At 32.0% G+C, this 72,089-nt stretch overlaps 3 protein-coding genes and 1 long non-coding RNA gene across 4 annotated transcripts; 2 read left to right on the forward strand and 2 right to left on the reverse strand.

The window, feature by feature from the left end:
- Positions 1-22,455: 22,455 nt before the first annotated feature.
- LOC123681970 lies at positions 22,456-22,927 on the reverse strand. The gene is made up of 2 exons (XR_006747740.1): positions 22,785-22,927; positions 22,456-22,581 (listed from the first exon to the last, which is right to left on the reverse strand). It is a non-coding gene; the product is annotated as an uncharacterized LOC123681970 (long non-coding RNA).
- A 9,033-nt stretch (positions 22,928-31,960) lies between these two features.
- LOC123682356 (probable E3 ubiquitin-protein ligase XERICO) lies at positions 31,961-32,462 on the reverse strand. The gene is made up of 2 exons (XM_045620929.1): positions 32,324-32,462; positions 31,961-32,159 (listed from the first exon to the last, which is right to left on the reverse strand). Exons 1-2 carry the CDS (start codon positions 32,419-32,421, stop codon positions 31,961-31,963), a joined length of 297 nt encoding a protein of 98 aa, XP_045476885.1. The 5' UTR covers positions 32,422-32,462.
- Positions 32,463-65,013: 32,551 nt separating this feature from the next.
- Positions 65,014-68,070, forward strand: LOC123682358. The gene has a single exon (XM_045620931.1). It carries the CDS (start codon positions 65,014-65,016, stop codon positions 68,068-68,070), a length of 3,057 nt encoding a protein of 1,018 aa, XP_045476887.1.
- Positions 68,071-68,257: 187 nt separating this feature from the next.
- Positions 68,258-68,878, forward strand: LOC123682359. Its single transcript, XM_045620932.1, has one exon. The coding sequence runs from the start codon at positions 68,258-68,260 to the stop codon at positions 68,876-68,878; it is 621 nt and encodes a 206-aa protein (XP_045476888.1).
- The last annotated feature ends 3,211 nt before the right edge of the window (positions 68,879-72,089 follow it).

Below are 72,089 nucleotides of genomic sequence, written 5' to 3' on the forward strand. Positions count from 1 at the left end.
TCAGCAATAATTTCTGAAATAATGTACTTATCGCCAAACTGCAAGCATTTTCGTGATCTACATAGTCGAATCAATCAATAAAATGACACAATATTCCCATGAAAGAACTTTTATTTTTCAAAAAATTTTTAAGGGTCAGGTATAGAAAATTTTACGAAAATTTTTGGACAAAGACATTTTCAGGTGAGATCAAATTTCGGCTAATCAGGGATCGTCAATTTTGGCACCGCTCACCGATTTTGCGCAGACCTCACAGTTTTGAAGAAATTCGAACTCGAAATTATGGAAAAAATTGAATTTGCCTCTAAAAATCGTTATATCTCCTAAAGTATTCGTTACAGACCCCTCAAACAAAAACGTTTTTTGAACATCTAGTTCTGATCTATAACATAGTGAGGTTTCATGGGCGTAGCTCAAGTCCAGAAGGAGTTTCAGCTTCGGGAAATTCATCCATTTTTTTGTTCGAAAATTCCGGTTTTTCAGCAATAATTTCTGAAATAATATACTTGTCGCCAAACTGCAAGCATTTTCGTGATCTACATAGTCGAATCAATCAATAAAATGACACAATATTCCCATGAAAGAACTTTTATTTTTCAAAAAATTTTTAAGGGTCAGGTATAGAAAATTTTACGAAAATTTTTGGACAAAGACATTTTCAGGTGAGATCAAATTTCGGCTAATCAGGGATCGTCAATTTTGGCACCGCTCACCGATTTTGCGCAGACCTCACAGTTCTGAAGAAATTCGAACTCGAAATTATGGAAAAAATTGAATTTGCCTCTAAAAATCGTTATATCTCCTAAATATTCGTTACAGACCCCTCAAACACAAACGTTTTTTGAACATCTATTTCTGATCTATAACATAGTGAGGTTTCATGAACGTAGCTCAAGTCCACAAGAAGTTTCAGCTTCGGGAAATTCATCAATTTTTCTGTTCGAAAATTCCGGTTTTTCAGCAATAATTTCTGAAATAATGTACTTATCGCCAAACTGCTAGCATTTTCGTGATCTACATAGTCGAATCAATCAATAAAATGACACAATATTCCCATGAAAGAACTTTTATTTTTCAAAAAATTTTTAAGGGTCAGGTATAGAAAATTTTACGAAAATTTTTGGACAAAAACATTTTCAGGTGAGATCGAATTTCGGCTAATCAGGGATCGTCAATTTTGGCACCGCTCACCGATTTTGCGCAGACCTCACAGTTTTGAAGAAATTCGAACTCGAAATTATGGAAAAAATTGAATTTGCCTCTAAAAATCGTTATATCTCCTAAAGTATTCGTTACAGACCCCTCAAACACAAACGTTTTTTGAACATCTAGTTCTGATCTATAACATAGTGAGGTTTCATGGGCGTAGCTCAAGTCCACAAGAAGTTTCAGCTTCGGGAAATTCATCCATTTTTTTGTTCGAAAATTCCGGTTTTTCAGCAATAATTTCTGAAATAATGTACTTATCGCCAAACTGCTAGCATTTTCGTGATCTACATAGTCGAATCAATCAATAAAATGACACAATATTCCCATGAAAGAACTTTTATTTTTCAAAAAATTTTTAAGGGTCAGGTATAGAAAATTTTACGAAAATTTTTGGACAAAAACATTTTCAGGTGAGATCGAATTTCGGCTAATCAGGGATCGTCAATTTTGGCACCGCTCACCGATTTTGCGCAGACCTCACAGTTTTGAAGAAATTCGAACTCGAAATTATGGAAAAAATTGAATTTGCCTCTAAAAATCGTTATATCTCCTAAAGTATTCGTTACAGACCCCTCAAACAAAAACGTTTTTTGAACATCTAGTTCTGATCTATAACATAGTGAGGTTTCATGGGCGTAGCTCAAGTCCAGAAGAAGTTTCAGCTTCGGGAAATTCATCCATTTTTTTGTTCGAAAATTCCGGTTTTTCAGCAATAATTTCTGAAATAATGTACTTATCGCCAAACTGCAAGCATTTTCGTGATCTACATAGTCGAATCAATCAATAAAATGACACAATATTCCCATGAAAGAACTTTTATTTTTCAAAAAATTTTTAAGGGTCAGGTATAGAAAATTTTACGAAAATTTTTGGACAAAGACATTTTCAGGTGAGATCGAATTTCGGCTAATCAGGGATCGTCAATTTTGGCACCGCTCACCGATTTTGCGCAGACCTCACAGTTTTGAAGAAATTCGAACTCGAAATTATGGAAAAAATTGAATTTGCTTCTAAAAATCGTTATATCTCCTAAAGTATTCGTTACAGACCCCTCAAACACAAACGTTTTTTGAACATCTAGTTCTGATCTATAACATAGTAAGGTTTCATGGGCGTAGCTCAAGTCCAGAAGAAGTTTCAGCTTCGGGAAATTCATCCATTTTTTTGTTCGAAAATTCCGGTTTTTCAGCAATAATTTCTGAAATAATGTACTTATCGCCAAACTGCAAGCATTTTCGTGATCTACATAGTCGAATCAATCAATAAAATGACACAATATTCCCATGAAAGAACTTTTATTTTTCAAAAAATTTTTAAGGGTCAGGTATAGAAAATTTTACGAAAATTTTTGGACAAAGACATTTTCAGGTGAGATCGAATTTCGGCTAATCAGGGATCGTCAATTTTGGCACCGCTCACCGATTTTGCGCAGACCTCACAATTTTGAAGAAATTCGAACTCGAAATTATGGAAAAAATTGAATTTGCCTCTAAAAATCGTTATATCTCCTAAAGTATTCGTTACAGACCCCTCAAACACAAACGTTTTTTGAACATCTAGTTCTGATCTATAACATAGTGAGGTTTCATGGGCGTAGCTCAAGTCCAGAAGGAGTTTCAGCTTCGGGAATTTCATCCATTATTTTGTTCGAAAATTCCGGTTTTTCAGCAATAATTTCTGAAATAATATACTTATCGCCAAACTGCAAGCATTTTCGTGATCTACATAGTCGAATCAATCAATAAAATGACACAATATTCCCATGAAAGAACTTTTATTTTTCAAAAAATTTTTAAGGGTCAGGTATAGAAAATTTTACGAAAATTTTTGGACAAAGACATTTTCAGGTGAGATCGAATTTCGGCTAATCAGGGATCGTCAATTTTGGCACCGCTCACCAATTTTGCGCAGACCTCACAGTTTTGAAGAAATTCGAACTCGAAATTATGGAAAAAATTGAATTTGCCTCTAAAAATCGTTATATCTCCTAAAGTATTCGTTACAGACCCCTCAAACAAAAACGTTTTTTGAACATCTATATATAGTTCTGATCTATAACATAGTGAGGTTTCATGGGCGTAGCTCAAGTCCAGAAGAAGTTTCAGCTTCGGGAAATTCATCCATTTTTTTGTTCGAAAATTCCGGTTTTTCAGCAATAATTTCTGAAATAATGTACTTATCGCCAAACTGCAAGTATTTTCGTGATCTACATAGTCGAATCAATCAATAAAATGACACAATATTCTCATGAAAGAACTTTTATTTTTCAAAAAATTTTTAAGGTTCAGGTATCTATAGAAAATTTTACGAAAATTTTTGGACAAAAACATTTTCAGGTGAGATCGAATTTCGGCTAATCAGGGATCGTCAATTTTGGCACCGCTCACCGATTTTGCGCAGACCTCACAGTTTTGAAGAAATTCGAACTCGAAATTATGGAAAAAATTGAATTTGCCTCTAAAAATCGTTATATCTCCTAAAGTATTCGTTACAGACCCCTCAAACACAAACGTTTTTTGAACATCTAGTTCTGATCTATAACATAGTGAGGTTTCATGGGCGTAGCTCAAGTCCAGAAGAAGTTTCAGCTTCGGGAAATTCATCCATTTTTTTGTTCGAAAATTCGGGTTTTTCAGCAATAATTTCTGAAATAATATACTTATCGCCAAACTGCAAGCATTTTCATGATCTACATAGTCGAATCAATCAATAAAATGACACAATATTCCCATGAAAGAACTTTTATTTTTCAAAAAATTTTTAAGGGTCAGGTATAGAAAATTTTCGTAAAATTTTTGGACAAAGACATTTTCAGGTGAGATCGAATTTCGGCTAATCAGGGATCGTCAATTTTGGCACCGCTCACCGATTTTGCGCAGACCTCACAGTTTTGAAGAAATTCGAACTCGAAATTATGGAAAAAATTGAATTTGCCTCTAAAAATCGTTATATCTCCTAAAGTATTCGTTACAGACCCCTCAAACACAAACGTTTTTTGAACATCTAGTTCTGATCTATAACATAGTGAGGTTTCATGGGCGTAGCTCAAGTCCAGAAGGAGTTTCAGCTTCGGGAAATTCATCCATTTTTTTGTTCGAAAATTCCGGTTTTTCAGCAATAATTTCTGAAATAATATACTTATCGCCAAACTGCAAGCATTTTCGTGATCTACATAGTCGAATCAATCAATAAAATGACACAATATTCCCATGAAAGAACTTTTATTTTTCAAAAAATTTTTAAGGGTCAGGTATAGAAAATTTTACGAAAATTTTTGGACAAAGACATTTTCAGGTGAGATCGAATTTCGGCTAATCAGGGATCGTCAATTTTGGCACCGCTCACCAATTTTGCGCAGACCTCACAGTTTTGAAGAAATTCGAACTCGAAATTATGGAAAAAATTGAATTTGCCTCTAAAAATCGTTATATCTCCTAAAGTATTCGTTACAGACCCCTCAAACAAAAACGTTTTTTGAACATCTATATATAGTTCTGATCTATAACATAGTGAGGTTTCATGGGCGTAGCTCAAGTCCAGAAGAAGTTTCAGCTTCGGGAAATTCATCCATTTTTTTGTTCGAAAATTCCGGTTTTTCAGCAATAATTTCTGAAATAATGTACTTATCGCCAAACTGCAAGTATTTTCGTGATCTACATAGTCGAATCAATCAATAAAATGACACAATATTCTCATGAAAGAACTTTTATTTTTCAAAAAATTTTTAAGGTTCAGGTATAGAAAATTTTACGAAAATTTTTGGACAAAAACATTTTCAGGTGAGATCGAATTTCGGCTAATCAGGGATCGTCAATTTTGGCACCGCTCACCGATTTTGCGCAGACCTCACAGTTTTGAAGAAATTCGAACTCGAAATTATGGAAAAAATTGAATTTGCCTCTAAAAATCGTTATATCTCCTAAAGTATTCGTTACAGACCCCTCAAACAAAAACGTTTTTTGAACATCTAGTTCTGATCTATAACATAGTGAGGTTTCATGGGCGTAGCTCAAGTCCAGAAGAAGTTTCAGCTTCGGGAAATTAATCCATTTTTTTGTTCGAAAATTCGGGTTTTTCAGCAATAATTTCTGAAATAATATACTTATCGCCAAACTGCAAGCATTTTCATGATCTACATAGTCGAATCAATCAATAAAATGACACAATATTCCCATGAAAGAACTTTTATTTTTCAAAAAATTTTTAAGGGTCAGGTATAGAAAATTTTCGTAAAATTTTTGGACAAAGACATTTTCAGGTGAGATCGAATTTCGGCTAATCAGGGATCGTCAATTTTGGCACCGCTCACCGATTTTGCGCAGACCTCACAGTTTTGAAGAAATTCGAACTCGAAATTATGGAAAAAATTGAATTTGCCTCTAAAAATCGTTATATCTTTTAAAGTATTCGTTACAGACCCCTCAAACAAAAACGTTTTTTGAACATCTAGTTCTGATCTATAACATAGTGAGGTTTCATGGGCGTAGCTCAAGTCCAGAAGAAGTTTCAGCTTCGGGAAATTCATCCATTTTTTTGTTCGAAAATTCCGGTTTTTCAGCAATAATTTCTGAAATAATGTACTTATCGCCAAACTGCAAGCATTTTCGTGATCTACATAGTCGAATCAATCAATAAAATGACACAATATTCCCATGAAAGAACTTTTATTTTTCAAAAAATTTTTAAGGGTCAGGTATAGAAAATTTTACGAAAATTTTTGGACAAAGACATTTTCAGGTGAGATCAAATTTCGGCTAATCAGGGATCGTCAATTTTGGCACCGCTCACCGATTTTGCGCAGACCTCACAGTTTTGAAGAAATTCGAACTCGAAATTATGGAAAAAATTGAATTTGCCTCTAAAAATCGTTATATCTCCTAAAGTATTCGTTACAGACCCCTCAAACAAAAACGTTTTTTGAACATCTAGTTCTGATCTATAACATAGTGAGGTTTCATGGGCGTAGCTCAAGTCCAGAAGGAGTTTCAGCTTCGGGAAATTCATCCATTTTTTTGTTCGAAAATTCCGGTTTTTCAGCAATAATTTCTGAAATAATATACTTATCGCCAAACTGCAAGCATTTTCGTGATCTACATAGTCGAATCAATCAATAAAATGACACAATATTCCCATGAAAGAACTTTTATTTTTCAAAAAATTTTTAAGGGTCAGGTATAGAAAATTTTACGAAAATTTTTGGACAAAGACATTTTCAGGTGAGATCAAATTTCGGCTAATCAGGGATCGTCAATTTTGGCACCGCTCACCGATTTTGCGCAGACCTCACAGTTCTGAAGAATGGCACCGCTCACCGATTTTGCGCAGACCTCACAGTTTTGAAGAAATTCGAACTCGAAATTATGGAAAAAATTGAATTTGCCTCTAAAAATCGTTATATCTCCTAAAGTATTCGTTACAGACCCCTCAAACAACAACGTTTTTTGAACATCTAGTTCTGATCTATAACATAGTGAGGTTTCATGGGCGTAGCTCAAGTCCAGAAGAAGTTTCAGCTTCGGGAAATTCATCCATTTTTTTGTTCGAAAATTCCGGTTTTTCAGCAATAATTTCTGAAATAATGTACTTATCGCCAAACTGCAAGCATTTTCGTGATCTACATAGTCGAATCAATCAATAAAATGACACAATATTCCCATGAAAGAACTTTTATTTTTCAAAAAATTTTTAAGGGAATTTTACGAAAATTTTTGGACAAAGACATTTTCAGGTGAGATCGAATTTCGGCTAATCAGGGATCGTCAATTTTGGCACCGCTCACCGATTTTGCGCAGACCTCACAGTTTTGAAGAAATTCGAAAACGAAATTATGGAAAAAATTGAATTTGCCTCTAAAAATCGTTATATCTCCTAAAGTATTCGTTACAGACCCCTCAAACACAAACGTTTTTTAAACATCTAGTTCTGATCTATAACATAGTGAGGTTTCATGGGCGTAGCTCAAGTCCAGAAGAAGTTTCAGCTTCGGGAAATTCATCCATTTTTTTGTTCGAAAATTCCGGTTTTTCAGCAATAATTTCTGAAATAATGTACTTATCGCCAAACTGCAAGCATTTTCGTGATCTACATAGTCGAATCAATCAATAAAATGACACAATATTCCCATGAAAGAACTTTTATTTTTCAAAAAATTTTTAAGGGTCAGGTATAGAAAATTTTACGAAAATTTTTGGACAAAGACATTTTCAGGTGAGATCGAATTTCGGCTAATCAGGGATCGTCAATTTTGGCACCGCTCACCGATTTTGCGCAGACCTCACAGTTTTGAAGAAATTCGAACTCGAAATTATGGAAAAAATTGAATTTGCCTCTAAAAATCGTTATATCTCCTAAAGTATTCGTTACAGACCCCTCAAACAAAAACGTTTTTTGAACATCTAGTTCTGATCTATAACATAGTGAGGTTTCATGGGCGTAGCTCAAGTCCAGAAGAAGTTTCAGCTTCGGGAAATTCATCCATTTTTTTGTTCGAAAATTCCGGTTTTTCAGCAATAATTTCTGAAATAATGTACTTATCGCCAAACTGCAAGCATTTTCGTGATCTACATAGTCGAATCAATCAATAAAATGACACAATATTCCCATGAAAGAACTTTTATTTTTCAAAAAATTTTTAAGGGTCAGGTATAGAAAATTTTACGAAAATTTTTGGACAAAGACATTTTCAGGTGAGATCGAATTTCGGCTAATCAGGGATCGTCAATTTTGGCACCGCTCACCGATTTTGCGCAGACCTCACAGTTTTGAAGAAATTCGAACTCGAAATTATGGAAAAAATTGAATTTGCCTCTAAAAATCGTTATATCTCCTAAAGTATTCGTTACAGACCCCTCAAACACAAACGTTTTTTGAACATCTAGTTCTGATCTATAACATAGTGAGGTTTCATGGGCGTAGCTCAAGTCCAGAAGAAGTTTCAGCTTCGGGAAATTCATCCATTTTTTTGTTCGAAAATTCCGGTTTTTCAGCAATAATTTCTGAAATAATGTACTTATCGCCAAACTGCAAGCATTTTCGTGATCTACATAGTCGAATCAATCAATAAAATGACACAATATTCCCATGAAAGAACTTTTATTTTTCAAAAAATTTTTAAGGGTCAGGTATAGAAAATTTTACGAAAATTTTTGGACAAAGACATTTTCAGGTGAGATCGAATTTCGGCTAATCAGGGATCGTCAATTTTGGCACCGCTCACCGATTTTGCGCAGACCTCACAGTTTTGAAGAAATTCGAACTCGAAATTATGGAAAAAATTGAATTTGCCTCTAAAAATCGTTATATCTCCTAAAGTATTCGTTACAGACCCCTCAAACAAAAACGTTTTTTGAACATCTAGTTCTGATCTATAACATAGTGAGGTTTCATGGGCGTAGCTCAAGTCCAGAAGAAGTTTCAGCTTCGGGAAATTCATCCATTTTTTTGTTCGAAAATTCCGGTTTTTCAGCAATAATTTCTGAAATAATGTACTTATCGCCAAACTGCAAGCATTTTCGTGATCTACATAGTCGAATCAATCAATAAAATGACACAATATTCCCATGAAAGAACTTTTATTTTTCAAAAAATTTTCAAGGGAATTTTACGAAAATTTTTGGACAAAGACATTTTCAGGTGAGATCGAATTTCGGCTAATCAGGGATCGTCAATTTTGGCACCGCTCACCGATTTTGCGCAGACCTCACAGTTTTGAAGAAATTCGAAATCGAAATTATGGAAAAAATTGAATTTGCCTCTAAAAATCGTTATATCTCCTAAAGTATTCGTTACAGACCCCTCAAACAAAAACGTTTTTTGAACATCTAGTTCTGATCTATAACATAGTGAGGTTTCATGGGCGTAGCTCAAGTCCAGAAGAAGTTTCAGCTTCGGGAAATTCATCCATTTTTTTGTTCGAAAATTCCGGTTTTTCAGCAATAATTTCTGAAATAATGTACTTATCGCTAAACTGCAAGCATTTTCGTGATCTACATAGTCGAATCAATCAATAAAATGACACAATATTCCCATGAAAGAACTTTTATTTTTCAAAAAATTTTTAAGGGTCAGGTATAGAAAATTTTACGAAAATTTTTGGACAAAGACATTTTCAGGTGAGATCGAATTTCGGCTAATCAGGGATCGTCAATTTTGGCACCGCTCACCGATTTTGCGCAGACCTCACAGTTTTGAAGAAATTCGAACTCGAAATTATGGAAAAAATTGAATTTGCCTCTAAAAATCGTTATATCTCCTAAAGTATTCGTTACAGACCCCTCAAACAAAAACGTTTTTTGAACATCTAGTTCTGATCTATAACATAGTGAGGTTTCATGGGCGTAGCTCAAGTCCAGAAGAAGTTTCAGCTTCGGGAAATTCATCCATTTTTTTGTTCGAAAATTCCGGTTTTTCAGCAATAATTTCTGAAATAATGTACTTATCGCCAAACTGCAAGCATTTTCGTGATCTACATAGTCGAATCAATCAATAAAATGACACAATATTCCCATGAAAGAACTTTTATTTTTCAAAAAATTTTTAAGGGAATTTTACGAAAATTTTTGGACAAAGACATTTTCAGGTGAGATCGAATTTCGGCTAATCAGGGATCGTCAATTTTGGCACCGCTCACCGATTTTGCGCAGACCTCACAGTTTTGAAGAAATTCGAAATCGAAATTATGGAAAAAATTGAATTTGCCTCTAAAAATCGTTATATCTCCTAAAGTATTCGTTACAGACCCCTCAAACAAAAACGTTTTTTGAACATCTAGTTCTGATCTATAACATAGTGAGGTTTCATGGGCGTAGCTCAAGTCCAGAAGAAGTTTCAGCTTCGGGAAATTCATCCATTTTTTTGTTCGAAAATTCTGGTTTTTCAGCAATAATTTCTGAAATAAGGTACTTATCGCCAAACTGCAAGCATTTTCGTGATCTACATAGTCGAATCAATCAAAAAAATGACACAATATTCCCATGAAAGAACTTTTATTTTTCAAAAAATTTTTAAGGGTCAGGTATAGAAAATTTTACGAAAATTCTTGGACGAAGACATTTTCAGGTGAGATCGAATTTCGGCTAATCAGGGATCGTCAATTTTGGCACCGCTCACCGATTTTGCGCAGACCTCACAGTTTTGAAGAAATTCGAACTCGAAATTATGGAAAAAATTGAATTTGCCTCTAAAAATCGTTATATCTCCTAAAGTATTCGTTACAGACCCCTCAAACAAAAACGTTTTTTGAACATCTAGTTCTGATCTATAACATAGTGAGGTTTCATGGGCGTAGCTCAAGTCCAGAAGAAGTTTCAGCTTCGGGAAATTCATCCATTTTTTTGTTCGAAAATTCTGGTTTTTCAGCAATAATTTCTGAAATAAGGTACTTATCGCCAAACTGCAAGAATTTTCGTGATCTACATAGTCGAATCAATCAAAAAAATGACACAATATTCCCATGAAAGAACTTTTATTTTTCAAAAAATTTTTAAGGGTCAGGTATAGAAAATTTTACGAAAATTCTTGGACGAAGACATTTTCAGGTGAGATCGAATTTCGGCTAATCAGGGATCGTCAATTTTGGCACCGCTCACCGATTTTGCGCAGACCTCACAGTTTTGAAGAAATTCGAACTCGAAATTATGGAAAAAATTGAATTTGCCTCTAAAAATCGTTATATCTCCTAAAGTATTCGTTACAGACCCCTCAAACAAAAACGTTTTTTGAACATCTAGTTCTGATCTATAACATAGTGAGGTTTCATGGGCGTAGCTCAAGTCCAGAAGAAGTTTCAGCTTCGGGAAATTCATCCATTTTTTTGTTCGAAAATTCCGGTTTTTCAGCAATAATTTCTGAAATAATGTACTTATCGCCAAACTGCAAGCATTTTCGTGATCTACATAGTCGAATCAATCAATAAAATGACACAGTATTCCCATGAAAGAACTTTTATTTTTCAAAAAATTTTTAAGGGTCAGGTATAGAAAATTTTACGAAAATTTTTGGACAAAGACATTTTCAGGTGAGATCGAATTTCGGCTAATCAGGGATCGTCAATTTTGGCACCGCTCACCGATTTTGCGCAGACCTCACAGTTTTGAAGAAATTCGAACTCGAAATTATGGAAAAAATTGAATTTGCCTCTAAAAATCGTTATATCTCCTAAAGTATTCGTTACAGACCCCTCAAACAAAAACGTTTTTTGAACATCTAGTTCTGATCTATAACATAGTGAGGTTTCATGGGCGTAGCTCAAGTCCAGAAGAAGTTTCAGCTTCGGGAAATTCATCCATTTTTTTGTTCGAAAATTCCGGTTTTTCAGCAATAATTTCTGAAATAATGTACTTATCGCCAAACTGCAAGCATTTTCGTGATCTACATAGTCGAATCAATCAATAAAATGACACAATATTCCCATGAAAGAACTTTTATTTTTCAAAAAATTTTTAAGGGTCAGGTATAGAAAATTTTACGAAAATTTTTGGACAAAGACATTTTCAGGTGAGATCGAATTTCGGCTAATCAGGGATCGTCAATTTTGGCACCGCTCACCGATTTTGCGCAGACCTCACAGTTTTGAAGAAATTCGAAATCGAAATTATGGAAAAAATTGAATTTGCCTCTAAAAATCGTTATATCTCCTAAAGTATTCGTTACAGACCCCTCAAACACAAACGTTTTTTAAACATCTAGTTCTGATCTATAACATAGTGAGGTTTCATGGGCGTAGCTCAAGTCCAGAAGAAGTTTCAGCTTCGGGAAATTCATCCATTTTTTTGTTCGAAAATTCCGGTTTTTCAGCAATAATTTCTGAAATAATGTACTTATCGCAAAACTGCAAGCATTTTCGTGATCTACATAGTCGAATCAATCAATAAAATGACACAATATTCCCATGAAAGAACTTTTATTTTTCAAAAAATTTTTAAGGGTCAGGTATAGAAAATTTTACGAAAATTTTTGGACAAAGACATTTTCAGGTGAGATCGAATTTCGGCTAATCAGGGATCGTCAATTTTGGCACCGCTCACCGATTTTGCGCAGACCTCACAGTTTTGAAGAAATTCGAACTCGAAATTATGGAAAAAATTGAATTTGCCTCTAAAAATCGTTATATCTCCTAAAGTATTCGTTACAGACCCCTCAAACATAAACGTTTTTTGAACATCTAGTTCTGATCTATAACATAGTGAGGTTTCATGGGCGTAGCTCAAGTCCAGAAGAAGTTTCAGCTTCGGGAAATTCATCCATTTTTTTGTTCGAAAATTCTGGTTTTTCAGCAATAATTTCTGAAATAAGGTACTTATCGCCAAACTGCAAGCATTTTTGTGATCTACATAGTCGAATCAATCAAAAAAATGACACAATATTCCCATGAAAGAACTTTTATTTTTCAAAAAATTTTCAAGGGTCAGGTATAGAAAATTTTACGAAAATTCTTGGACGAAGACATTTTCAGGTGAGATCGAATTTCGGCTAATCAGGGATCGTCAATTTTGGCACCGCTCACCGATTTTGCGCAGACCTCACAGTTTTGAAGAAATTCGAACTCGAAATTATGGAAAAAATTGAATTTGCCTCTAAAAATCGTTATATCTCCTAAAGTATTCGTTACAGACCCCTCAAACAACAACGTTTTTTGAACATCTAGTTCTGATCTATAACATAGTGAGGTTTCATGGGCGTAGCTCAAGTCCAGAAGAAGTTTCAGCTTCGGGAAATTCATCCATTTTTTTGTTCGAAAATTCCGGTTTTTCAGAAATAATTTCTGAAATAATGTACTTATCGCCAAACTGCAAGCATTTTCGTGATCTACATAGTCGAATCAATCAATAAAATGACACAATATTCCCATGAAAGAACTTTTATTTTTCAAAAAATTTTTAAGGGTCAGGTATAGAAAATTTTACGAACATTTTTGGACAAAGACATTTTCAGGTGAGATCGAATTTCGGCTAATCAGGGATCGTCAATTTTGGCACCGCTCACCGATTTTGCGCAGACCTCACAGTTTTGAAGAAATTCGAACTCGAAATTATGGAAAAAATTGAATTTGCCTCTAAAAATCGTTATATCTCCTAAAGTATTCGTTACAGACCCCTCAAACAAAATGGTTTTTTCAACATCTAGTTCTGATCTATAATATAGTGAGGTTTCATGGGCGTAGCTCAAGTCCAGAAGAAGTTTCAGCTTCGGGAAATTCATCCATATTTTTGTTCGAAAATTCCGGTTTTTCAGCAATAATTTCTGAAATAATGTACTTATCGCCAAACTGCAAGCATTTTCGTGATCTACATAGTCGAATCAATCAATAAAATGACACAATATTCCCATGAAAGAACTTTTATTTTTCAAAAAATTTTTAAGGGTCAGGTATAGAAAATTTTACGAAAATTTTTGGACAAAGACATTTTCAGGTGAGATCGAATTTCGGCTAATCAGGGATCGTCAATTTTGGCACCGCTCACCGATTTTGCGCAGACCTCACAGTTTTGAAGAAATTCGAACTCGAAATTATGGAAAAAATTGAATTTGCCTCTAAAAATCGTTATATCTCCTAAAGTATTCGTTACAGACCCCACAAACAACAACGTTTTTTGAACATCTAGTTCTGATCTATAACATAGTGAGGTTTCATGGGCGTAGCTCAAGTCCAGAAGAAGTTTCAGCTTCGGGAAATTCATCCATTTTTTTGTTCGAAAATTCCGGTTTTTCAGCAATAATTTCTGAAATAATGTACTTATCGCCAAACTGCAAGCATTTTCGTGATCTACATAGTCGAATCAATCAATAAAATGACACAATATTCCCATGAAAGAACTTTTATTTTTCAAAAAATTTTTAAGGGTCAGGTATAGAAAATTTTACGAAAATTTTTGGACAAAGACATTTTCAGGTGAGATCGAATTTCGGCTAATCAGGGATCGTCAATTTTGGCACCGCTCTCCGATTTTGCGCAGACCTCACAGTTTTGAAGAAATTCGAAATCGAAATTATGGAAAAAATTGAATTTGCCTCTAAAAATCGTTATATCTCCTAAAGTATTCGTTACAGACCCCTCAAACACAAACGTTTTTTGAACATCTAGTTCTGATCTATAACATAGTGGAGTTTCATGGGCGTAGCTCAAGTCCAGAAGAAGTTTCAGCTTCGGGAAATTCATCCATTTTTTTGTTCGAAAATTCCGGTTTTTCAGCAATAATTTCTGAAATAATGTACTTATCGCTAAACTGCAAGCATTTTCGTGATCTACATAGTCGAATCAATCAATAAAATGACACAATATTCCCATGAAAGAACTTTTATTTTTCAAAAAATTTTTAAGGGTCAGGTATAGAAAATTTTACGAAAATTTTTGGACAAAGACATTTTCAGGTGAGATCGAATTTCGGCTAATCAGGGATCGTCAATTTTGGCACCGCTCACCGATTTTGCGCAGACCTCACAGTTTTGAAGAAATTCGAACTCGAAATTATGGAAAAAATTGAATTTGCCTCTAAAAATCGTTATATCTCCTAAAGTATTCGTTACAGACCCCTCAAACACAATCGTTTTTTGAACATCTAGTTCTGATCTATAACATAGTGAGGTTTCATGGGCGTAGCTCAAGTCCAGAAGAAGTTTCAGCTTCGGGAAATTCATCCATTTTTTTGTTCGAAAATTCCGGTTTTTCAGCAATAATTTCTGAAATAATGTACTTATCGCCAAACTGCAAGCATTTTCGTGATCTACATAGTCGAATCAATCAATAAAATGACACAATATTCCCATGAAAGAACTTTTATTTTTCAAAAAATTTTTAAGGGAATTTTACGAAAATTTTTGGACAAAGACATTTTCAGGTGAGATCGAATTTCGGCTAATCAGGGATCGTCAATTTTGGCACCGCTCACCGATTTTGCGCAGACCTCACAGTTTTGAAGAAATTCGAAATCGAAATTATGGAAAAAATTGAATTTGCCTCTAAAAATCGTTATATCTCCTAAAGTATTCGTTACAGACCCCTCAAACAAAAACGTTTTTTGAACATCTAGTTCTGATCTATAACATAGTGAGGTTTCATGGGCGTAGCTCAAGTCCAGAAGAAGTTTCAGCTTCGGGAAATTCATCCATTTTTTTGTTCGAAAATTCCGGTTTTTCAGCAATAATTTCTGAAATAATGTACTTATCGCCAAACTGCAAGCATTTTCGTGATCTACATAGTCGAATCAATCAATAAAATGACACAATATTTCCATGAAAGAACTTTTATTTTTCAAAAAATTTTTAAGGGTCAGGTATAGAAAATTTTACGAAAATTTTTGGACAAAGACATTTTCAGGTGAGATCGAATTTCGGCTAATCAGGGATCGTCAATTTTGGCACCGCTCTCCGATTTTGCGCAGACCTCACAGTTTTGAAGAAATTCGAAATCGAAATTATGGAAAAAATTGAATTTGCCTCTAAAAATCGTTATATCTCCTAAAGTATTCGTTACAGACCCCTCAAACACAAACGTTTTTTGAACATCTAGTTCTGATCTATAACATAATGAGGTTTCATGGGCGTAGCTCAAGTCCAGAAGAAGTTTCAGCTTCGGGAAATTCATCCATTTTTTTGTTCGAAAATTCCGGTTTTTCAGCAATAATTTCTGAAATAATGTACTTATCGCCAAACTGCAAGCATTTTCGTGATCTACATAGTCGAATCAATCAATAAAATGACACAATATTCCCATGAAAGAACTTTTATTTTTCAAAAAATTTTCAAGGGTCAGGTATAGAAAATTTTACGAAAATTTTTGGACAAAGACATTTTCAGGTGAGATCGAATTTCGGCTAATCAGGGATCGGCAATTTTGGCACCGCTCACCGATTTTGCGCAGACCTCACAGTTTTGAAGAAATTCGAAATCGAAATTATGGAAAAAATTGAATTTGCCTCTAAAAATCGTTATATCTCCTAAAGTATTCGTTACAGACCCCTCAAACAAAAACGTTTTTTGAACATCTAGTTCTGATCTATAACATAGTGAGGTTTCATGGGCGTAGCTCAAGTCCAGAAGAAGTTTCAGCTTCGGGAAATTCATCCATTTTTTTGTTCGAAAATTCCGGTTTTTCAGCAATAATTTCTGAAATAATGTACTTATCGCCAAACTGCAAGCATTTTCGTGATCTACATAGACGAATCAATCAATAAAATGACACAATATTCCCATGAAAGAACTTTTATTTTTCAAAAAATTTTTAAGGGTCAGGTATAGAAAATTTTACGAAAATTTTTGGACAAAGACATTTTCAGGTGAGATCGAATTTCGGCTAATCAGGGATCGGCAATTTTGGCACCGCTCACCGATTTTGCGCAGACCTCACAGTTTTGAAGAAATTCGAAATCGAAATTATGGAAAAAATTGAATTTGCCTCTAAAAATCGTTATATCTCCTAAAGTATTCGTTACAGACCCCTCAAACAAAAACGTTTTTTGAACATCTAGTTCTGATCTATAACATAATGAGGTTTCATGGGCGTAGCTCAAGTCCAGAAGAAGTTTCAGCTTCGGGAAATTCATCCATTTTTTTGTTCGAAAATTCCGGTTTTTCAGCAATAATTTCTGAAATAATGTACTTATCGCCAAACTGCAAGCATTTTCGTGATCTACATAGTCGAATCAATCAATAAAATGACACAATATTCCCATGAAAGAACTTTTATTTTTCAAAAAATTTTTAAGGGTCAGGTATAGAAAATTTTACGAAAATTTTTGGACAAAAACATTTTCTGGTGAGATCGAATTTCGGCTAATCAGGGATCGTCAATTTTGGCACCGCTCACCGATTTTACGCAGACCTCACAGTTTTGAAGAAATTCGAACTCGAAATTATGGAAAAAATTGAATTTGCCTCTAAAAATCGTTATATCTCCTAAAGTATTCGTTACAGACCCCTCAAACAAAAACGTTTTTTGAACATCTAGTTCTGATCTATAACATAGTGAGGTTTCATGGGCGTAGCTCAAGTCCAGAAGAAGTTTCAGCTTCGGGAAATTCATCCATTTTTTTGTTCGAAAATTCCGGTTTCTCAGCAATAATTTCTGGAATAATGTACTTATCGCCAAACTGCAAGCATTTTCGTGATCTACATAGTCGAATCAATCAATAAAATGACACAATATTCCCATGAAAGAACTTTTATTTTTCAAAAAATTTTTAAGGGTCAGGTATAGAAAATTTTACGAAAATTTTTGGACAAAGACATTTTCAGGTGAGATCGAATTTTGGCTAATCAGGGATCGTCAATTTTGGCACCGCTCACCGATTTTGCGCAGACCTCACAGTTTTGAAGAAATTCGAACTCGAAATTATGGAAAAAATTGAATTTGCCTCTAAAAATCGTTATATCTCCTAAAGTATTCGTTACAGACCCCTCAAACAAAAACGTTTTTTGAACATCTAGTTCTGATCTATAACATAGTGAGGTTTCATGGGCGTAGCTCAAGTCCAGAAGAAGTTTCAGCTTCGGGAAATTCATCAATTTTTTTGTTCGAAAATTCCGGTTTTTCAGCAATAATTTCTGAAATAATGTACTTATCGCCAAACTGCAAGCATTTTCGTGATCTACATAGTCGAATCAATCAATAAAATGACACAATATTCCCATGAAAGAACTTTTATTTTTAAAAAAATTTTTATCAGGTATAGAAAATTTTACGAAAATGTTTGGACAAAAAATTTTTCAGATGAGATCGAAATTTGGCTAATCAGAGATCGTGAATTATGGCATCGCTCACCGATTCTTCGTAGAGCTCCCGGTTTTGGGGGAATTTGAACTCGAAATTTGGGAAAAAATTGAATTTGCCTCTAAAAATCGTTATATCTCCTGAATTATTCGTCACAGATCCCTCGAATAAAAACGTTTTCAAACTTCAAGTTCCGCTCTGAAACATAGTGGAGTTTCAAATGCGTATCCCATGGCCAGAAGAAGTGGCAGCTTCGGGAAAATTATCAATTTTTTCTTTGAAAGTTTCATATTTTTGCCTATAATTTATGGAATAATGTACAGACCGCACAACTGCAAGCATTTTCGTAATCTACATAGTCGAATCAATCAATAAAATGACACAATATTTCCATGAAAGAACTTTTATTTTTCAAAAAATTTTTAAGGGTCAGGTATAAAAAATTTTACGAAAATTTTTGGACAAAAAATTTTTCAGGTGAGATCGAAATTCGGCTAATCAGAGATCGTAAATTATGGCATCACTCACCGGTTCTTTGTAGAACTCCCGGTTTTGGGGGAATTTGAACTAAAAATTTGGGAAAAAATTGAATTTGCCTCTAAAAATCGTTATATCTCCTGAATTATTCGTCACAGATACCTCGAATAAAAACGTTTTCAAATTTCAAGTTCCGCTCTACAACATAGTGGAGTTTCAAGTGCGTGGCCCATGGCCAGAAGAAGTGGCAGCTTCGGGAAAAGTATCAATTTTTTCTTTGAAAGTTTCATATTTTTGCCTATAGTTTATGAAATAATGTACTGACCGCACAACTGCAAGCATTTTCGTAATCTACATAGTCGAATCAATCAATAAAATGACACAATATTCCCATGAAAGAACTTTTATTTTTCAAAAAATTTTTAAGGGTCAGGTATAGAAAATTTTACGAAAATTTTTGGACAAAAAATTTTTCAGGTGAGATCGAAATTCGGCTAATCAGAGATCGTAAATTATGGCATCGCTCACCGATTCTTCGTAGAGCTCCCGGTTTTGGGGGAATTTGAACTCGAAATTTGGGAAAAAATTGAATTTGCCTCTAAAAATCGTTATATCTCCTGAATTATTCGTCACAGATCCCTCAAATAAAAACGTTTTAAATTTCAAGTTCCGCTCTAAAACATAGTGGAGTTTCAAGTGCGTAGCCCATGGCCAGAAGAAGTGGCAGCTTCGGGAAAATTATCAATTTTTTTCTTTGAAAGTTTCATATTTTTGCCTATAATTTATGAAATAATGTACTGACCGCACAACTGCAAGCACTTTTGTAATCTACATAGTCGAATCAATCAATAAAATGACACAATATTCCCATGAAAGAACTTTTATTTTTCAAAAAATTTTTAAGGGTCAGGTATAAAAAATTTTACGAAAATTTTTGGACAAAAAAATTTTTCAGGTGAGATCGAAATTCGGCTAATCAGAGATCGTAATTTATGGCAACGCTCACCGATTCTTCGTAGAGCTCCCGGTTTTGGGGGAATTTGAACTAGAAATTTGGGAAAAAATTGAATTTGCCTCTAAAAATCGTTATATCTCCTGAATTATTCGTCACAGATCCCTCAAATAAAAACGTTTTCAAACTTCAAGTTCCGCTCTAAAACATAGTGGAGTTTCAAGTGCGTATCCCATGGCCAGAAGAAGTGGCAGCTTCAGGAAAATTATCAATTTTTTCTTTGAAAGTTTCATATTTTTGCCTATAATTTATGAAATAATGTACTGACCGCACAACTGCAAGCATTTTCGTAATCTACATAGTCGAATCAATCAATAAAATGACACAATATTCCCATGAAAGAACTTTTATTTTTCAAAAAATTTTTAAGGGTCAGGTATAGAAAATTTTACGAAAATTTGTTTTTCTTTGGAATTGTAATATTTTTTATTATCTTCAATAAAGGCATTATTATTATTATTATTATTATTCAAATATTGACGAGTGCATTCATCATGTTTTTAGACATCTTAGTGTTTTGTTTCACGACTTTGCACGATCATACTCGGTTACACATCGCTTTGTATTGGTCAGTATCGGGTTTTAATTAATGTATCCAATCAAAAACTAGGGAAAAAAGATCGAAATGACAAATATGACATTGCGGCGCCATCACGAACTAAAACTAATATTTTCAATTTGGTCGAATGTCATTGCATTCAAAATTTGACGAGTGCATTCACCATGTTTTTAGACATCTTAAATAACTCTTATCAAGAAAAAAAAAATTAAATATGACATATACACGCAATAAGCATTTGTAGATCCGTTTGTTCATAGACAAACTAATATAGTTTAACTCACAGAATACTAAATATATAAGAAGTGCTAACGCCGTGTTAAATCAAGGCAACAATATGGCCGATATTTTGTCCGCCATCATGTAGTGTAATATGGCGGGAAAATTTGAATATGAAGGTATGACTATTCGTTGAAATTGTTGGAATATTATTAGTATTTATTTTAGGTTATGTTGTTATAATTTCGAATTAAAACAGAAAAATATCATCGAAAAGTTTTATTTATCAAAGGAAATTTACATATTTGCTTAAAATAATAATTATTTATAAAAATCAATACATAATATACATTATATTGGGAGATTTACACTATACCTGACCGAAAAAAAATACCTATTTATACCTACTTTATGAAATTATATCTGATGAACAACTGAATTGATACATTTCTGAAGCAATATTCAAATTTCTACACATACATGCAAGATAAAAATCTTCAGTTGGTTTAATCTATCTTCCTGCGTTACAGTGCTCATTTCGTAATTCACTTTAATTATCACAGGTCCTCTTTGTTACTTCATTTTCAGCTCATTTGGAGGTTGTAGGTGGATATGAAAAAAAAAAGATTATAAATAGCGATCAATTAGTAGGCAATTCATTTTAATTTGATATGATAATTCTGGATCACGTAAATGGTTATTGTTAGAATCATTAATATTTTCCATACAAGAAACATTTGGGGAAGTTCTACAATCATAGGGCTGATGATTATAAATTTGATACTTCAGTTAATGCCGAGGAACAGAATTTAACTTTAATATAGTTGATTCTGAAGGATTATCATAATCACAAGTAAGGATCTCAGATATATTAGAGCATTGAAATACAATTTGAGGAAAAACCCGGTCTTATTTTGTTCTAAATTTATTTTCTCATGGATTACCTGACCTTACCTTACCTGAAACCTAAAACAGAACTTGTAATAAATAAGTGACAATAAAAACCACTTTTAGAGAACAATTAAAAACCACTTTATCTGTTCATTCAAGAATTACAAATACAAACACAATTTATTGTTGGTTATAAAATCATATTGAAAAACTCGAACGCTGATTGGCTTATTATGAGAATAAAATTTTTACATCGTGATATGTATACCGTGTAATTTGAGTGTATGTGACGTCACATCTGTTGCCAATGCTAGCACTAGCGGTTTCACCCCCCTGGTTTAACTATGCGTTTGTTTGTCCAGCAGGCTGATTTAACAACTGTCATTTACTGTCATCTGTCAGAGATGCCCGCGTTCTATAAACACAGATTAGTCTGTGCTATAAATGTTTTCTGAGCTTATTCCAGATTATTACATCAAGACCTAAATTCATTATAATTTCACTCCCAACATAGAATTAATAATTCGATGGTAATAACCCAAAAATCAAGTTTTCTAACCTACATAGATGTCGGACCTCATCAAACGCCCCAAAGAAATGAATTTCTCCAGCAATATTTCATACTGGGATACATGGAAACAGCATTTTCATATATTTCTGGATGCTATTGTTGAAGTTTCTGAAAAGAGAAAAATTGCAATCCTACTCAACTCGATTGGTGAAGGACTCAAAATATACAATTCATTCAAACTACCAAATGAAGAAATTACCTTGAAGAAAATACTTGACAAATTCGATAATGTTGTAAGCCCAGAAAAAACATAATTTATGAAAGATACAAATTCCCCAATATCAAGCAAAAAACAGTTCAATCTTTCGACATGTATCTAACAGAACTCAAAATAGCAGTGGAAAACTGAGAGTATGGTCAGCAGGCTGAAAATATCATAAGAGATCAAATTATAATCAATATGGAAAATAAACAACCTCAAGGAAAATTACCAACGAATCAGATCTAACATTGGATAAAACTGCAACATATTGTAGAAATTCTGAGATGAGTAAGTCCCAAGTGAAGGATATGAACGACAATACAGAAAGCTCGATAAATTACGTTAAATTCAATAATAAATTCCAGGATAAGCAAGAAACCCAAAATAAGTAAGTCTGCAATATTTCATAACTTTTGAATCATTATTGAAATTAATTCTATATAGTAAACATTTACCGCAAAATTGGAACCAAAGCAGAAATTCGAAAATAAATAAGTAAAGAAATGCAAATATTGTGGAAATGACCATCCTATCAACAAATGCCCTGCATACAAAAAACGCTGTGTGTGAATGGAAAATCATTTTGTTGCAATGTTTTTTTTTTTTTTAGAAATGATTTATTGAATAAAATATACAATATATATATGTGTAGAAAGAAACCTCATGATAAACCAAAAAATAGACAAGTATCAGAAATACTGCAGGATAATTATGATACAGTTGAGACTAATTACCTCTACATTGAAATGAAAGTATTGAAGAAAAATAATCAATGGTGTGAAAACTTAACAGTTAACAAAAATGACAAAATCAATGTTAAACTGGATACAGGAGCAGAAGTAAGCTGTTTACCATACAGTAAAATACAAACAATGCAATCTAAACCTAAACTGGAACAAATAAACCTTACCTTATCATATGGTAACAAAGAATTCAAACTCAAACCTATTGGAATGGCCACCTTAAAATGCAAAACTTCAAAAGGTTCAATTGCAGATGTACCCTTTTGTATCATTAATAGCAATACAAAACCTATTCTTGGACTCAATGATTGTGTTACGCTGGATTTAGTCAAACGAATCAACAGCATCGAAACAGTTGAAAAACTCATAAGTGAATTCAAAGATGTATTCCACGGCATTGGAAAAATACCAGGCAAACACAAAATCATGCTTGATCCTGATGTAACTCCAGTAATTAACCCCCTAGATTGGTACCAATTTCACTACATGAAAGGTTGCAAAAAACCCTGAAGAAACTAGAACGTGATGGAATTATTTAAAAAGTAGACAAGCCTACTAAATGGATTAACAACCTTGTTACCATAGAAAAGCCTAACAAGGAACTGAGACTTTGTTTAGATCCCAAAGACCTTACCAAGTCCAGAAACAATTATCCAAACTCTTAGTGGAAAAAATATTTCCTCAGTTCTTGATATGAGACAGGGATTTTGGCAAATTCAACTAGATGAAGAAAGCTCTGAATATTGCACCTTTAATTCACCATTTGGACGTTATAAATTCAATCGCTTAGCCTTTGGACTAAAGTCATCCCCAGAAGTATTTCAGAAGAAGAATGAAGAGATTTTTGGAGATATACCTGGTGTACGCATATACTTTGATGACATAATCATTAGTGGTGCTACAGAAGAAGATCATGACAAATCAATGAAGACATGCACTTAAATATGAACCCAGATAAAATTCAATTCAAGGTCGAACAAGTTAAATACTGTGGACAAATAATAAATGGAATAATGTCACTATGATAAGACAGCACCAAGTCCGATGCCTCCACCGAGCACACCAGGTGGTAGCAGCAGTCAACATTCTTCCACGCCTGACAAGGCGCCTTCCACCCCAAAAAGTCCTGGTGAGCTAATTTTGAGACATTTAGAATTTATGGTGTCTAGTAATGGAAAAAAATTGATCCGTTTTATAATGACTCAATACTATTGACTTAACTCCTTTTTCTAATCTCCAGCCGATATTGACAACACAAAGGATCCGTCTTCGGTGCCCTGCTTCCTTAGCGCTTGCCTGGTCAGTCTGGAGCCAGATACCACCTTGAGGTGAGTTTGTCATAGAGAACATTAGAAATTTTAAAATTTGGTTTAGGTAATTCTAAAAATATTTTTTGTGAGGTAATATAAATAACTTAATATCTCCCATTTTTTATGGATGAATGAGATGTCACTTTGACATGTTATACATATATGTTGAACTCATGGAAGAATGTCAATGCCTTCTGCACTTGTATTATAAAAAATATTTGCATTAAAAATAAACTTAAATCCATGCGCATTTCTAAGACATACTGTGAAGCTCTGATATATACATAAAAAAAGACATTTAATCAGAAATTGGTTACCACAAATATCCGCTTTATCTTGGTGAACAAATTTTTTATTATCCCCTTATCACATTAGGCCTTCTTTGTGTCCATTTCAGAATGAGCATGCCTATTCTTGACTATTGCCATATATGGCTAGATTATTTTTGAAATATATTATTATTGTTTTATTTAGAACATTCATCTACATTTTTAATCAAATGACGCTTCATCAGTTAGCTTTAGGGGGATTGGGATGAAGAAAAAATTTTAAATAATTTAAATATATTACATTTTATTTACACAATATTATTTATACAATATTTATATTTATATTTATTTATTCAATGTCAATGATTATATCAAAGATCCTTACAAAATTATACAATTAAAAAAAAAAGGAAACCTTCCGGATGGAATCGATGAATCATGATTCATCGATTCGATTTCATGTCAAATATCCGGAAGGTTTTCTCTATTATAAGTGATGTCCTACATAAGGGGCAGGAATCATTTGAATGCGCAACCCATTCCTGCAAGCACTCCTTATGATAACAGTGTACGCATCCCGTGAGGTATATGTCTCCTGATATGTCGCTGAGACAAACGCTACATTCTCCATCTAGTACGCCCCTAGAAAAAAAAATATATACGTATTAATTTGTTGTTTGATAGGTACAATATGATTATTATTCATTTCATACACATTTCTAACACATATAGAATAAAAATTACACAGGTATAGTGAAATTATGATATTTCAAGAATTGTTAAAAAAATTTGATGTAAATCCTTACCTTTTCATAGAGTCTAACACTATTCTATTGAGTTCCCCCTGTGTTAAATTATAATGAACAGGGATGAAACAAATTGCAATATCAGACATTGTGAATTCTATGTATGAAATTAAAGACTGTTGTACTAACTTCTACTAAGTTTAGCAAGACACTAGGGATGTGTCGTTCACGAACGAACGAATCAAAAGACCCGGGTTTTCAGAACGAATGGTTCGATCGGGTCGTCTCTCTGAAAATGATTCGTTCGTTCGAACCGATACGAATGAGCCAAACTTTCACATTCAGTTCATTCAATCTGAGGATCTTTTAGGACCCAAAGATCCATAGAATGGTTCGTTATCCGAGCCTAGGAAGATGGGTTTCGGTTTGGACATAATTATGGTAGTAATAAAATACCTACATTCCGCAAATGAATCATCGGCTCGGCACTTGGCACCCGGTTTTGAAGAAAGATGATAGATAATAAAAGAAACTGGGCTCTGTAATTGCACTCTCTTAGATGCACCAATTATTATTTCTTGAAAATGTTATGGTTTTAAATATTGTTCATTATTTTCTGGGAATTTTTTCAACTATATATTCAAACCTAACTTTGTAAAGTTGATCAAAATGAATATTTTTCGGGAACAAAATATATTAATTAGGGTTAATATCAGTTTGAGGGATTTCAGATCTTCTGTATTTATTTGGTTGGAATAGATACAGGTAATGATCATTAGGTAGTTTTCATTAAAATTAATAATTCAAGACCGCGTGAATTTAGTGTTCTGTACAAAGTACATTCGTGATTTACTTCTACTTCTTCATTAGTCATTTAAATATTCCAAAATCATCAATTTGAACGAGGAATATATATCACATTTTGAAATTTTTTCGAAAGGTCCATAATCATCTCATGAACCAGATATCAATTTAATATATTCTGCCATCTCAGTAACTTATAACTTTATGATAATGGATAATCTCCTTTATGTTTATGATTATGTCTCAAAAAAATCACAATCACAAATTCACGATCCGATTAAAAACATACCGACTAACAAATACAAAGCTGATATTAACTTAACATTCTTTACCAAGAAAAAAAAACAAAGAACGAAATCGTACATGATTCCATCTGAGCTAGTGAGCCGAAAAGAACCATTGGGTCAATTGAACGGGTCTTTTGAACCGGGTCGTCTCAGCCATAGATCTGGTTTGACCCGGTTCGTCGAAATTGAACGAACCACACATCCCTACAAGACACTGAATGAAAACATAGGGTGTACAGAACCATGAAGCTAAAGATCTTCATAGAGCAGATACCTTTTTCTTCTTCTTTTCTTTGGGATCTAGGATTCTATTCTCAAACTTATAATATTGATTTTGAACGATCAAATTGATGAAAACATTATAACAGTATGCCATAAAAAGATTAATTATTCATGTATTTCAAACAGAAAAAATTATTTGGATGAATATGTTAAAATTTTAATATATTTACTTGAACGCAGATTCACAATTAGGGTGAAGATCTTCATAGAGCAGATACCTTTTTCTTCTTCTTTTTCTTGGGAAATTTTTTATTATCCCCGTATCACATTAGGCCTTATTTGTGTCCATTTCTGAATGAGTATGCCTACATAAAGTAAAATTAATTATTTAAATTAAACTTTAAAACTATCCGTTTTTGTAACTAATAGATGGTTTAATAATTCCCCGAATGACTGTTATTATTAGATGAATAACATCAGTTTGATGTCTTCTAAGTATTCAAAATGTTTTTTAAGTCAAACTATTATAAATATCTTACTTTTGAATCTTCTAATTATTCTTAGTACATTTGGACGTAATAAGCCGTGTAGTTTATTGTATTTTTAATAGGGAAATATCAAATTGTTTTCAAAAATGTGAATTCAAGTCGAATCATGTTGACATAATTTTTATTGAATTATATTAACAACCAGTTTTCCAAAAATCGTTAACTACCTACTTTTATGTTGAAAGACTTGAAATTCCTGTACTGATGTGAATTTTTCTTTCAGATATATTTTAGAGGGTTACAACGGTTGATTGTAGAATTGTATTAATGGCGAAAATATTAATCTTTCAAATATTTATTTACAAAACATGAACATAACTTCAAAAACAACTTCAAGGTTTAAGGGAATTAATTCTGTCAGCAAAAGATTTTGAATTTGTTTAATCTTTATTAGTCAATTATTTTTGACATAATATGTACATAAATGCCTAAATATGTACATATGTACATTCATGAAAGACATGTTACATGCAAAGTAAAATATAAAATATGTCCCATTCTACATTCCACACTACACTGTATTTTGTAAAATATTTGAGAATAAAACTACTCTTTTTGCGATAAAAACAGACGTTAATACATATGTGCTTTCAACACTGTCAGTTAAACAAAACAATTAGCATTTTAGACCGTCGTATTGCCGTGAAACCCCGAGGGGGACCACCTAACAGTATAGGTGAATCCTAGACGCGTTTCGTATAATGCGAATTTTTTCGGTTAATCGGGATTTTATTTTTCAATAGTTTGTTTCGGATTTTGGAAAATCGCGATTCGTATAATCGGGATTGTACTGTATATCTGATTCAATTCATCACACCGGTACAATTAAACATTTTAAAAAAGAATTAAACTGTCTTATCTTATCTGATGAAGTCACATTCATTTCAAGAATTATTCATCTAATAATAAATTAGATAGTTAAAAATTCTTAGAAATGCCAATAACCTCATTAGGTAAGCCATTATATATATATATATATGGCAAATAAACATTTTAAAAGTAGGTACTTAAGATCTCAAAAGAGGAAACGTCAAACTTTTGTTGGTTACCTGATGATGTCACGGTCATTAAAGCTAACAGTGTATTCGACTGGCTGCACCAATGCGAAATAAATCGAATTTTTTCAGTGCTAAATGACGTAATTAGTTCGAATTGATTCGCTCTGGTGCAGCCTGTCAATACGCTATAAGATGCATAGGGTTTTCTATGCATCTTAATTAAAGTATAATTTAACTTTCTAATAGCTATCTCAGATATCCATGATAATTTGAGAATAAACTAAATTTAGGTTCTGTTACTAGCAAATACTTGTTGTTTAAGGGCCAGCAATGAATAAATAATACGAAAAAAAATTATTAATAACATAAACAATTTTAAAATACTTGAAAAAAAGTCTAAATTGATTTTTGCTTATCTGATGACGTCATGGTTATTAAAAGATTATTTAATTATCTACCAATAGATAGTAAACTCTTGCAAGCACACAGAATCTCCATTGAAATATAACCTGAAAGCACAGCCAAATTTTTTTTTTATTTTCTAAATATTTTTTTAGTGATTATTGGTAAAGGGGCAATAGAATGAAACGTAGTACAATCAAAAACAGATTTTTTTCTACTGAAGTACAGTTTTTGAGGTGGTATATCTTATGTACCACCATGCAATATAAGAAACTCATAACAGTATCGAAAATATTGAAGTTGAATAAAAAATTTTTAATTTGATTGATACTCAGCAAAACAGATTTTAGATTTTGACAGACATAATGGTACACTACAAGTTTTTTGTACTACAATGGTCACATCTTCTTCTGGATGCGTATATCGGCATGTGCGAATTATATTTGTTTTTTATTTCTGGATGCACGGAAGGAAATTGAAATTGTTCGATAAATATCGATACTTTCATTTCAGATACTATCGATAGTCGATATTTTCAATACCGCTACATGTATATTATCTATATTTAAGAGTATCAAATTCGCTATTTCTTAATATTTCGCACTATGATTTTTCGACCTCACGAAACTTATTATACTTTTTCATTCGGTATTATCTCTCAAAATTATTTCATTAAAAACTCTAGTTCCATTAGTCGAAAATCCTGATTTAGCGGACTCAAAAATAAATATGTAGAGCAGTTTTGAAATTCTACACATCGAAAATAAAAAGTTATGTCTCCACCTTTCTTGAAGCACAAGAAATAAATAGACACAATAAAATTGGAATTTAATTCAACGGCCGTTTTCAAATATCTTTCTGCACCTAAACGTCTGAACCATTTATTGGTAATTGCTGGAATTCCCAAGATCCCTTGTACCTACCCCATATTTACCTATTCAATAAGTAGTATTTTCAGTTTTGAAATTATACATATTGAAGATATGCGAACTACTAAATACCTATGTCGTTTTCAACATGATCTGTTCACGATTAATCTGGATTTTCGAATAATAATATTGAAAAATATCGAATTTGACACTCTAAAATAAATATCGACTACCTTCGATATGTAGAATTTCAGAACTGAAGTATCTACTTCATTTTGAAAACTACTAAATATGTGTTTTCACCTGAATCTGGTCACGATAAATCAGAATTTTTGACTAATTCAACTAGATCATAATATGTTTCGTGTGGTCGAAATCAATATGCGAAATATTAATCGTTTTCAACTGAATTTTATCACAATAAATCAGGATTTTCGACTAATGGAACCAGAACATAATATCTTCCGTCTGCTCGAAATCATGATCTGAAATATTGAAAAATATCGAATTAGATACTCTAAAATAGATATTGATATGTAGAATCGTAACACTAAAATTCTGCTTAACGAAAATTTTCCATAAAAATGGGAGCTAAATGTGTCGTTTTCAACTGAATATCATCATCTGAATTTCATGTTAGAAAAACTTTTTTGAATTCAATAGAATTTTCTCACACCAAAATATTACCTACAGCGACATATATATCAATATATCGATATTTTTACTCTTACATATTTCGATAGCGTCAGAAAATATCGATTGTTTTCTGTCCCTTGCCCATCCCTAATCGAAATGACAAGTGTTCATCCATATTGGCGCTAAAACAAAATATAACCTAGATGCACGGTGGTACAAATCTTGAACACATACGTTCATTCGCCAGAATAATTTAGTGAAAATAATCCGAATGAAGGAAATTGAATATTCCAGAAAATAACGTTGGAAATCAGGCGGTGAATGTTTAAACACTGTGTTATATGAAAAACAATGTCGACAGCTCAGTTTACAGTCTACAAAATCAACAAGTCTGCAAGTTAGTTTTACAATTAACTAAATCAAATCCTCCACAACATGCTATGACTAAGATGTCTAAAAACATGGTGTATGCACTCGTCAATTTTTGAATGCAATGACATTCGACCAAATTGAGAATATTAGTTTGAATTTCAAATTGCGAGTGATGCCAATTAAAACATTGAAACAATTATGGCCCTCTTGGAAGTATGTCAATCATATGCTCTTAGGATGAATTTATGGAATAGCAAAAGAATAAAAGTATTCAATCTCAATCACATGAAAATTTGTCTAGTGGTATGTTTCGATGTGAGTTTGAATGACCCGAAGAAGAAGTATTGTTCGATAGCAGCAGTCTTTAGTGGGAAATGATTGTTGTCATTATAATGGGACTATTTTGTGAAAACTTTTTTAAACACGGGCTTTATGAATAATCTGGACTTTTCAAAAAGAATGTTGATTTTAGTGAAGTATCTTCTTATTATCAGAGCTGTGCCAAAGCTCAGTAATTTGTAATCAAATCGAGGAGTTGAGGTGAGCTTATTCAAATAACTTCATTTTCAAACTAAGTTGGCTAGTACTTCAATTCTAAAATCTGAGACATGACATCATAGTAAATATTCATTTCTGTGGTTTTTATTCCACAACAGAACAGAGTTGCATTCAGCCAAAGTACCCAATTTTTTGAATTTCACAGATAATTTTTTTTTTAAGATCAAGTTATTCGAAAACGGCGCTTTGTACGAGAAAATATGAAGAATACTTTTATTTTTCAAATTAGCCAAATATTCTTCAATGAACGTTCAAATTACTCTTAAGAGTTGGTTTCTTCGAATTTCTGGTATTTTTATGGGATGTAATGTTCATAATAAAGAAACAGAAGAATGTGTATGGAATCTTGTGTTCGGGGAATAATAGCTTTTTCTGCTTCAGAAGTCGACGGAAAAAGGCGTCTGCTCGAAGGATAGGACTTCATAATCGGGGTGCTTTCGCAAAGCGCCAGACCTTGGAGGCTGGTGGTAGGTCGGCTTGGAAGAATTTGCCACGGAGAACTCAAAGGATGGAGCTGGTTGCTTAGCAAGAAGAACCTGCTGAAGGCCTCTCAACATCTTAAGGAATTGTGTACACAGTGTGCCTTTATGTATCCGTCTTCGGTGCCCTGCATCCTTAGCGCTTGCCTGGTCAGTCTGGAGCCAGATACCACCTTGAGGTGAGTTTGTCATAGAGAACATTAGAAATTTTAAAATTTGGTTTAGGTAATTCTAAAAATATTTTTTGTGAGGTAATATAAATAACTTAATATCTCCCATTTTTTATGGATGAATGAGATGTCACTTTGACATGTTATACATATATGTTGAACTCATGGAAGAATGTCAATGCCTTCTGCACTTGTATTATAAAAAATATTTGCATTAAAAATAAACTTAAATCCATGCGCATTTCTAAGACATACTGTGAAGCTCTGATATATACATAAAAAAAGACATTTAATCAGAAATTGGTTACCACAAATATCCGCTTTATCTTGGTGAACAAATTTTTTATTATCCCCGTATCACATTAGGCCTTCTTTGTGTCCATTTCTGAATGAGCATGCCTATTCTTGACTATTGGATCAAGCGAAATCAATTCTAATTCAAATGCCATATATGGCTGAGATTATTTTTGAAATATATTATTATTGTTTTATTCAGAACATTCATCTACATTTTTAATCAAATGACGCTTCATTAGTTAGCTTTAGGGGGATTGGGATGAAGAAAAATTTTTAAATAATTTAAATATATTACATTTTATTTACACAATATTTATTCCATGTCAATGATTATATCAAAGATCCTTACAAAATTATACAATTAAAAAAAAGAAAACCTTCCGGATGGAATCGATGAATCATGATTCATCGATTCGATTTCATGTCAAATATCCGGAAGGTTTTCTCTATTATCAGTGATGTCCTACATAAGGGGCAGGACTCATTTGAATGCGCAACCCATTCCTGCAAGCACTCCTTATGATAACAGTGTACGCATCCCGTGAGGTATATGTCTCCTGATATGTCGCTGAGACAAACGCTACATTCTCCATCTAGTACGCCCCTAGAAAAAAAAAAATATACGTATTAATTTGTTGTTTGATAGGTACAATATGATTATTATTCATTTCATACACATTTCTAACACATATAGAATAAAAATTACACAGGTACAGTGCAATTATGATATTTCAAGAATTGTTAAAAAAATTTGATGTAAATCCTTACCTTTTCATAGATTCTATCACTGTTCTATTAAGTTCCTCCTCTGTTAAATTATAATTAACAGGGATGAAACAAATTGCGTCGAATAAATTTTCAGACATTGTGAATTTAAATTAAACACTGTTCTACTAACTTCTACTAAGTTTAGCAAGACACTGAATGAAAACATAGGGAGAACAGAACCATGAAGCTAAAGATCTTCATAGAGCAGATACCTTTTTCTTCTTCTTTTCTTTGGGATCTAGGATTCTATTCTCAAACTTATAATATTGATTTTGAACGATCAAATTGATGAAAACATTATAACAGTATGCCATTAAAAGATTAATTATTCATGTATTTCAAACAGAAAAAATTATTTGGATGAATATGTTAAAATTTTGATATATTTACTTGAACACAGATTCACAATTAGGGTGAAGATCTTCATAGAGCAGATACCTTTTTCTTCTTCTTTTTCTTGGGAAATTTTTTATTATCCCCGTATCACATTAGGCCTTATTTGTGTCCATTTCTGAATGAGTATGCCTACAGGCCTATTTTTGACAATTGAATCAAGCATCAATTAAACATTTTACCCTGATATATCAAAATGCAGGTCGACCAACACCATTTTTATCTGTTTGATGTGGCATTGCTCAAATTATAAAGGACACTTTCTATAACAGCGTTTGTGTTTGCAATTCATGTTTTGTTGATTGTGGAATTGTATTGATGGCGAAAATATTAATCTTTCAAATATTTATTAACAAATCATGAATATAACTTCAAGGTTTGAGAGAATTAATTCTGTCAGCAAAAGATTTTGAGGTTTCATGAGAAAAATATTCGCGAATTATCATTATATTTCGTTTCTTAGTTGAACTTTTCAATATTTAACCTAAATAATGTCATAAAAAATATGTTTCTTATTTTTGATCAGTTATAAAAGTACTTAAGAACTCAATTTAAGCATTATACTATTACTTACTAAATAGATAGTTAAATAATTCTTGAAATTTTTTCTTAAACTTTAAAACTATCCGTTTTTGTAACTAATAGATGGTTTAATAATTCCCTGAATGACTGTTATTATTAGATGAATAACATCAGTTTGATGTCTTCTAAGTATTCAAAATGTTTTTTAAGTCAAACTATTATAAATATCTTACTTTTGAATCTTCTAATTATTCTTAGTACATTTGGACGTAATAAGCCGTGTAGTTTATTGTATTTTTAATAGGGAAATATCAAATTGTTTTCAAAAATGTGAATTCAAGTCGAATCATGTTGACATAATTTTTATTGAATTATATTAACAACCAGTTTTCCAAAAATCGTTAACTACCTACTTTTATGTTGAAAGACTTGAAATTCCTGTACTGATGTGAATTTTTCTTTCAGATATATTTTAGAGGGTTACAACGGTTGATTGTAGAATTGTATTAATGGCGAAAATATTAATCTTTCAAATATTTATTTACAAAACATGAACATAACTTCAAAAACAACTTCAAGGTTTAAGGGAATTAATTCTGTCAGCAAAAGATTTTGAATTTGTTTAATCTTTATTAGTCAATTATTTTTGACATAATATGTACATAAATGCCTAAATATGTACATATGTACATTCATGAAAGACATGTTACATGCAAAGTAAAATATAAAATATGTCCCATTCTACATTCCACACTACACTGTATTTTGTAAAATATTTGAGAATAAAACTACTCTTTTTGCGATAAAAACAGACGTTAATACATATGTGCCTTCAACACTGTCAGTTAAACAAAACAATTAGCATTTTAGACCGTCGTATTGCCGTGAAACCCCGAGGGGGACCACCTAACAGTATAGGTGAATCCTAGACGCGTTTCGTATAATGCGAATTTTTTCGGTTAATCGGGATTTTATTTTTCAATAGTTTGTTTCGGATTTTGGAAAATCGCGATTCGTATAATCGGGATTGTACTGTATATCTGATTCAATTCATCACACCGGTACAATTAAACATTTTAAAAAAGAATTAAACTGTCTTATCTTATCTGATGAAGTCACATTCATTTCAAGAATTATTCATCTAATAATAAATTAGATAGTTAAAAATTCTTAGAAATGCCAATAACCTCATTAGGTAAGCCATTATATATATATATATATGGCAAATAAACATTTTAAAAGTAGGTACTTAAGATCTCAAAAGAGGAAACGTCAAACTTTTGTTGGTTACCTGATGATGTCACGGTCATTAAAGCTAACAGTGTATTCGACTGGCTGCACCAATGCGAAATAAATCGAATTTTTTCAGTGCTAAATGACGTAATTAGTTCGAATTGATTCGCTCTGGTGCAGCCTGTCAATACGCTATAAGATGCATAGGGTTTTCTATGCATCTTAATTAAAGTATAATTTAACTTTCTAATAGCTATCTCAGATATCCATGATAATTTGAGAATAAACTAAATTTAGGTTCTGTTACTAGCAAATACTTGTTGTTTAAGGGTCAGCAATGAATAAATAATACGAAAAAAAATTATTAATAACATAAACAATTTTAAAATACTTGAAAAAAAGTCTAAATTGATTTTTGCTTATCTGATGACGTCATGGTTTTTAAAAGATTATTTAATTATCTACCAATAGATAGTAAACTCTTTCAAGCACACAGAATCTCCATTGAAATATAACCTGAAAGCACAGCCAAATTTTTTTTTTATTTTCTAAATATTTTTTTAGCGATTATTGGTAAAGGGGCAATAGAATGAAACGTAGTACAATCAAAAACAGATTTTTTTCTACAGAAGTACAGTTTTTGAGGTGGTATATCTTATGTACCACCATGCAATATAAGAAACTCATAACAGTATCGAAAATATTGAAGTTGAATAAAAAATTTTTAATTTGATTGATACTCAGCAAAACAGATTTTAGATTTTGACAGACATAATGGTACACTACAAGTTTTTTGTACTACAATGGTCACATCTTCTTCTGGATGCGTATATCGGCATGTGCGAATTATATTTGTTTTTTATTTCTGGATGCACGGAAGGAAATTGAAATTGTTCGATAAATATCGATACTTTCATTTCAGATACTATCGATAGTCGATATTTTCAATACCGCTACATGTATATTATCTATATTTAAGAGTATCAAATTCGCTATTTCTTAATATTTCGCACTATGATTTCGACCTCACGAAACTTATTATACTTTTTCATTCGGTATTATCTCTCAAAATTATTTCATTAAAAACTCTAGTTCCATTAGTCGAAAATCCTGATTTAGCGGACTCAAAAATAAATATGTAGAGCAGTTTTGAAATTCTACACATCGAAAATAAAAAGTTAACTAACTAAATCAAATCCTCTACATGCTATGACTAAGATGTCTAAAAACATGGTGTATGCACTCGTCAATTTTTGAATGCAATGACATTCGACCAAATTGAGAATATTAGTTTGAATTTCAAATTGCGAGTGATGCCAAATATTATAAACACAGCAGTTCGGTTTGAATAATCTATGTTCTAACCTAAAATTTTCATTTACAGTTTACACTGTTATTGTTATAAGATATTTGTTATGAAATGAAGCATTTGATTTGTTCCAACTATCAGCCATCAGTATGAAAATATGGAAATATGTAAAATATTCTGGCTCTGTAATCAATGGAAAATGTTAGACTCCACTTGTAATCAAATTTGTTCTTAATGTGTACCTACATTATAGCCAACTTTACTACTTAATTCATCTTGATTTTGGCATTGAAAATAAATGAGAAGTATTCAATATAAATATCCACAATAGAATATTATCCTGTTTCTTTCAACTCGCCTAATTTGTTTTCACATTAAAACAATTATGGCCCTCTTGGAAGTATGTCAATCATATGCTCTTAGGATGAATTTATGGAATAGCAAAAGAATAAAAGTATTCAATCTCAATCACATGAAAATTTGTCTAGTGGTATGTTTCGATGTGAGTTTGAATGACCCGAAGAAGAAGTATTGTTCGATAGCAGCAGTCTTTAGTGGGAAATGATTGTTGTCATTATAATGGGACTATTTTGTGAAAACTTTTTTAAACACGGGCTTTATGAATAATCTGGACTTTTCAAAAAGAATGTTGATTTTAGTGAAGTATCTTCTTATTATCAGAGCTGTGCCAAAGCTCAGTAATTTGTAATCAAATCGAGGAGTTGAGGTGAGCTTATTCAAATAACTTCATTTTCAAACTAAGTTGGCTAGTACTTCAATTCTAAAATCTGAGACATGACATCATAGTAAATATTCTTTTCTGTGGTTTTTTTTCCACAACAGAACAGAGTTGCATTCAGCCAAAGTACCCAATTTTTTGAATTTCACAGATAATTTTTTTTTTTAAGATCAAGTTATTCGAAAACGGCGCTTTGTACGAGAAAATATGAAGAATACTTTTATTTTTCAAATTACTCTTAAGAGTTGGTTTCTTCGAATTTCTGGTATTTTTATGGGATGTAATGTTCATAATAAAGAAACAGAAGAATGTGTATGGAATCTTATGTTCGGAGAATAATAGCTTTTTCTGCTTCAGAAGTCGACGGAAAAAGGCGTCTGCTTGAAGGATAGGACTTCATAATCGGGGTGCTTTCGCAAAGCGCCAGACCTTGGAGGCTGGTGGTAGGTCGGCTTGGAAGAATTTGCCACGGAGAACTCAAAGGATGGAGCTGGTTGCTTAGCAAGAAGATCCTGCTGAAGGCCTCTCAACATCTTAAGGAATTGTGTACACAGTGTGCCTTTATGTATCCGTCTTCGGTGCCCTGCATCCTTAGCGCTTGCCTGGTCAGTCTGGAGCCAGATACCACCTTGAGGTGAGTTTGTCATAGAGAACATTAGAAATTTTAAAATTTGGTTTAGGTAATTCTAAAAATATTTTTTGTGGGGTAATATAAATAACTTAATATCTCCCATTTTTTATGGATGAATGAGATGTCACTTTGACATGTTATACATATATGTTGAACTCATGGAAGAATGTCAATGCCTTCTGCACTTGTATTATAAAAAATATTTGCATTAAAAATAAACTTGAATCCATGCGCATTTCTAAGACATACTGTGAAGCTCTGATATATACATAAAAAAAGACATTTAATCAGAAATTGGTTACCACAAATATCCGCTTTATCTTGGTGAACAAATTTTTTATTATCCCCGTATCACATTAGGCCTTCTTTGTGTCCATTTCTGAATGAGCATGCCTATTCTTGACTATTGGATCAAGCGAAATCAATTCTAATTCAAATGCCATATATGGCTGACATTATTTTTGAAATATATTATTATTGTTTTATTCAGAACATTCATCTACATTTTTAATCAAATGACGCTTCATCAGTTAGCTTTAGGGGGATTGGGATGAAGAAAAATTTTTAAATAATTTAAATATATTACATTTTATTTACACAATATTTATTATATCAAAGATCCTTACAAAATTATACAATTAAAAAAAAGAAAACCTTCCGGATGGAATCGATGAATCATGATTCATCGATTCGATTTCATGTCAAATATCCGGAAGGTTTTCTCTATTATCAGTGATGTCCTACATAAGGGGCAGGACTCATTTGAATGCGCAACCCATTCCTGCAAGCACTCCTTATGATAACAGTGTACGCATCCCGTGAGGTATATGTCTCCTGATATGTCGCTGAGACAAACGCTACATTCTCCATCTAGCACGCCCCTAGAAAAAAAAAAATATACGTATTAATTTGTTGTTTGATAGGTACAATATGATTATTATTCATTTCATACACATTTCTAACACATATAGAATAAAAATTACACAGGTACAGTGCAATTATGATATTTCAAGAATTGTTAAAAAAATTTGATGTAAATCCTTACCTTTTCATAGATTCTATCACTGTTCTATTAAGTTCCTCCTCTGTTAAATTATAATTAACAGGGATGAAACAAATTGCGTCGAATAAATTTTCAGACATTGTGAATTTAAATTAAACACTGTTCTACTAACTTCTACTAAGTTTAGCAAGACACTGAATGAAAACATAGGGAGAACAGAACCATGAAGCTAAAGATCTTCATAGAGCAGATACCTTTTTCTTCTTCTTTTCTTTGGGATCTAGGATTCTATTCTCAAACTTATAATATTGATTTTGAACGATCAAATTGATGAAAACATTATAACAGTATGCCATTAAAAGATTAATTATTCATGTATTTCAAACAGAAAAAATTATTTGGATGAATATGTTAAAATTTTGATATATTTACTTGAACACAGATTCACAATTAGGGTGAAGATCTTCATAGAGCAGATACCTTTTTCTTCTTCTTTTTCTTGGGAAATTTTTTATTATCCCCGTATCACATTAGGCCTTATTTGTGTCCATTTCTGAATGAGTATGCCTACAGGCCTATTTTTGACAATTGAATCAAGCATCAATTAAACATTTTACCCTGATATATCAAAATGCAGGTCGACCAACACCATTTTTATCTGTTTGATGTGGCATTGCTCAAATTATAAAGGACACTTTCTATAACAGCGTTTGTGTTTGCAATTCATGTTTTGTTGATTGTGGAATTGTATTGATGGCGAAAATATTAATCTTTCAAATATTTATTAACAAATCATGAATATAACTTCAAGGTTTGAGAGAATTAATTCTGTCAGCAAAAGATTTTGAGGTTTCATGAGAAAAATATTCGCGAATTATCATTATATTTCGTTTCTTAGTTGAACTTTTCAATATTTAACCTAAATAATGTCATAAAAAATATGTTTCTTATTTTTGATCAGTTATAAAAGTACTTAAGAACTCAATTTAAGCATTATACTATTACTTACTAAATAGATAGTTAAATAATTCTTGAAATTTTTTCTTAAACTTTAAAACTATCCGTTTTTGTAACTAATAGATGGTTTAATAATTCCCTGAATGACTGTTATTATTAGATGAATAACATCAGTTTGATGTCTTCTAAGTATTCAAAATGTTTTTTAAGTCAAACTATTATAAATATCTTGCTTTTGAATCTTCTAATTATTCTTAGTACATTTGGACGTAATAAGCCGTGTAGTTTATTGTATTTTTAATAGGGAAATATCAAATTGTTTTCAAAAATGTGAATTCAAGTCGAATCATGTTGACATAATTTTTATTGAATTATATTAACAACCAGTTTTCCAAAAATCGTTAACTACCTACTTTTATGTTGAAAGACTTGAAATTCCTGTACTGATGTGAATTTTTCTTTCAGATATATTTTAGAGGGTTACAACGGTTGATTGTAGAATTGTATTAATGGCGAAAATATTAATCTTTCAAATATTTATTTACAAAACATGAACATAACTTCAAAAACAACTTCAAGGTTTAAGGGAATTAATTCTGTCAGCAAAAGATTTTGAATTTGTTTAATCTTTATTAGTCAATTATTTTTGACATAATATGTACATAAATGCCTAAATATGTACATATGTACATTCATGAAAGACATGTTACATGCAAAGTAAAATATAAAATATGTCCCATTCTACATTCCACACTACACTGTATTTTGTAAAATATTTGAGAATAAAACTACTCTTTTTGCGATAAAAACAGACGTTAATACATATGTGCTTTCAACACTGTCAGTTAAACAAAACAATTAGCATTTTAGACCGTCGTATTGCCGTGAAACCCCGAGGGGGACCACCTAACAGTATAGGTGAATCCTAGACGCGTTTCGTATAATGCGAATTTTTTCGGTTAATCGGGATTTTATTTTTCAATAGTTTGTTTCGGATTTTGGAAAATCGCGATTCGTATAATCGGGATTGTACTGTATATCTGATTCAATTCATCACACCGGTACAATTAAACATTTTAAAAAAGAATTAAACTGTCTTATCTTATCTGATGAAGTCACATTCATTTCAAGAATTATTCATCTAATAATAAATTAGATAGTTAAAAATTCTTAGAAATGCCAATAACCTCATTAGGTAAGCCATTATATATATATATATATGGCAAATAAACATTTTAAAAGTAGGTACTTAAGATCTCAAAAGAGGAAACGTCAAACTTTTGTTGGTTACCTGATGATGTCACGGTCATTAAAGCTAACAGTGTATTCGACTGGCTGCACCAATGCGAAATAAATCGAATTTTTTCAGTGCTAAATGACGTAATTAGTTCGAATTGATTCGCTCTGGTGCAGCCTGTCAATACGCTATAAGATGCATAGGGTTTTCTATGCATCTTAATTAAAGTATAATTTAACTTTCTAATAGCTATCTCAGATATCCATGATAATTTGAGAATAAACTAAATTTAGGTTCTGTTACTAGCAAATACTTGTTGTTTAAGGGTCAGCAATGAATAAATAATACGAAAAAAAATTATTAATAACATAAACAATTTTAAAATACTTGAAAAAAAGTCTAAATTGATTTTTGCTTATCTGATGACGTCATGGTTTTTAAAAGATTATTTAATTATCTACCAATAGATAGTAAACTCTTTCAAGCACACAGAATCTCCATTGAAATATAACCTGAAAGCACAGCCAAATTTTTTTTTTATTTTCTAAATATTTTTTTAGCGATTATTGGTAAAGGGGCAATAGAATGAAACGTAGTACAATCAAAAACAGATTTTTTTCTACAGAAGTACAGTTTTTGAGGTGGTATATCTTATGTACCACCATGCAATATAAGAAACTCATAACAGTATCGAAAATATTGAAGTTGAATAAAAAATTTTTATTTTGCATGATACTCAGCAAAACAGATTTTAGATTTTGACAGACATAATGGTACACTACAAGTTTTTTGTACTACAATGGTCACATCTTCTTCTGGATGCGTATATCGGCATGTGCGAATTATATTTGTTTTTTATTTCTGGATGCACGGAAGGAAATTGAAATTGTTCGATAAATATCGATACTTTCATTTCAGATACTATCGATAGTCGATATTTTCAATACCGCTACATGTATATTATCTATATTTAAGAGTATCAAATTCGCTATTTCTTAATATTTCGCACTATGATTTCGACCTCACGAAACTTATTATACTTTTTCATTCGGTATTATCTCTCAAAATTATTTCATTAAAAACTCTAGTTCCATTAGTCGAAAATCCTGATTTAGCGGACTCAAAAATAAATATGTAGAGCAGTTTTGAAATTCTACACATCGAAAATAAAAAGTTAACTAACTAAATCAAATCCTCTACATGCTATGACTAAGATGTCTAAAAACATGGTGTATGCACTCGTCAATTTTTGAATGCAATGACATTCGACCAAATTGAGAATATTAGTTTGAATTTCAAATTGCGAGTGATGCCAAATATTATAAACACAGCAGTTCGGTTCGAATAATCTATGTTCTAACCTAAAATTTTCATTTACAGTTTACACTGTTATTGTTATAAGATATTTGTTATGAAATGAAGCATTTGATTTGTTCCAACTATCAGCCATCAGTATGAAAATATGGAAATATGTAAAATATTCTGGCTCTGTAATCAATGGAAAATGTTAGACTCCACTTGTAATCAAATTTGTTCTTAATGTGTACCTACATTATAGCCAACTTTACTACTTAATTCATCTTGATTTTGGCATTGAAAATAAATGAGAAGTATTCAATATAAATATCCACAATAGAATATTATCCTGTTTCTTTCAACTCGCCTAATTTGTTTTCACATTAAAACAATTATGGCCCTCTTGGAAGTATGTCAATCATATGCTCTTAGGATGAATTTATGGAATAGCAAAAGAATAAAAGTATTCAATCTCAATCACATGAAAATTTGTCTAGTGGTTTGTTTCGATGTGAGTTTGAATGACCCGAAGAAGAAGTATTGTTCGATAGCAGCAGTCTTTAGTGGGAAATGATTGTTGTCATTATAATGGGACTATTTTGTGAAAACTTTTTTAAACACGGGCTTTATGAATAATCTGGACTTTTCAAAAAGAATGTTGATTTTAGTGAAGTATCTTCTTATTATCAGAGCTGTGCCAAAGCTCAGTAATTTGTAATCAAATCGAGGAGTTGAGGTGAGCTTATTCAAATAACTTCATTTTCAAACTAAGTTGGCTAGTACTTCAATTCTAAAATCTGAGACATGACATCATAGTAAATATTCTTTTCTGTGGTTTTTTTTCCACAACAGAACAGAGTTGCATTCAGCCAAAGTACCCAATTTTTTGAATTTCACAGATAATTTTTTTTTTTAAGATCAAGTTATTCGAAAACGGCGCTTTGTACGAGAAAATATGAAGAATACTTTTATTTTTCAAATTACTCTTAAGAGTTGGTTTCTTCAAATTTCTGGTATTTTTATGGGATGTAATGTTCATAATAAAGAAACAGAAGAATGTGTATGGAATCTTATGTTCGGAGAATAATAGCTTTTTCTGCTTCAGAAGTCGACGGAAAAAGGCGTCTGCTTGAAGGATAGGACTTCATAATCGGGGTGCTTTCGCAAAGCGCCAGACCTTGGAGGCTGGTGGTAGGTCGGCTTGGAAGAATTTGCCACGGAGAACTCAAAGGATGGAGCTGGTTGCTTAGCAAGAAGAACCTGCTGAAGGCCTCTCAACATCTTAAGGAATTGTGTACACAGTGTGCCTTTATGTATCCGTCTTCGGTGCCCTGCATCCTTAGCGCTTGCCTGGTCAGTCTGGAGCCAGATACCACCTTGAGGTGAGTTTGTCATAGAGAACATTAGAAATTTTAAAATTTGGTTTAGGTAATTCTAAAAATATTTTTTGTGAGGTAATATAAATAACTTAATATCTCCCATTTTTTATGGATGAATGAGATGTCACTTTGACATGTTATACATATATGTTGAACTCATGGAAGAATGTCAATGCCTTCTGCACTTGTATTATAAAAAATATTTGCATTAAAAATAAACTTAAATCCATGCGCATTTCTAAGACATACTGTGAAGCTCTGATATATACATAAAAAAAGACATTTAATCAGAAATTGGTTACCACAAATATCCGCTTTATCTTGGTGAACAAATTTTTTATTATCCCCGTATCACATTAGGCCTTCTTTGTGTCCATTTCTGAATGAGCATGCCTATTCTTGACTATTGGATCAAGCGAAATCAATTCTAATTCAAATGCCATATATGGCTGACATTATTTTTGAAATATATTATTATTGTTTTATTCAGAACATTCATCTACATTTTTAATCAAATGACGCTTCATCAGTTAGCTTTAGGGGGATTGGGATGAAGAAAAATTTTTAAATAATTTAAATATATTACATTTTATTTACACAATATTTATTATATCAAAGATCCTTACAAAATTATACAATTAAAAAAAAGAAAACCTTCCGGATGGAATCGATGAATCATGATTCATCGATTCGATTTCATGTCAAATATCCGGAAGGTTTTCTCTATTATCAGTGATGTCCTACATAAGGGGCAGGACTCATTTGAATGCGCAACCCATTCCTGCAAGCACTCCTTATGATAACAGTGTACGCATCCCGTGAGGTATATGTCTCCTGATATGTCGCTGAGACAAACGCTACATTCTCCATCTAGCACGCCCCTAGAAAAAAAAAAATATACGTATTAATTTGTTGTTTGATAGGTACAATATGATTATTATTCATTTCATACACATTTCTAACACATATAGAATAAAAATTACACAGGTACAGTGCAATTATGATATTTCAAGAATTGTTAAAAAAATTTGATGTAAATCCTTACCTTTTCATAGATTCTATCACTGTTCTATTAAGTTCCTCCTCTGTTAAATTATAATTAACAGGGATGAAACAAATTGCGTCGAATAAATTTTCAGACATTGTGAATTTAAATTAAACACTGTTCTACTAACTTCTACTAAGTTTAGCAAGACACTGAATGAAAACATAGGGAGAACAGAACCATGAAGCTAAAGATCTTCATAGAGCAGATACCTTTTTCTTCTTCTTTTCTTTGGGATCTAGGATTCTATTCTCAAACTTATAATATTGATTTTGAACGATCAAATTGATGAAAACATTATAACAGTATGCCATTAAAAGATTAATTATTCATGTATTTCAAACAGAAAAAATTATTTGGATGAATATGTTAAAATTTTGATATATTTACTTGAACACAGATTCACAATTAGGGTGAAGATCTTCATAGAGCAGATACCTTTTTCTTCTTCTTTTTCTTGGGAAATTTTTTATTATCCCCGTATCACATTAGGCCTTATTTGTGTCCATTTCTGAATGAGTATGCCTACAGGCCTATTTTTGACAATTGAATCAAGCATCAATTAAACATTTTACCCTGATATATCAAAATGCAGGTCGACCAACACCATTTTTATCTGTTTGATGTGGCATTGCTCAAATTATAAAGGACACTTTCTATAACAGCGTTTGTGTTTGCAATTCATGTTTTGTTGATTGTGGAATTGTATTGATGGCGAAAATATTAATCTTTCAAATATTTATTAACAAATCATGAATATAACTTCAAGGTTTGAGAGAATTAATTCTGTCAGCAAAAGATTTTGAGGTTTCATGAGAAAAATATTCGCGAATTATCATTATATTTCGTTTCTTAGTTGAACTTTTCAATATTTAACCTAAATAATGTCATAAAAAATATGTTTCTTATTTTTGATCAGTTATAAAAGTACTTAAGAACTCAATTTAAGCATTATACTATTACTTACTAAATAGATAGTTAAATAATTCTTGAAATTTTTTCTTAAACTTTAAAACTATCCGTTTTTGTAACTAATAGATGGTTTAATAATTCCCTGAATGACTGTTATTATTAGATGAATAACATCAGTTTGATGTCTTCTAAGTATTCAAAATGTTTTTTAAGTCAAACTATTATAAATATCTTACTTTTGAATCTTCTAATTATTCTTAGTACATTTGGACGTAATAAGCCGTGTAGTTTATTGTATTTTTAATAGGGAAATATCAAATTGTTTTCAAAAATGTGAATTCAAGTCGAATCATGTTGACATAATTTTTATTGAATTATATTAACAACCAGTTTTCCAAAAATCGTTAACTACCTACTTTTATGTTGAAAGACTTGAAATTCCTGTACTGATGTGAATTTTTCTTTCAGATATATTTTAGAGGGTTACAACGGTTGATTGTAGAATTGTATTAATGGCGAAAATATTAATCTTTCAAATATTTATTTACAAAACATGAACATAACTTCAAAAACAACTTCAAGGTTTAAGGGAATTAATTCTGTCAGCAAAAGATTTTGAATTTGTTTAATCTTTATTAGTCAATTATTTTTGACATAATATGTACATAAATGCCTAAATATGTACATATGTACATTCATGAAAGACATGTTACATGCAAAGTAAAATATAAAATATGTCCCATTCTACATTCCACACTACACTGTATTTTGTAAAATATTTGAGAATAAAACTACTCTTTTTGCGATAAAAACAGACGTTAATACATATGTGCTTTCAACACTGTCAGTTAAACAAAACAATTAGCATTTTAGACCGTCGTATTGCCGTGAAACCCCGAGGGGGACCACCTAACAGTATAGGTGAATCCTAGACGCGTTTCGTATAATGCGAATTTTTTCGGTTAATCGGGATTTTATTTTTCAATAGTTTGTTTCGGATTTTGGAAAATCGCGATTCGTATAATCGGGATTGTACTGTATATCTGATTCAATTCATCACACCGGTACAATTAAACATTTTAAAAAAGAATTAAACTGTCTTATCTTATCTGATGAAGTCACATTCATTTCAAGAATTATTCATCTAATAATAAATTAGATAGTTAAAAATTCTTAGAAATGCCAATAACCTCATTAGGTAAGCCATTATATATATAATTACATAATACGACCCCATTCTGATCATACGACCTATTTTCGAATCTTCATTTATTACTTTATATTTCATGATAGAATATTGTTAACTCATCAATCTCAAACACGGGATAATGTGGGTGGAATGAATGCCTATTGTAACTATAATACATCCTTTGTTCTTACAATGTAATTTTGCTATTTTAGCTATTCTTTGTGTGACGCTTAGGATCACGCCACATTTTGCATTAGAGATAAGTAATGTTATAAATTCTCAGATGCATTGTTTTTTAGTCAGTCAATAGTCAATAACCAGTCAATAATAAGTCGTTTTGATTGTACCTTTCGTCTTTTTCTTGTAAATAAAGTTTTTTTAAAAACAAGGTTTTCCATCTCAAAAACATAATTGGCGACGAGGATGGGATCTCTTTAAATATTTCGGAAATAATAGCGCGACGAGAAAAACGCGACGTATTATCTGAAATATTGTGCCGGTCGTAGAAGTGACAAAACAAAAACTTTCTTTCGACTATCAGTTTCAACTGTTAAGGTGAGAAGCAACCCTGAGAAGGAAGCCAAGAAGCCCTGATCTTTGGAGTAGCGCCCAAGACGACTTCACTACAAGGAATACGAAACAAAAAAGGTTAGCAATCCTTTCTAATTGACTCCCAGTTTACCTATTCTGGCCCAAAAATAGTCAACCTTTTCCCAAAGTTTTGAGTGTAAAACTTGTAGAACAGTTTTTCCTAGGTTTCTTTAAAAAACCGACATAAGAGTTTTTTCTAGGTTACTCATTTAAAAAACCGATTACCAATTTTAATTCAAGATTACTTCAATAAAACATTTTAAAGGCCGTAAAGCGCAAACAGTAAAAATGGCATTAGAAAATATAAACTTAACATTACCGGAAAAGTTCGGGATGCTTTTGCCAAGATTTTCAGGAGTGGAGAATGAATTACATTCTTTTATAAAAAGTACAGAAGAATATTTAAGGATGTTCACAAATGAACAAAATATAGTAAAAAGTTATTGTTTATCAGTTGTTAAAAGTAAATTAGTAGGAAGAGCGTTAGCTGAGGTAGCAACTTCCGATATTCCTGATGATTGGAATTCTCTAAAGAGATTCTTACAGATTAAATTTGGCGATCAAATCAATTTAGATGTATTGATACACAAATTACAATTTTTGAATAAATCACATAATGAAGATATAATAGATTTTATTGATAAGATAATTTCCTTAAAGATAAGAATAAATTATAGAATTGACGCGGATCCCATGCCAGATCCAGAAAAACAATTATATAAAACTAATATTTTAAAGATTTGTAAAACAGTTCTTATATCAAATGCCCCAATAGAATTGAGGACTTATTTAATAACAAATAATGCTTTGAATTTTGACGGAACAGTAAATGCAGTTAAAGATTATATATCGAATTTAGCTCAATATGATTTACTCGATAAAAACAGAAGACACAAATTTCAAACACGCCCTGAAAAAAATAATTTCAGAAATAATCCCAATACGAGAACAAATAATTATAGATCAAATTATATTCCTAATAATTATCATTTTAGATCGAATAATAATTATAATTCGAATTCAAATTCAAATTTCCCCTCACAACCTATTCAGTTTAATCAAAGACCTGTGAATAGATACTATCCCTCAAACAAACAAGTTTTTGGATATACTAATACTAATACTAATGTTTTCAAACCAAATCCCAACCAAAGAATTAATACACCACCAGAAAAAATGTCAGTACAAACAAGAGTTTACCCCCAAAAACGTCCAAATTATTCGACGCAATTCCCAACGAATCCCCAAAAGAAATTTTTTAATGAACGCGTTTCTAATGAACCACATTTTACTTTTGAAGAATTAACTCAAATAGGATCAAATCCTAATAATGAATCCTTTGATAGATTTTATAATAAAAATCATAATAGAGATTTTCATTCGAAACCTTCGACTTCCAAACAAAATTTTCGAGACCCTACTTTAGAAAACGAATTGACATAAAGCATACGCTAGATAATACAAATCAAAATCCTATTAAAGTACCAGTAGACCTGAATCATCTAGAAACTAAAAAGAAAGATTTATCACAAAAACAGAAACTGCATATTGCAAGTGATTTTGGAAAATTAAATGAAAAAACTATTGACAGTAATAATCCCAAACCGGAAATAAATAGTCAATTGTCGAAATCTATAGAAATGAATAACATTGAATACGTATTTTCCAAATGCGATATAACTAATGATTCCAATGAAATTGAAAATAATGAAATCATGGAAGAAAAATCAGATAAACCCTCTGAATTATTAAATACTATTGAACAAAAAGATGATAATTTTTTGATTCATAAATCGATAGAAGATGTAAATGATCATAATTATACGGATATTTCCAGTGATCCAAAACGAAAATACTTAAGGACAAAAATAAATAAAGAATATTCGAATGATATGAATTCCCATAAAATTCCCCATGATATTTGTCGAAAAAGCAAATTTAAACGACCTCCCATACAATTTCAATCAAGTTACGTAGGTCACGAACCTTTCAATTACTCCTATTGTAATACAAACCCAACTGTTATCAAAGCACCGATTATTCGCAACCTTGATCCTATATTCAGAAGAAAGCAAGTATGCAATTCACAATTTTTCTCAACTAATAAAGAATGTGCTTACCCATTAAGTAGAATAGTTATGGAAGATGACCTAACTTACGAAAATTTTATAAAGGCGCAAGAAAATAACGATATCAAAGATTCACCAAACATTAAAGAAAAGGAAGGAAATTTATTCAATTCTCAAAAGAATTTTGCATTAGCACATTGTGTTTCACGAGATTTCCATATGAATAAAGGAATAGCTTTAAGTTTCAAAAATAAATATGGCGAAATTGAAAATTTAAAATCTCAAAATAAATCTATAGGCGAAGTTGCCGCGATCCGAAAAAATAATCGGAATATTTACTATTTAATCACAAAAGAATTTTACTATGATAAACCTAAGTATGAAGATGTATTTCAAGCGATTTTGAATCTCGAAAGATTATGTAAACAAAATAATGAAAAATGTTTAGCATTACCGCGCATTGCCAGCGGCTTGGACCGATTAAAATGGTCGACGATATTCAATATGATAAAGTATATTTTTTTCAATTCAAATATGAAAGTAATTGTATATTATTTACCCAGAGAAGATAATAATGATATAAATCAAATTGAAACATTGAATTCCCAAATGAATGATTTTAATGGTATTGAAGATTTAAATGGTATTGAAGATGATTTAGTTTCAGTGATTAATCAAGTTACTGACGAAGAACTTGATGAATGCTTAGAATTATTAAATGCGAGTGAATACGAAAATAATGATAATAATGAATTTACTAATGAAATTGAAGATGATATAATTGACTTCGAAACTCAAAATGTTATTATTCACGACAATATAACTATTCATAGCAATATTGAAAATCCAATTTTCGAAATACCTTATACAGAAAGAAGTATTAACTCATTTAATTTACAAATAATATTCAAAACTGCATCTAATTATAATGTTATAAAAATTAAACTATTCGGAGAAAAACTCAGATTTATTGTTTCCATAAATTCAATCGAAAGCGATTTATACAAATTTATTAAAGAATATATTAAACCAAAAAGTTCCTATACATTATTTTTCAAATCACCAGAATTAGAAAAACCGCTTATACGAATCTTGCAAGAGAAATTTGATTACAAGAGTTTTGATTTAAAAATTTCAAGAATTCTGTTAGAAGATGTGGAAGATATAGATGAAAGACAGCTTAGAATCCGTCAGTATCATGAAACCAAAACGATACATCGAGGATTAAGAGAAAATCTTATTAGTTTGAAACGGAAATTTTATTGGCCGAATATGAATAAAGATGTTCAAAATTATATAAATTCCTGTGAATATTGCCAGAAAAGCAAATATGAAAGAACTCCAATTCAATTACAATATAAACCTAATCCTGTTGGTTCTAAACCCTTTTCTCATCTTTATTGTGATACAATACGATTTGGTCAAACATACTGTTTAAGTATAATAGATTCATTTTCTAGATTTGGACAATGTTATCCATTACTTCAAAAGAACGGATTAGAAATTGTAGACAAATTAATAATTTATTTCAGCCATTATGGTATACCTAATAGAATAACATGTGACAACGGAATTGAATTTAAAAATAATGTTGTACAAGATCTTTGTAAAGTGCATAAAATCGAAATTCATTACATTACAAATTACAACCCAAATTCGAATGCTTTAGTGGAACGATTTCATTCAACACTTATAGAACAATTACGAACTATTGAAGGTAAAAACAATACTTTTCAAAATAAATTAGCTCAAGCTTTATTAAGCTATAATAATTCAAATCACTCAAGTTTAGAAATGACCCCCATGCAAATTATTAAGGCAGGCTTAAATTACTCATTACCTATTGAACGTACGCATAACGAACAAGTTCAAAATTATGTAGAAAATTATATTGAAAATTTGAATGACATCACGAAACAAATAGAAAAACAACGAGATAAACAATTAAATCGCTTAGAAAAAACGAATTATAAGAGACGTGCGAAAGAAGATCACCCTCTCAATAAAAACCCGACCTATATCAAAGCTCCAATTACAAGAAAACTTGATCCTGCATTCAAAAAGATAGATGCGAAAGAAATTGATTCACATCGTATACAAGATAATAAGAATGAACATATTTATCATAAAAAAATTCTGAAACAACGGAAAAAGTAAATTTTAATTTTTATTTCAGATTGAAAATGAATTATTTCATCGTGACACTCACACTACTTGAGATTATCATAGAATCATTTACCTTAGAAATTATTCCTATTGAAAACAATATTTTACCTATACAACTTGGAAGAGCATTTATTACAAATAGAAATTTGCAATTAATATATCATATTGATTTAAGTAAGATTGAAAAAGTAATTAGCGAATATCAGAAAGAAATTGAGAATATTAGAAAAGAACCACTAGGTTTTGCACAAACAGCGAATTTTAAATATTTACGACATTCCAATGAATTGAATATCAAGGCCCTTGAAGAATTATTAAATGAAAATATAAAAACAAAAAGAGGACTTATTAATCTCGGTGGAAAAATATCAAAGATTTTATTCGGAACTTTAGATTCAGATGATGAGGAATTATTTAAGAATTATTTTGATGGCATAAAGAAAAATGAGAAAATACTAATGAGGAATCAAAAGAATATTGCTACTGTAGTTAATGACTTAAAGAACAAATATTACGATAAATTTCAAAAAATAACTGAAAATTTGAAATTAATACAAATTGTACCTGCACTCCAAGAAGTCGAACAAATGCATCTTATGACATTTCAAATTAAAGATATTAAAAATACTATTGATGAAATTCAAACGGCAGTCAGTTTTGCTAGATTACATCTTTTACACGAATCTATTCTGCCTTACAATCAATTTTCTGAATTAATCAAAAATGTTACGATAATCCCTGTTCATCATTTGAAGGATTATTATCAACTTTGTTATACGAAAGTTATTTTCAAAAACAAGATGTTATTGTTCTTAATATCGATTCCAACTATTTATGAAAAGGAATACGAGTTGTATAAGTTTTACTTCCTATCACAAAATAATGAAACCCTTCCTTACACCGATTCCTATTTGCTATCTCAAGAAGAAATATTACAATGGTCGACAAGTGAATGTCATCCAGTTGAAAAGGACTTCCTATGTAATCAAGAATCCATGAAGAAACCTCCAAGATGCCTCATCAACGTTTTGAAAACCCATAAAGAAAATTGTACCAGAACAACATCAGTTCCCTATTCAGATTTGAAATTATTAGAAGATGGAAATATTTTATCTCTAGACAATAGAAAAGTCATAGAGAAATGCCCTCACCAAATCAAACATTATTTTATTCCGCCAATGGCCCTGTTGCATTCTAAATGTACTATAAGTAATTCACAAAAAGAAATTTTTCCTCTAACCATCATAAATGAAGAAAAATATATTATTCTACCCAAGCAGACCCATTTTATCAAGAATGATTCTCAAGAAGAACTTATCAAGAATGAAGATATTCCAGACATCGTTTTAGAAGAATTAGAGCAGTGGAATCTTCAACCTATTGGAATAACATTTGCATTTATTTTGACAATACTTATAATTATTATTGTTATTGCTTTTGCTTGTAGATATTTCAGAAAAAATGTATCTTTAAAAGCTACACCTCAGCGAGGTGATACCTTTTTCCAAGAAGGGGAGGAATTACATAATACGACCCCATTCTGATCATACGACCTATTTTCGAATCTTCATTTATTACTTTATATTTCATGATAGAATATTGTTAACTCATCAATCTCAAACACGGGATAATGTGGGTGGAATGAATGCCTATTGTAACTATAATACATCCTTTGTTCTTACAATGTAATTTTGCTATTTTAGCTATTCTTTGTGTGACGCTTAGGATCACGCCACATTTTGCATTAGAGATAAGTAATGTTATAAATTCTCAGATGCATTGTTTTTTAGTCAGTCAATAGTCAATAACCAGTCAATAATAAGTCGTTTTGATTGTACCTTTCGTCTTTTTCTTGTAAATAAAGTTTTTTTAAAAACAAGGTTTTCCATCTCAAAAACATAATTATATATATATATATATATGGCAAATAAACATTTTAAAAGTAGGTACTTAAGATCTCAAAAGAGGAAACGTCAAACTTTTGTTGGTTACCTGATGATGTCACGGTCATTAAAGCTAACAGTATATTCGACTGGCTGCACCAATGCGAAATAAATCGAATTTTTTCAGTGCTAAATGACGTAATTAGTTCGAATTGATTCGCTCTGGTGCAGCCTGTCAATACGCTATAAGATGCATAGGGTTTTCTATGCATCTTAATTAAAGTATAATTTAACTTTCTAATAGCTATCTCAGATATCCATGATAATTTGAGAATAAACTAAATTTAGGTTCTGTTACTAGCAAATACTTGTTGTTTAAGGGCCAGCAATGAATAAATAATACGAAAAAAAATTATTAATAACATAAACAATTTTAAAATACTTGAAAAAAAGTCTAAATTGATTTTTGCTTATCTGATGACGTCATGGTTATTAAAAGATTATTTAATTATCTACCAATAGATAGTAAACTCTTTCAAGCACACAGAATCTCCATTGAAATATAACCTGAAAGCACAGCCAAATTTTTTTTTTATTTTCTAAATATTTTTTTAGTGATTATTGGTAAAGGGGCAATAGAATGAAACGTAGTACAATCAAAAACAGATTTTTTTCTACTGAAGTACAGTTTTTGAGGTGGTATATCTTATGTACCACCATGCAATATAAGAAACTCATAACAGTATCGAAAATATTGAAGTTGAATAAAAATTTTTTAATTTGCATGATACTCAGCAAAACAGATTTTAGATTTTGACAGACATAATGGTACACTACAAGTTTTTTGTACTACAATGGTCACATCTTCTTCTGGATGCGTATATCGGCATGTGCGAATTATATTTGTTTTTTATTTCTGGATGCACGGAAGGAAATTGAAATTGTTCGATAAATATCGATACTTTCATTTCAGATACTATCGATAGTCGATATTTTCAATACCGCTACATGTATATTATCTATATTTAAGAGTATCAAATTCGCTATTTCTTAATATTTCGCACTATGATTTCGACCTCACGAAACTTATTATACTTTTTCATTCGGTATTATCTCTCAAAATTATTTCATTTAAAACTCTAGTTCCATTAGTCGAAAATCCTGATTTAGCGGACTCAAAAATAAATATGTAGAGCAGTTTTGAAATTCTACACATCGAAAATAAAAAGTTAACTAACTAAATCAAATCCTCTACATGCTATGACTAAGATGTCTAAAAACATGGTGTATGCACTCGTCAATTTTTGAATGCAATGACATTCGACCAAATTGGGAATATTAGTTTGAATTTCAAATTGCGAGTGATGCCAAATATTATAAACACAGCAGTTCGGTTCGAATAATCTATGTTCTAACCTAAAATTTTCATTTACAGTTTACACTGTTATTGTTATAAGATATTTGTTATGAAATGAAGCATTTGATTTGTTCCAACTATCAGCCATCAGTATGAAAATATGGAAATATGTAAAATATTCTGGCTCTGTAATCAATGGAAAATGTTAGACTCCACTTGTAATCAAATTTGTTCTTAATGTGTACCTACATTATAGCCAACTTTACTACTTAATTCATCTTGATTTTGGCATTGAAAATAAATGAGAAGTATTCAATATAAATATCCACAATAGAATATTATCCTGTTTCTTTCAACTCGCCTAATTTGTTTTCACATTAAAACAATTATGGCCCTCTTGGAAGTATGTCAATCATATGCTCTTAGGATGAATTTATGGAATAGCAAAAGAATAAAAGTATTCAATCTCAATCACATGAAAATTTGTCTAGTGGTATGTTTCGATGTGAGTTTGAATGACCCGAAGAAGAAGTATTGTTCGATAGCAGCAGTCTTTAGTGGGAAATGATTGTTGTCATTATAATGGAACTATTTTGTGAAAACTTTTTTAAACACGGGCTTTATGAATAATCTGGACTTTTCAAAAAGAATGTTGATTTTAGTGAAGTATCTTCTTATTATCAGAGCTGTGCCAAAGCTCAGTAATTTGTAATCAAATCGAGGAGTTGAGGTGAGCTTATTCAAATAACTTCATTTTCAAACTAAGTTGGCTAGTACTTCAATTCTAAAATCTGAGACATGACATCATAGTAAATATTCATTTCTGTGGTTTTTTTTCCACAACAGAACAGAGTTGCATTCAGCCAAAGTAACCAATTTTTTGAATTTCACAGATAATTTTTTTTTTTAAGATCAAGCTATTCGAAAACGGCGCTTTGTACGAGAAAATATGAAGAATACTTTTATTCTTCAAATTAGCCAAATATTCTTCAATGAACGTTCAAATTACTCTTAAGAGTTGGTTTCTTCGAATTTCTGGTATTTTTATGGGATGTAATGTTCATAATAAAGAAACAGAAGAATGTGTATGGAATCTTGTGTTTGGAGAATAATAGCTTTTTCTGCTTCAGAAGTCGACGGAAAAAGGCGTCTGCTCGAAGGATAGGACTTCATAATCGGGGTGCTTTCGCAAAGCGCCAGACCTTGGAGGCTGGTGGTAGGTCGGCTTGGAAGAATTTGCCACGGAGAACTCAAAGGATGGAGCTGGTTGCTTAGCAAGAAGAACCTGCTGAAGGCCTCTCAACATCTTAAGGAATTGTGTACACAGTGTGCCTTTATGTATCCGTCTTCGGTGCCCTGCATCCTTAGCGCTTGCCTGGTCAGTCTGGAGCCAGATACCACCTTGAGGTGAGTTTGTCATAGAGAACATTAGAAATTTTAAAATTTGGTTTAGGTAATTCTAAAAATATTTTTTGTGAGGTAATATAAATAACTTAATATCTCCCATTTTTTATGGATGAATGAGATGTCACTTTGACATGTTATACATATATGTTGAACTCATGGAAGAATGTCAATGCCTTCTGCACTTGTATTATAAAAAATATTTGCATTAAAAATAAACTTAAATCCATGCGCATTTCTAAGACATACTGTGAAGCTCTGATATATACATAAAAAAAGACATTTAATCAGAAATTGGTTACCACAAATATCCGCTTTATCTTGGTGAACAAATTTTTTATTATCCCCGTATCACATTAGGCCTTCTTTGTGTCCATTTCTGAATGAGCATGCCTATTCTTGACTATTGGATCAAGCGAAATCAATTCTAATTCAAATGCCATATATGGCTGAGATTATTTTTGAAATATATTATTATTGTTTTATTCAGAACATTCATCTACATTTTTAATCAAATGACGCTTCATCAGTTAGCTTTATGGGGATTGGGATGAAGAAAAATTTTTAAATAATTTAAATATATTACATTTTATTAACACAATATTTATACAATGTCAATGATTATATCAAAGATCCTTACAAAATTATACAATTAAAAAAAAGAAAACCTTCCGGATGGAATCGATGAATCATGATTCATCGATTCGATTTCATGTCAAATATCCGGAAGGTTTTCTCTATTATCAGTGATATCCTACATAAGGGGCAGGACTCATTTGAATGCGCAACCCATTCCTGCAAGCACTCCTTATGATAACAGTGTACGCATCCCGTGAGGTATATGTCTCCTGATATGTCGCTGAGACAAACGCTACATTCTCCATCTAGTACGCCCCTAGAAAAAAAAAAATATACGTATTAATTTGTTGTTTGATAGGTACAATATGATTATTATTCATTTCATACACATTTCTAACACATATAGAATAAAAATTACACAGGTACAGTGCAATTATGATATTTCAAGAATTGTTAAAAAAATTTGATGTAAATCCTTACCTTTTCATAGATTCTATCACTGTTCTATTAAGTTCCTCCTCTGTTAAATTATAATTAACAGGGATGAAACAAATTGCGTCGAATAAATTTTCAGACATTGTGAATTTAAATTAAACACTGTTCTACTAACTTCTACTAAGTTTAGCAAGACACTGAATGAAAACATAGGGAGAACAGAACCATGAAGCTAAAGATCTTCATAGAGCAGATACCTTTTTCTTCTTCTTTTCTTTGGGATCTAGGATTCTATTCTCAAACTTATAATATTGATTTTGAACGATCAAATTGATGAAAACATTATAACAGTATGCCATTAAAAGATTAATTATTCATGTATTTCAAACAGAAAAAATTATTTGGATGAATATGTTAAAATTTTGATATATTTACTTGAACACAGATTCACAATTAGGGTGAAGATCTTCATAGAGCAGATACCTTTTTCTTCTTCTTTTTCTTGGGAAATTTTTTATTATCCCCGTATCACATTAGGCCTTATTTGTGTCCATTTCTGAATGAGTATGCCTACAGGCCTATTTTTGACAATTGAATCAAGCATCAATTAAACATTTTACCCTGATATATCAAAATGCAGGTCGACCAACACCATTTTTATCTGTTTGATGTGGCATTGCTCAAATTATAAAGGACACTTTCTATAACAGCGTTTGTGTTTGCAATTCATGTTTTGTTGATTGTGGAATTGTATTAATGGCGAAAATATTAATCTTTCAAATATTTATTAACAAATCATGAATATAACTTCAAGGTTTGAGAGAATTAATTCTGTCAGCAAAAGATTTTGAGGTTTCATGAGAAAAATATTCGCGAATTATCATTATATTTCGTTTCTTAGTTGAACTTTTCAATATTTAACCTAAATAATGTCATAAAAAATATGTTTCTTATTTTTGATCAGTTATAAAAGTACTTAAGAACTCAATTTAAGCATTATACTATTACTTACTAAATAGATAGTTAAATAATTCTTGAAATTTTTTCTTAAACTTTAAAACTATCCGTTTTTGTAACTAATAGATGGTTTAATAATTCCCCGAATGACTGTTATTATTAGATGAATAACATCAGTTTGATGTCTTCTAAGTATTCAAAATGTTTTTTAAGTCAAACTATTATAAATATCTTACTTTTGAATCTTCTAATTATTCTTAGTACATTTGGACGTAATAAGCCGTGTAGTTTATTGTATTTTTAATAGGGAAATATCAAATTGTTTTCAAAAATGTGAATTCAAGTCGAATCATGTTGACATAATTTTTATTGAATTATATTAACAACCAGTTTTCCAAAAATCGTTAACTACCTACTTTTATGTTGAAAGACTTGAAATTCCTGTACTGATGTGAATTTTTCTTTCAGATATATTTTAGAGGGTTACAACGGTTGATTGTAGAATTGTATTAATGGCGAAAATATTAATCTTTCAAATATTTATTTACAAAACATGAACATAACTTCAAAAACAACTTCAAGGTTTAAGGGAATTAATTCTGTCAGCAAAAGATTTTGAATTTGTTTAATCTTTATTAGTCAATTATTTTTGACATAATATGTACATAAATGCCTAAATATGTACATATGTACATTCATGAAAGACATGTTACATGTAAAGTAAAATATAAAATATGTCCCATTCTACATTCCACACTACACTGTATTTTGTAAAATATTTGAGAATAAAACTACTCTTTTTGCGATAAAAACAGACGTTAATACATATGTGCTTTCAACACTGTCAGTTAAACAAAACAATTAGCATTTTAGACCGTCGTATTGCCGTGAAACCCCGAGGGGGACCACCTAACAGTATAGGTGAATCCTAGACGCGTTTCGTATAATGCGAATTTTTTCGGTTAATCGGGATTTTATTTTTCAATAGTTTGTTTCGGATTTTGGAAAATCGCGATTCGTATAATCGGGATTGTACTGTATATCTGATTCAATTCATCACACCGGTACAATTAAACATTTTAAAAAAGAATTAAACTGTCTTATCTTATCTGATGAAGTCACATTCATTTCAAGAATTATTCATCTAATAATAAATTAGATAGTTAAAAATTCTTAGAAATGCCAATAACCTCATTAGGTAAGCCATTATATATATATATATATATATATATATGGCAAATAAACATTTTAAAAGTAGGTACTTAAGATCTCAAAAGAGGAAACGTCAAACTTTTGTTGGTTACCTGATGATGTCACGGTCATTAAAGCTAACAGTGTATTCGACTGGCTGCACCAATGCGAAATAAATCGAATTTTTTCAGTGCTAAATGACGTAATTAGTTCGAATTGATTCGCTCTGGTGCAGCCTGTCAATACGCTATAAGATGCATAGGGTTTTCTATGCATCTTAATTAAAGTATAATTTAACTTTCTAATAGCTATCTCAGATATCCATGATAATTTGAGAATAAACTAAATTTAGGTTCTGTTACTAGCAAATACTTGTTGTTTAAGGGCCAGCAATGAATAAATAATACGAAAAAAAATTATTAATAACATAAACAATTTTAAAATACTTGAAAAAAAGTCTAAATTGATTTTTGCTTATCTGATGACGTCATGGTTATTAAAAGATTATTTAATTATCTACCAATAGATAGTAAACTCTTTCAAGCACACAGAATCTCCATTGAAATATAACCTGAAAGCACAGCCAAATTTTTTTTTTATTTTCTAAATATTTTTTTAGTGATTATTGGTAAAGGGGCAATAGAATGAAACGTAGTACAATCAAAAACAGATTTTTTTCTACTGAAGTACAGTTTTTGAGGTGGTATATCTTATGTACCACCATGCAATATAAGAAACTCATAACAGTATCGAAAATATTGAAGTTGAATAAAAAATTTTTAATTTGATTGATACTCAGCAAAACAGATTTTAGATTTTGACAGACATAATGGTACACTACAAGTTTTTTGTACTACAATGGTCACATCTTCTTCTGGATGCGTATATCGGCATGTGCGAATTATATTTGTTTTTTATTTCTGGATGCACGGAAGGAAATTGAAATTGTTCGATAAATATCGATACTTTCATTTCAGATACTATCGATAGTCGATATTTTCAATACCGCTACATGTATATTATCTATATTTAAGAGTATCAAATTCGCTATTTCTTAATATTTCGCACTATGATTTTTCGACCTCACGAAACTTATTATACTTTTTCATTCGGTATTATCTCTCAAAATTATTTCATTAAAAACTCTAGTTCCATTAGTCGAAAATCCTGATTTAGCGGACTCAAAAATAAATATGTAGAGCAGTTTTGAAATTCTACACATCGAAAATAAAAAGTTATGTCTCCACCTTTCTTGAAGCACAAGAAATAAATAGACACAATAAAATTGGAATTTAATTCAACGGCCGTTTTCAAATATCTTTCTGCACCTAAACGTCTGAACCATTTATTGGTAATTGCTGGAATTCCCAAGATCCCTTGTACCTACCCCATATTTACCTATTCAATAAGTAGTATTTTCAGTTTTGAAATTATACATATTGAAGATATGCGAACTACTAAATACCTATGTCGTTTTCAACATGATCTGTTCACGATTAATCTGGATTTTCGAATAATAATATTGAAAAATATCGAATTTGACACTCTAAAATAAATATCGACTACCTTCGATATGTAGAATTTCAGAACTGAAGTATCTACTTCATTTTGAAAACTACTAAATATGTGTTTTCACCTGAATCTGGTCACGATAAATCAGAATTTTTGACTAATTCAACTAGATCATAATATGTTTCGTGTGGTCGAAATCAATATGCGAAATATTAATCGTTTTCAACTGAATTTTATCACAATAAATCAGGATTTTCGACTAATGGAACCAGAACATAATATCTTCCGTCTGCTCGAAATCATGATCTGAAATATTGAAAAATATCGAATTAGATACTCTAAAATAGATATTGATATGTAGAATCGTAACACTAAAATTCTGCTTAACGAAAATTTTCCATAAAAATGGGAGCTAAATGTGTCGTTTTCAACTGAATATCATCATCTGAATTTCATGTTAGAAAAACTTTTTTGAATTCAATAGAATTTTCTCACACCAAAATATTACCTACAGCGACATATATATCAATATATCGATATTTTTACTCTTACATATTTCGATAGCGTCAGAAAATATCGATTGTTTTCTGTCCCTTGCCCATCCCTAATCGAAATGACAAGTGTTCATCCATATTGGCGCTAAAACAAAATATAACCTAGATGCACGGTGGTACAAATCTTGAACACATACGTTCATTCGCCAGAATAATTTAGTGAAAATAATCCGAATGAAGGAAATTGAATATTCCAGAAAATAACGTTGGAAATCAGGCGGTGAATGTTTAAACACTGTATTATATGAAAAACAATGTCGACAGCTCAGTTTACAGTCTACAAAATCAACAAGTCTGCAAGTTAGTTTTACAATTAACTAAATCAAATCCTCCACAACATGCTATGACTAAGATGTCTAAAAACATGGTGTATGCACTCGTCAATTTTTGAATGCAATGACATTCGACCAAATTGAGAATATTAGTTTGAATTTCAAATTGCGAGTGATGCCAATTAAAACATTGAAACAATTATGGCCCTCTTGGAAGTATGTCAATCATATGCTCTTAGGATGAATTTATGGAATAGCAAAAGAATAAAAGTATTCAATCTCAATCACATGAAAATTTGTCTAGTGGTATGTTTCGATGTGAGTTTGAATGACCCGAAGAAGAAGTATTGTTCGATAGCAGCAGTCTTTAGTGGGAAATGATTGTTGTCATTATAATGGGACTATTTTGTGAAAACTTTTTTAAACACGGGCTTTATGAATAATCTGGACTTTTCAAAAAGAATGTTGATTTTAGTGAAGTATCTTCTTATTATCAGAGCTGTGCCAAAGCTCAGTAATTTGTAATCAAATCGAGGAGTTGAGGTGAGCTTATTCAAATAACTTCATTTTCAAACTAAGTTGGCTAGTACTTCAATTCTAAAATCTGAGACATGACATCATAGTAAATATTCATTTCTGTGGTTTTTATTCCACAACAGAACAGAGTTGCATTCAGCCAAAGTACCCAATTTTTTGAATTTCACAGATAATTTTTTTTTTAAGATCAAGTTATTCGAAAACGGCGCTTTGTACGAGAAAATATGAAGAATACTTTTATTTTTCAAATTAGCCAAATATTCTTCAATGAACGTTCAAATTACTCTTAAGAGTTGGTTTCTTCGAATTTCTGGTATTTTTATGGGATGTAATGTTCATAATAAAGAAACAGAAGAATGTGTATGGAATCTTGTGTTCGGGGAATAATAGCTTTTTCTGCTTCAGAAGTCGACGGAAAAAGGCGTCTGCTCGAAGGATAGGACTTCATAATCGGGGTGCTTTCGCAAAGCGCCAGACCTTGGAGGCTGGTGGTAGGTCGGCTTGGAAGAATTTGCCACGGAGAACTCAAAGGATGGAGCTGGTTGCTTAGCAAGAAGAACCTGCTGAAGGCCTCTCAACATCTTAAGGAATTGTGTACACAGTGTGCCTTTATGTATCCGTCTTCGGTGCCCTGCATCCTTAGCGCTTGCCTGGTCAGTCTGGAGCCAGATACCACCTTGAGGTGAGTTTGTCATAGAGAACATTAGAAATTTTAAAATTTGGTTTAGGTAATTCTAAAAATATTTTTTGTGAGGTAATATAAATAACTTAATATCTCCCATTTTTTATGGATGAATGAGATGTCACTTTGACATGTTATACATATATGTTGAACTCATGGAAGAATGTCAATGCCTTCTGCACTTGTATTATAAAAAATATTTGCATTAAAAATAAACTTAAATCCATGCGCATTTCTAAGACATACTGTGAAGCTCTGATATATACATAAAAAAAGACATTTAATCAGAAATTGGTTACCACAAATATCCGCTTTATCTTGGTGAACAAATTTTTTATTATCCCCGTATCACATTAGGCCTTCTTTGTGTCCATTTCTGAATGAGCATGCCTATTCTTGACTATTGGATCAAGCGAAATCAATTCTAATTAAAATGCCATATATGGCTGAGATTATTTTTGAAATATATTATTATTGTTTTATTCAGAACATTCATCTACATTTTTAATCAAATGACGCTTCATTAGTTAGCTTTAGGGGGATTGGGATGAAGAAAAATTTTTAAATAATTTAAATATATTACATTTTATTTGTTCAGGTTCCAAGTACCTAAAAACTTTCATTTTTCTTTCTTTAATTTCCGACTTAAATTTATTTTAGTTAATTTTGGTTTGTGGAATGAGAATGTTTTGTTGGAAGAAATTCAAGTTTTATTTCAATTTTTCGCGCGCATGTGTTGGTCAAATTTAATACCATACCTGCAGCGAACACATGTCGAGGAAGCAAGAGAGAAGTTTTGAGTTTTTGGGTTTTCGATGTGCTGCAGAGAGAAAATATAAAATTTCTACAATTACCAGTGATTTCGACATTGTTAATGATCAGGATTGTGCCTTAAAAATAGCAGGATAATTGAGGTTTACAAACAATCAGTGAAGGTAGGTCGATTTGACCAGTACTCGATTTATTTTCATTACTTTTTTATACAGTCCATTAAATTCATAAATACGCCTCAGTCGGCGACATTGGTCCAATCAGAGCCGAATTTTCTTTTAATAGACGTTCTCATTTCAAAATTCCATCGTTTCAAATTGAAAATATTCATTTAATTTTGTTTTGCATTTGATAAGCAGCGGAAAGAGCATCAGAACTCTGACCCATATTTCTCTTATCATAACTGCACATCTGTTTCATGTTATCTTGAATATTTTCATGCTCGTCGTCAGTACGAGAATTTTACGTTTGTTTTCATCCGGAAAATAAAGTGTTTTTCATTTTTCAGACAATTTAATTTTATTTGCATACAAATATTTTGGTGAAGAATAAATATATTGAGGATAGACTCATTATATTATTGTTTTCTTTTTTTATTATCACGTCTTTGCAGAATATCGAATTTTATTCATTCATTTCGATAAAATGAGTGTCAATAAATTAAAACAAGCAAAAGCCTTGCGCCAACTTCAAATAGATGAAATCTTGGAATTACTAGCGCTCGCCCAACTTGCTGTAACTGATCAAAGTTTGCACGTTCGATTTAATTTGCGGTGTTCCAATTTAGATGATATTCTCGAAGAATTTAAAACAATGCATAATTCGATTATCTCCATTTTGTCAACAATCGAAAATCCAGATATGATCGCTGAAAAGGAGATAAAAACTAGCTTTATGGATAATTTATTTACTGTCAAGACCATTTACACTAATTTATTCAACGAAGAAACCTCCTCGAATATTGATACAACGTCAACAACGCCAAATGTCAAGCTTCCCAAAATTTCTTTACCGACATTTGATGGAAGTTATAGGAATTGGCCTACTTTTTTCGACATTTTTAATAGTTTGATTCACACAAATTCCACCTTATCAGATATTGATAAATTTCAATATTTACTCAGTTCGTTGTCTTCTGAAACGAGAAATCTTCTGAAGGGATATCAGTTAACAAAAGAAAATTATCAATTAGCTTTCGAAACGTTAACTGAAAGATATCAAAACAAGAGGCTTTTAGCAAATTCTTTTTGGAAGGAAATATGTAACGCACCTAAACTAACCAATGAGTCAGTGGATGGTCTGAGAAATTTATTAGCAATATTTTCGGAGAATTTAACAGCTTTGAAAAATCTTAATTTGCCTATTGAAGATTGGGATTTTATTCTATTTCATTCGCTCATACAGAAATTAGATATAGCAACAATTAAGAGATTTGAGCTGCAAGAATGTTCCACAGAAATTCCTTCGTATCGTGCTCTTTATAAATTTCTCAAAAATCAATGTATTTCTTTAGAGTCACTTAAGTTCTCGGTTTCACAACGCGTGAATGCATCATCAAGTGATAAGCCTTATAAAAAAAGTTCAACATTTCTTACTCAGTCAAATTCGCCGAACAAATGTTCATGCAGCTATTGTAATGCTAACCATTCAATTTATAAATGCTCTTCTTTTCTCAATGAACCTCCATCAGCAAGATTGCAAATCGTTAAAGACAAAAATTGGTGTATTAACTGCCTTCATTCGGGACATAGAGTATCGGGGTGTTCGTCGAAATCTACTTGCCGTCATTGTCATAAGAGTCATCACACATTGTTGCATTTAGGGACAATTGATCCATCTCCTGAAACAATGAAATGAACAATGTAATGAAATTCCATCTACTTCCATGGTATGCCGCTCTCAAGTGTTAACAAACATATCTGCATCGCCAGCTACTGTGTTGCTAGCTACTGCGCGGGTTGAAGTCTTAGATGCTCGAGGTCAATATCAAAATATTCGCATTCTTTTAGATCCAGGCTCCCAAACGAATATAATCACACAAAAATGCGTAAAAAGGTTAGGACTTGAATGTTTTAAAACCCCTCTTGCTATCTTTGGCCTTGGTGAAACATCAGCATCTGTTTCTGATTCCATAACATGTACAATTCGTCCGATAGGGTCCATAAATCCATCTTACACTATTGATGCAGTCGTATTGCCGAAGATTTGTTCTAATATGCCTACCAACTTTCTACCCTACCATGAGTGGTATTCTCTTTCTAATATCAAACTGGCGGACCCAACCTTTCATTCTCCTGGTCCAGTTGATATGCTAGTAGGAGCAGCTATCTTTCCTCTCATTCTGAGAACAGGTCGTTTGCCAGGTAATCTGAAACAACCTTCTGCGTTACAAACTGTATTCGGTTGGATATTGATGGGAAACACCTCTAGTCCATCAACTACCATCAGCTCTTTTCACTTAACAGCTAATTCTGTAATTGACTCAACGCTTAGACAATTTTGGGAAATTGAAGAAATTCCTAAATCTGAAATTTCTTCACCAGATGATGCCCTGTGTGAGAAGATATTCGACGATAATTACTCTCGTGATTCAACAGGTCGTTACACGGTTATGTTACCCTTCAAAGAAGGGATAAACAAATCCTTTGGAGATACATATACCATGGCCTTGCGACGTCTGTTTTCACTGGAACGAAGATTCAAAACCTCTCCTGATTTCTATAACGAGTACAAGATGTTCATGAAAGATTACCTCGATTGTGGTCACATGACTTTACTCCCAAATGCCAGTCCATCTGTTGACGAATATTATATACCACATCATGCTGTTATCAACCGAAATAGTCCTTCTACAAAACTTAGAGTAGTGTTTGACTCCTCAGCGAAGGTTTCAGGCAATGTGTCCCTGAATGAGATTCTTTTGACCGGTCCAAAGCTCCAGAAAGATGTGATGGCTCTTCTGCTCAATTTTCGGTTTTATAAGGTTGTTTTCACTGCTGACATCAAACAAATGTACAGGCAGATTCTCGTTCACCCATCACATAGACGATTTCAGCGAATTCTTTTCAGATTCTCTCTCTCAGATCCAGTTCGAGTATACGAGTTGAACACTGTTACGTATGGTGTTGCTTCATCTCCCTATATAGCTCTTCGGACGTTGAAACAATTATCTTCTGATGAGGAGATGGCATTTCCTTCAGCGGTGAGCGTTTTACGGTCCGAAACATATGTAGATGACATCTTATCAGGTGGAGATAGTTTGGAGGAGGCTCGAGGTTTGCAGGACGAGTTGATTTCTTTATTGAGGCGTGGTGGATTTGAACTCAGAAAATGGTCCAGTAACAGAACTGAGCTAATAGATCATTTTCCTCCAGATCATCGACATCAAGAATCGTTGAATTTCGATGATTCTGTATTGAAAATTCTGGGACTCAGGTGGTTTCCAGCCGGAGATCATTTCTCCTATGTTATAGATTCTACCGAAAGACCAGTTACAAAACGAACAATTCTTTCAGACTTGGCACGAATCTTTGACCCAATTGGTTTTCTGACACCATTCACTTTCCTGGCCAAACATCTCATCCAACACCTTTGGACTCTAGGTCTGCAGTGGGACGATGTTCCTCCATCGGAACTAACGGATCGTTGGAATCAATGTAAATCCGAGTTACAGGTTCTTTCCACTCTGCGAATACCACGCAGAATCTTCACTCAATCATTTACTAAATGTGAAGCCCACGGATTTGGGGACAGCAGCGAGAAGGGGTATGCCGCTGTTGTTTACTTCCGATTTATCAATCCAGATGGTTCAATAAATATTTCTTTGATTGGCGCAAAGTCTCGGGTTTCACCAATCAAACGCATTTCTTTACCTAAGTTGGAGTTATGTGCCGCTCTTCTCCTTTCAAAATTACTTTCTTTCATAATAAAATCATATGGACCCTCATTGAAAGTGGATGAAATATTCGCATGGTCAGACTCCACCGTGGTTCTTCATTGGATCAAGTCATCGCCCTATCGCTGGAAGAGTTTCGTGAGCAATCGTACCTCCCAAATTCAGGAATTAGTTCCTCCTGATCGATGGTATTATGTGAAGTCTCAAGATAATCCGGCAGATTGTGCCTCTAGAGGCATGTCTCCGTCTGGTTTACTCGACCATTCCTTATGGTGGGCGGGACCTCCTTGGCTTCAGTCCAAGGATCCAATAGGAAAACCTGGTGATCCAAAAATTGAAGAAATGCTAACTGGAGAAGAACGGCAGGTTGTTTTATCAACCTTCGCCTCATCCGACGTATTTGACGATCTTATAATGAGATATTCCTCTTTCTTTAAACTTCAACAGGTTGTAATTTATCTATTTCGTTTTTCCTTCAATCTCAGAAGTCCTCACTCCAAACGAATCGGTAGTATCTTATCCGTGGAAAGAAAACAAGCTCTCAATTTTCTCATCAAATGTGTTCAGCAAAGAGTTTTTGGTGAGGAAATTCAAAATCTTCGATTAAACCGTCCTATTACCGTGAAATATCTTCAAAAACTCAATCTCTTCATTGGAGATGATGACATTTTGAGAGTGGGTGGTCGATTAACGTTTTCTGGCCTTCAGTATGACCATAAATTTCCAGCATTATTGCCTAATAAACATTTGTTCACGGATATATTCATTCAACATTTTCATCGGTTGTACCTTCATCCCGGTTCACAAACGTTACAGTTTCTTCTATCCCAGCAAGTTTGGATTTTGTCTGCAAGAAAGGCTATTCGTAGAGTTACTTCCAAATGTCTCGTTTGCTTCCGCTCCAATCCCAAACCTCTACAGCCCTTGATGGGCAATCTTCCATCGTACCGCGTCAATCAATTAAAGCCCTTTCAATGTGTAGGAGTCGATTTTGGCGGTCCTTTTCTTGTTACGATGTCGAAAAGGTCGGGGCATCAAATCAACTAAAGCGTATATTTGCCTCTTTGTGTGCTTTTCGACAAAAGCTCTGCATTTAGAACTAGTGTCAGATTTGACTAGTGAGGCATTTCTGGCTGCTTTAAAACGGTTCATTGCGCGCAGAGGTAGGTGCACTAGAATTTTCAGTGACGGTGGCAGTAATTTCAAGGGTGCTCAGAGAGAACTCATTTCATATATGAAGTGCGCTGTGGAAGCAGAGAAAATAGACTGGGATTTCAATCCTCCTTCAGCTCCTCATTTTGGAGGGTTGTGGGAAATCGGTATTAAATCTGTTAAATCACATCTATACAAACTGATTGGTGATCAAATTCTGTCTTATGAGGAGATGTATACCGTGCTGGTTCAAATCGAGGCGGTCTTGAACTCCCGACCACTTTGTCCTCTCAGTACAGATCCAAATGACTTATCGGTACTCACTCCGGGGCATTTTCTCACACTGGCTCCTATTTCCGATATTTCTGAGCCTGACTTATCCAATGTGTCCCTCAATAGATTATCTAGGTGGCAGTTGATCACTCGGTTGCATCAAGATTTCTGGAAAAGGTGGCATGTCGAATATTTGAATACGTTGCAACAACGGACCAAATGGTTCACACCACGAGATTCCCAATTATCTGTGGGACAACTTGTGTTGATCAGGGATGAGCAACTGCCTCCTCGACGTTGGCGCATGGCTCGCGTGATTGATGTCCATTTGGGCAAGGACGGTATAGCACGAGTGGCTACCGTTCGCACTGCTAGCGGTAATCTGCAAAGACCGGTAGTAAAATTGTGCCCTCTTCCGGGGCAAGCATGAGCATATAAAATAATGCTATTTTAGGTGGGCGGAATGTTCAGGTTCCAAGTACCTAAAAACTTTCATTTTTCTTTCTTTAATTTCCGACTTAAATTTATTTTAGTTAATTTTGGTTTGTGGAATGAGAATGTTTTGTTGGAAGAAATTCAAGTTTTATTTCAATTTTTCGCGCGCATGTGTTGGTCAAATTTAATACCATACCTGCAGCGAACACATGTCGAGGAAGCAAGAGAGAAGTTTTGAGTTTTTGGGTTTTCGATGTGCTGCAGAGAGAAAATATAAAATTTCTACAATTACCAGTGATTTCGACATTGTTAATGATCAGGATTGTGCCTTAAAAATAGCAGGATAATTGAGGTTTACAAACAATCAGTGAAGGTAGGTCGATTTGACCAGTACTCGATTTATTTTCATTACTTTTTTATACAGTCCATTAAATTCATAAATACGCCTCAGTCGGCGACATTATTTACACAATATTTATTCCATGTCAATGATTATATCAAAGATCCTTACAAAATTATACAATTAAAAAAAAGAAAACCTTCCGGATGGAATCGATGAATCATGATTCATCGATTCGATTTCATGTCAAATATCCGGAAGGTTTTCTCTATTATCAGTGATGTCCTACATAAGGGGCAGGACTCATTTGAATGCGCAACCCATTCCTGCAAGCACTCCTTATGATAACAGTGTACGCATCCCGTGAGGTATATGTCTCCTGATATGTCGCTGAGACAAACGCTACATTCTCCATCTAGCACGCCCCTAGAAAAAAAAAAATATACGTATTAATTTGTTGTTTGATAGGTACAATATGATTATTATTCATTTCATACACATTTCTAACACATATAGAATAAAAATTACACAGGTACAGTGCAATTATGATATTTCAAGAATTGTTAAAAAAATTTGATGTAAATCCTTACCTTTTCATAGATTCTATCACTGTTCTATTAAGTTCCTCCTCTGTTAAATTATAATTAACAGGGATGAAACAAATTGCGTCGAATAAATTTTCAGACATTGTGAATTTAAATTAAACACTGTTCTACTAACTTCTACTAAGTTTAGCAAGACACTGAATGAAAACATAGGGAGAACAGAACCATGAAGCTAAAGATCTTCATAGAGCAGATACCTTTTTCTTCTTCTTTTCTTTGGGATCTAGGATTCTATTCTCAAACTTATAATATTGATTTTGAACGATCAAATTGATGAAAACATTATAACAGTATGCCATTAAAAGATTAATTATTCATGTATTTCAAACAGAAAAAATTATTTGGATGAATATGTTAAAATTTTGATATATTTACTTGAACACAGATTCACAATTAGGGTGAAGATCTTCATAGAGCAGATACCTTTTTCTTCTTCTTTTTCTTGGGAAATTTTTTATTATCCCCGTATCACATTAGGCCTTATTTGTGTCCATTTCTGAATGAGTATGCCTACAGGCCTATTTTTGACAATTGAATCAAGCATCAATTAAACATTTTACCCTGATATATCAAAATGCAGGTCGACCAACACCATTTTTATCTGTTTGATGTGGCATTGCTCAAATTATAAAGGACACTTTCTATAACAGCGTTTGTGTTTGCAATTCATGTTTTGTTGATTGTGGAATTGTATTAATGGCGAAAATATTAATCTTTCAAATATTTATTAACAAATCATGAATATAACTTCAAGGTTTGAGAGAATTAATTCTGTCAGCAAAAGATTTTGAGGTTTCATGAGAAAAATATTCGCGAATTATCATTATATTTCGTTTCTTAGTTGAACTTTTCAATATTTAACCTAAATAATGTCATAAAAAATATGTTTCTTATTTTTGATCAGTTATAAAAGTACTTAAGAACTCAATTTAAGCATTATACTATTACTTACTAAATAGATAGTTAAATAATTCTTGAAATTTTTTCTTAAACTTTAAAACTATCCGTTTTTGTAACTAATAGATGGTTTAATAATTCCCCGAATGACTGTTATTATTAGATGAATAACATCAGTTTGATGTCTTCTAAGTATTCAAAATGTTTTTTAAGTCAAACTATTATAAATATCTTACTTTTGAATCTTCTAATTATTCTTAGTACATTTGGACGTAATAAGCCGTGTAGTTTATTGTATTTTTAATAGGGAAATATCAAATTGTTTTCAAAAATGTGAATTCAAGTCGAATCATGTTGACATAATTTTTATTGAATTATATTAACAACCAGTTTTCCAAAAATCGTTAACTACCTACTTTTATGTTGAAAGACTTGAAATTCCTGTACTGATGTGAATTTTTCTTTCAGATATATTTTAGAGGGTTACAACGGTTGATTGTAGAATTGTATTAATGGCGAAAATATTAATCTTTCAAATATTTATTTACAAAACATGAACATAACTTCAAAAACAACTTCAAGGTTTAAGGGAATTAATTCTGTCAGCAAAAGATTTTGAATTTGTTTAATCTTCATTAGTCAATTATTTTTGACATAATATGTACATAAATGCCTAAATATGTACATATGTACATTCATGAAAGACATGTTACATGCAAAGTAAAATATAAAATATGTCCCATTCTACATTCCACACTACACTGTATTTTGTAAAATATTTGAGAATAAAACTACTCTTTTTGCGATAAAAACAGACGTTAATACATATGTGCTTTCAACACTGTCAGTTAAACAAAACAATTAGCATTTTAGACCGTCGTATTGCCGTGAAACCCCGAGGGGGACCACCTAACAGTATAGGTGAATCCTAGACGCGTTTCGTATAATGCGAATTTTTTCGGTTAATCGGGATTTTATTTTTCAATAGTTTGTTTCGGATTTTGGAAAATCGCGATTCGTATAATCGGGATTGTACTGTATATCTGATTCAATTCATCACACCGGTACAATTAAACATTTTAAAAAAGAATTAAACTGTCTTATCTTATCTGATGAAGTCACATTCATTTCAAGAATTATTCATCTAATAATAAATTAGATAGTTAAAAATTCTTAGAAATGCCAATAACCTCATTAGGTAAGCCATTATATATATATATATATATATATGGCAAATAAACATTTTAAAAGTAGGTACTTAAGATCTCAAAAGAGGAAACGTCAAACTTTTGTTGGTTACCTGATGATGTCACGGTCATTAAAGCTAACAGTGTATTCGACTGGCTGCACCAATGCGAAATAAA

Source organism: Harmonia axyridis, chromosome 6 (genome assembly GCF_914767665.1).
Source record: "Harmonia axyridis chromosome 6, icHarAxyr1.1, whole genome shotgun sequence".
NCBI classification, from domain to species: Eukaryota; Metazoa; Arthropoda; class Insecta; order Coleoptera; family Coccinellidae; genus Harmonia; species Harmonia axyridis.

What these genes read in the sequence shown, in the direction of transcription:
- LOC123682356 (XM_045620929.1), bottom strand. Translation starts at nt 32,421, where the DNA reads ATGTCTGAAAATTTATTCGACGCAATTTGTTTCATCCCTGTTAATTAT. An exon ending in GTGATAGAATCTATGAAAAG is followed by an intron (nt 32,160 to 32,323) that starts GTAAGGATTTAC and finishes TTTTTTTTCTAG; the next exon opens with GGGCGTACTAGATGGAGAAT.
- LOC123682358 (XM_045620931.1), top strand. Translation starts at nt 65,014, where the DNA reads ATGGTATGCCGCTCTCAAGTGTTAACAAACATATCTGCATCGCCAGCT.
- LOC123682359 (XM_045620932.1), top strand. Translation starts at nt 68,258, where the DNA reads ATGAAGTGCGCTGTGGAAGCAGAGAAAATAGACTGGGATTTCAATCCT.